Source organism: Tinamus guttatus, unplaced genomic scaffold (assembly GCF_059628265.1).
Source record: "Tinamus guttatus ecotype Peru unplaced genomic scaffold, ASM5962826v1 Tinamus_guttatus_pri_ptg000314l, whole genome shotgun sequence".
NCBI lineage: Eukaryota > Metazoa > Chordata > Aves > Tinamiformes > Tinamidae > Tinamus > Tinamus guttatus.
This window is the reverse complement of record NW_028288848.1, coordinates 3,092,687-3,162,788: the sequence shown is the minus strand read 5'-3', so window position 1 is coordinate 3,162,788 and position 70,102 is coordinate 3,092,687. Positions and strand designations below refer to the sequence as shown.

The 70,102-nt window shown below is 45.7% G+C and overlaps 2 protein-coding genes across 2 annotated transcripts; both read left to right on the top strand.

Moving 5' to 3' along the window:
• The first annotated feature begins 18,890 nt into the window (after positions 1 to 18,890).
• DUSP5 (dual specificity phosphatase 5) lies at positions 18,891 to 24,542 on the top strand. The gene is made up of 4 exons (XM_088528868.1): positions 18,891 to 19,325; positions 21,976 to 22,106; positions 22,598 to 22,817; positions 23,939 to 24,542. The coding sequence occupies exons 1-4, from the start codon at positions 18,932 to 18,934 to the stop codon at positions 24,337 to 24,339; spliced, it is 1,146 nt and encodes a 381-aa protein (XP_088384994.1). The 5' UTR covers positions 18,891 to 18,931; the 3' UTR covers positions 24,340 to 24,542.
• Positions 24,543 to 33,285: 8,743 nt separating this feature from the next.
• On the top strand, positions 33,286 to 55,344 carry SMC3 (structural maintenance of chromosomes 3). Its single transcript, XM_088528632.1, has 29 exons — positions 33,286 to 33,353; positions 36,217 to 36,292; positions 37,630 to 37,668; positions 38,448 to 38,515; positions 38,870 to 38,941; positions 39,161 to 39,240; positions 39,792 to 39,870; positions 41,148 to 41,265; positions 41,851 to 42,026; positions 42,215 to 42,295; positions 42,684 to 42,848; positions 43,438 to 43,559; positions 43,934 to 44,147; positions 44,616 to 44,719; positions 44,924 to 45,023; positions 45,371 to 45,531; positions 47,134 to 47,275; positions 47,980 to 48,130; positions 48,711 to 48,873; positions 49,342 to 49,498; positions 49,952 to 50,110; positions 50,756 to 50,863; positions 51,235 to 51,343; positions 52,072 to 52,319; positions 52,451 to 52,663; positions 53,311 to 53,502; positions 53,683 to 53,860; positions 54,435 to 54,541; positions 54,871 to 55,344. The coding sequence occupies exons 1-29, from the start codon at positions 33,339 to 33,341 to the stop codon at positions 54,940 to 54,942; spliced, it is 3,669 nt and encodes a 1,222-aa protein (XP_088384758.1). The 5' UTR covers positions 33,286 to 33,338; the 3' UTR covers positions 54,943 to 55,344.
• Positions 55,345 to 70,102: the final 14,758 nt, after the last annotated feature.

The window sequence follows — 70,102 nt, the reverse complement described above, 5'->3', positions numbered from 1 at the left end:
GTGAGGTGGCAAATTAGGGATTTTAGCCATGTGAAACCTGTGATGATCTTGCAGCTCCTTACATGGGTTTAATACATAACCAGGCCTATATTTTTTTTTCTCCTTCTCCAGATGCAGGATTTTGTTCTTGTCCATCTGCATCCATTTCTCCCCTTGTAGGAGCAGGGAATTTCTGAGGCATTTTTCTGTAGTGCCCCCAAGACAGCAGGGAGCAGGGGCTGTGCTGGGAAAGTCACCAGGCGTTAGGGGACGTGGTCAGGAACCCTGGCCAAGCCAGTGTCGCTGCAGCAGCTCTGTGTCCACCCTGGCGAGGAGCAGCTGCTGTCTCTATGTGAGGATGTGGGTGTCACTGGGAAATCAAAGGTCATCCCCTATTTTAGAAGGTGGAGGCTCCGCTGGAGGAAGCAGAGGCTTACAGCCAACACCTTGCTCTGGCTCTGTTTAATTATGTAATGTGTCAACGCACAAATACCAGCTTTGCCAGCCTCAAACATGCAAAAGTCCTGAGCCAGCCTGCTTCCCCTGACCCCCAGTACCGGATTTCCCTGCAAGGAGAATAGCCAGGCTTCTTGCTTCCCCCATACGCTGGAGCCTTCAGGGGACATGCTTTGCATTTATCTTTAATCAAAGCAGGTACCTTGAGGTAGGACTGCAGAAGCCAGAGAGCACCTCACAGGCTACTCTGAAAACTCTGTATTGGGCTCTGCCAACGGGGGTCACGGGGGGTTTTTGTTAAATAGAGGACAGAACAGGAGGACTGGAGATAAATCGCTGAAGTGCACAAGTATAGGCACAAGCAGAGAGGTGAGGATGTGTAGGATACACACGTGTTCATCAGGGCACTGAGCGACTCCCAGCTGACCCTGCAGCCTTTTCCACTTTGTGATCCGGCTACTGCTTCCTCAAGGAAGAGAGATGAACCAATACCCATGGGTAGGACTACAGAAATGTGGTCAGGATTTGAATACACTTTTTTTTTTTTTTTTTTCCACCCCAAGCGAGGATCCATAGCTTTGAAAATTATTTAGAAGTGGCTAGTCCTGGTCAGAAAATTATCTCAAATATTCTGAGGACTCCTTTAGTAAGAGGTCTACTGTAATGTGGAAAAATTCTCTGTAGGGCAATCACCTTCACGGAGAGCACCTTCAATATTTAAATCAGATGCCTTGTGCTTGACAGGGATTCCAGACAGACGAGTCCAGATTAGAGGTTGTAGCATGTATGATGTCCCATGGTCCAAGTCCAGGCAGAGGGACCTAAAGCCTCCGACACTGAGATTTTTCTTCCCCACTCCGCTGTGGGTATTTCTTATGCGTTTTATTGTTGGTATTTTTCTTTTGTTTGTTTTTAAGCATCACTTTATTTTTACCTTTCCTTGTGTAGTTTTGGGTGAAGTGCCATTTTTGCTTGCACACTGCATGGCTGCACTGAAATTAATATTTGCTCTTTGAGGACTTCTAAAAAACCCATATGACTTTGTTCCCCTGACCCTCAATGTACTCATCTATATTTGTGCCTTCAGGCCAGGTTACCCCCATACTTGATCTGTCTGTTCCAGCTTACTGAGTTTTACAACTGACACTAAGTTCAAACTGCTGATGATTTTAGAAAGAGTCAGGATCACTTGGAGAAGGGGAGTTTGTGACGGTGCAGTCTTTGTGTCCAGCCCCGTAGGGGCTCAACCCCTGGGAGTTGGACCTCAGCCTTTTCATGTCCATTGCCCTTTCATTATGGGATTGCTCCTACGCTCACGGATCAATGGAGCCTTTGTACCTGCCACCTTGCCCAGGTGCTCCCCTTTGTTTAATGCCAGCTAAAGTGTTTCAACAAAACCCAGAGACCCAACCCACTTGCACTGGCTGGTTAGGTGCTGTGAATAGTTGGCAGTTTTAATCCAGCAAAGCCTGGTTAACACTGTCCTTGTGCAGTAAGCTGATTATGATAAATAGTCATGCTGTGTCTTAGCAGATGCCTGAAATCAGATCAACCAAATGCAGTTAGACTGGCCAGGCAACTCTTTCTCTCTTTCTTTCTTTCTTTTTAGCTCCCACAGTGGGAACACTGCATTGGATTTACAGTGAGGTCTAGTTAGGATACAGTGATGGCAACTGGCTGCCATCCCCCCATCAAGGGCTCCCAAGTTGAGAGGAGCTCCTGGAGGAAAGTGTTGCGAGCGCACGTGATCCCTGCAGCTTGGGGCTCTCCTTGGCAGGAGCCGTCCTGCATCCCTGGCTGAGGGACAGCTCAGGGGACGGCGGAGAGCAACACCCAGGAGAAACAGCACAGGAGGTAGCTGCAGCAGCTGCACGAGTGGCAACAGTCCCTCCACCCATGTGCATGAGACCAGGGGCCAGCAGGGAGGTTTGCCCTAGATCTTCCTGTTCTGCAAGCTCAGGGAAGCCACTGCCTTCCTAGATAGCAGTGCATGGTGAGATGGTGAGGATGTCCATGTTGGGTTTTGCTGCGAGTTGCTGTATGCTGTCAACCACGTGCACAGGAGACAGCTCAGGATGCAAATGCTTCCAGTGGGTTGGAAGATCCTAGCAAATCCCTCTACAGAGACTGAAATTCTTGCCTGGGCCCTCTGAATACCTCTTGGGAGCTGTCAGGGCTGGGGCCTCCTGCCTCCCCGTCCTCTCCAGCACAGATCAGTGTGAGAGGGTATTTTCTGCAGTTTCCTGGAGAGTGGTGTGGAAGAGCCGAAGCCTGCAGGGAGGTTTTCCACTCCCGAGTGGGGGTTCATAGCGACTATTTCAGCATTTCACGTCTGAATACCAGCTCTGTTGAGCAGTGTGGAGAATAAAGCTCCCATTTAGAATATTGCTGCCGCCTAAGAGGCTTTGGGGATTGTTAAAACTCTTGTGTCTCAGGAAATAGTCTGTCTTCATCTGTTGCCAATTAGAGCCACGGGGCAGTGCTGAGGCCTGGGGTGGGGGCTTGCTTGTGTCGCTGGCCGCTTTCAGGGGCTGCGTGGGGGCAACGTAGGAGCATGAAAGGGAATTACGCCCCCCTGCTGCAAGGAGAAGTGGAGGAGGGGGGGCTCTGTGCCAAGACCAGTATTGGCCACGGTGGAATAAGCATGTGGAGGCAGCACCCTGTGCCCTTGTGCTTGACACTTGTCTGAATTAGGAGGGTCCCCTCAGAGGGTCCCAAGGGCATTCCAGGTTGACCACCTCAGAACCTTGACCATCACAGACCCTTGATGTACAGACAAAACCTGTCCAGCTGCCAGCAGTTTTCTGTCCTTCCATCGTTTCGAAGGTGGCTGCAGCCTCTCAGCATGAAGGAGGGCAGGGAAGGTGGCTTCCTCCCACTACACAGTGAGCGCCCGAGCTCAGCTTCTGCAGCCTTTCCTTAACTAAATCCCACGGTGTTCGCACAGCACTGACCTGAACTAACATGGGGCGCTCCTGGAGGGCCTGCAAGCACACAACTGGCTTGGAGATATGACCATCCAGCAGCCAGGTACCCGCAGCAGCCCGTTGACTCTGCTTTGCTGCTCGCCTTAGATGCCAAGTTCGAAAGACAGCCTGTGGCTTCACCTTAACTTCTGTTGACTTACCACATTCTTCCCTAAGTCTATCCTGATCTACCAGCCCTCAGGTGATGGCCTTGGCCTCTGCCCCACACTTCCCACTCCGCCAAAACAGCCCTTCCTCTGTGGCCACTCATCTTCCCCCTCATGTCTGGTTTCAAGGTCAAGGCCCAGTTCTGCTCCCCTGGGTGCTATTCACCTAATAAGGGTTGACTCATGTGTTTTCACTCTCCTGATTTTCTTAGCTCTTTGGAAGATCGGGACATGGACAGACCTCGGCCAGCAGGGAACTGTGCAGGCTGCCCTGACTGGTTTAAGAGGTGTTCTGGAGAGCTACCAACATGGTGCCGGGCTCCCCAGACATCTCCTTTCTGCGTGTAGTTTTGTGAGGGAGAGCCTCTTGGAGGGACGGGGCCTCCATAGGGCTCCCCAGCAACTTTTCTGCCGCTGTCATTTCTGCTGTGCTTTATTGGAGAGGGCATGGACCCACAAGCCAGAGATACCTAGTGCCAGACATGAGGGCACTCTTCTTTCTAAGGTCCACCTGAATAACAATATCCTCTCATGCTATGCAGCTTGTGCAGTCTACAGCAGCTTTTCCTGGAGACCTACATGGAGGTGGACACAGCAAGTCCTCACAGGCACCCTGGCCTGTTGCTGAAGTCCTCGTACTTCTCACTCTTGTTTCTACACAGGTCTGTGGAAGATCAGTGGCTGGCAGAGAAAGTGTCAGCGGAGAATCGTGCTCACAACAGAAGAAACACAAATCAGCAAAGTCTGGCTCCTGATATAGGAATTACTGAAGGAGATGGCAGGGCCTGCTTGGGTTTGGGGTTCTTTGGTGCTGCGCCTCTCAGCCTAATTAATTGTTCTAATGAGGGTGGAGCTCTTGTCAGATCCAGGAGAGAGTCCGCCACAGGGAAACCAAGGGTGGAAAATGAAGGATAGATTGACATTTAAAGAGGAGCAGTGAAAAATAAAGCTTCCCATTGACCATTAGAAAATTCAATCAGGCTATTTCCTTTCTTCATAACTTTGATGTCGAGAGGCAAGCATGGAAAACCATTTGTTTTTTCTCCAAAGCCGCTTGGAGCATTACTGAAAGCCGAGGAGGTAAACAATATGCAGAGCATCCTCCCACGCGTGCATGATGTCATGCGGATCAGAGTGATCACTCAGGAGTGCTCTGTCTGCACCGTCTCCTGACTAATGCTGACTTTGTTACCACATCTTTTCTCAGTGGAAACAGGAGCAAAATCCAGCGAGCTGAGGCAGTCTGGCAGTTCGTGTTGGTAAACAGCCATGAGGAATCTTTCTAGGCCTGTGTTGTGAAAACAAAAACAATGATGCACAAGCTATTCCTGTCATGTGTAGGTCCTGCATGCACACACAAACAGCCTGGCCCTGCTTGTCTTTTCCCTGCAAGCATGTCCATTGATTCACAGTGACTCCTTAGGCAATAGAGAGCAAGAATTAATTCTCCTTCTGACCAGAGAAATACAAAGTCCAGTTACAGATGGGTATAGAAGACAGCCTATTCTATAGAATAGAATATCTTATCTATCTTTTTTTTAAGGAGCTTAATCTTATGACCACAGCACTGTTTGGATACAGATCTGTGTAGCAGCAAGAGATATAGCTGTGGGTGTTGAACGCTCCCAAACCTGCTGATGTTTGTAGGTGCTGCAGGTGTTCTGCATCTCGTTGGGTCACGGTCAGAGCCTGTGGGCGATGAGTGGGTGTGTAATGAAATCACTGCTCTCTGCCAGCAGGTTGCCTCACACTCAAAATCAGACAAACAGGCATGGTTGTGGAGCCCAGCTCTTCTCCTTGCTGAGTAATTTCCACTCCTTGCACCACTGTCTGTTTCTGTCATGGACTTTCTGCCTAGGTCCTGCACCTTGGAGCCCTGTGGTCCTGCGCCTTGGTTTGGAAGGAAGTCCCCATCTGGGCTTCCCATCAAAGCCTTGCAGCTTTGCTGTTTCATGGTGAGTGTAACAGCAGCAAGCGACTCTCCAGAGAATGTGGTGCTACAGAATAAGCATTAACACAGTGGCAGGAATTGCCAGCTCTGTGACAATGAACTGCTGATAGCGGCACCCATGCTGGGTTGCGGATCCCGTGTTCCTCCTCTTGCCCACACTCTGATGAAAGCAATGGGAACTGCCACTCGAGATAATGATTGCAGGATCAGGAGGCACATGGTGATACCCTGCTTCCCATATCTTGCTAGGGAGGTTTTGTTCCTCTCTCTTGTCTCTCTATCTCTTTCCGCTATTTGAAATGTTTCATTCTGTGCTTGAACACATCATGCAAGGAAGAAATCTTGCTAAGGGTGTTCTGCAGATTCAAAAGTCTGTACGATTGTAGCTGTTCCCAATTTTGTGCCTTGCTAGGGCTTCCAGCAGTACAAGTCCTTGATCTCCAAGTTTTTTTCTCAGTGGATGGCAGGGTGAAATCACCTCTCTGGTTTGCCTGTAGCCTTTCTGCAAGCTGTGGTTTTGGTCATAGCAAAATACGTCCCTTCCACAGGGCAGCTATCCCCAGGCACCCTAAATTTAAGCGAGAGGGGTTGGTGTGTAGAGTACATGGCATGTTGTTTATAGAAGCAAACCCAGAAACTGCCTAGGAGGTTGTAGCATCTCTTTAAGTAACTTTAAGCACCAGCTGAACAGTGGAATTCTTCCTCATGTACTGCAGCCATTTCAAAGGTAATGGAAGTACCAGCCCCAGCCTAAACTTGAAAATCTGATCAAAGCTGCTAGTGTTGGGTGGCCCACGTGCTGCCGTCCCTCCAGGCCGTGTTTCCTTGGCCCTCTTGTGCTCGGTGGGCAGCAGGAGCGGGTCACAAGCTCGGCTGCTGACAGGGAGCGCGATGGGGAGCGCAGCGGCCCCGGGGCTGGGGTCGTGTTCTTGCCTCACGGCAGACTCAGCCCGCGGGGTGCCTTTCCCAAAAAACTGGCTGCCCTTGTGGAGACTGTCTGAGGAGCAGGGGTGAAGCAGGCAGAGCACAGGAGGGGTCTTGCTGCAAGGAAGGGTGAGTTTGGCACCCAGCCTGGCTGCTCGTGCCCACCTGATGGGGCAAGTCCAAGGTGAGCCCATAGGCCCATGGGGTCTCGGGTAAAGGACACACTGCTGACCTTTGTGAAGGTGATAGTTGAAGCAAAATTGCCCCTTAATCACATCTTCTGTTCAATGAATAGTTGGAGTATAAGCATAAACCTGCAGCGGGTTTTGTGCCTCTAGTGTGTAGCAGAGGGAGAGTTTCTCCTACTCAGGAGAGAAATTGCTGAAGGATTTTATTCTAGGTCAGCCAAAAGGCCTGGAAATGGAGAAGGAATTTGGCTTCAGTTAATAGCAATTCAAAGTTAACTTGTCCAGGAGCCTCAGTTTGGACCACAGTGGATTCGTGTTTCTGGTGCAAAGGTCTCGTATTCAGCTACACCCTCGCGGAAACCTCAGCAGAGTGTCCGAGGCCTGGGTGGACGTGGAGTATCTCTAACTTCTGATAGAGATCCTTGCAGTTCAGGGTGAGCTTAGAACTGTTGCTGCTTGTGCAGTGCCCATTATACGTAGAAATAACTTTGGTCTCAAGCTCTTGGAAATGAAATCCCCATAAAACTTGTAGAAGATGGAAGAAAAACAGCAGATTTTATTTTTGTATTGGTTGTACCTCTGCTGCTGGGCTGGCAAGAGGCCTATATATTCCCCTGTTTCAAAACTCTTCACAGTAGATTCAACAGAAATAGAGAGAAGTTGGTTAGTGACGTCCCTGCAAAGTCAAGGGGGTTCTAGGTTTGGGTGGAACTGCAACTTCAAATACTGGTTTGACAGCTGTTAGTATCAAATGGGTTGTAGGCAAGGCAGGTATAAATAGATACTCAACTTTCTTCCCCCACCGCTTCTGTGTGGTCCAAGGGTGCTGCCCACGCAGCTCTCCTACTACTGCGGCCTTCAGACTGCAGGGTCCTGGTGGCATCGACCACAGCAGGGCCAGCAGTGCCCTGAGCTGAGTTTGAACAGAGCCCTGGGGCCTGCTGGGCCTGGGGAGGCGACTGCCCCGCGAGGCGAGGGCCGACAAGGCGATCCGGCCGCTGTGCTCGGTGCAGTTACCGGTTGCTTGGATGACATTTTACTAACTTGTCTTTAAAATATTCAGCTACTCTATGGTTGGTGCTGCGAGCAGGCAGGAAGGTGTCCTTGTGTTCTTGTCAGCTTCTGACTAGTCACAACCGTAAAATAGCTGTTTTCCCAGGGGAATTACCAGCTTTCCCATTAAAGGATGTGGTGCTTCTGCCTACTCATTTCACAGAAGTAAAAAAGGCCAGTCTAAACTATAAAATACATGTAGTTTTTAATCTGTTTTGACCATTAGATCTGAACATGGGACAGCCATATGATCCCTGCATTTTCACATGTGTGGTTTTGCTGTTTTTAAGGAGGGACAATTGGATCCAGTTATTCCTGAGTCAAACCTCGTAACTTGTACTTTACTAGAGCTTTTTATTTATTTATTATTTGAAGACATAAAGAGAGGGGAAACTCCACCACTTCCTTTGGTAGTTTGTTCCACTGCTTAGTTGCCCTCACTGCTAAAAATGTGAGTCTCATTTCTCACATGAACTTGTCTGACTCTTGCTTCCCAGTACCACTTTTTCAGGCTGGCATCCCCCTCTGTGTCCAGTAGAACTGGAGTAAGAGTGCCTCAAATTCAGCTCCTAGTAATCCTCCAAAATGCTGTATGCAACCGCAGCTTGCTTTCTCCAGGAAAGTGGTGGACAAAATACTCCACACCAGCTGGTGAGGAATAACCCTTTTGGCTTGAAAGAATTGACCTCCACGCTCCCCTCCTTCTCTGTTGATGATTTTGTGGCAATTTTATGCCATCAGATAATTAAGAGGGAATTTCCTGCTGGAGGAAAGAAACAAAAATAGAAAAATCCTTCTCAGAAATCGTCACTGTGTAGCTAATCAAGCTAGAATTTCATTGTTGGGAGGAACCTTCATCAATCAAGCTCACAGTAACCCATGGCAAGAGCATCCTTCGTTCTGCAGAATAAGCTGGATCATGGTATGCTGTACAGTTTTAATCCAGTTCTTACGTGGTTTAGCAAATAATGCCTTAATATTTTTTAACTACATATATAGAAATCCTGTGCAATGCACATTTCAGCTAAAACAGCACAAAGTCCTATATCAAGTCTGTCTCTACTTCTATATCCTTTCTTGAACTCTGCCTCAAGCTGTATGGAGGAGAGTACAAAAATATTAAGGACCAGGCAGAAAGGATTCCCTTCCCGTGATGCTTGTGCTGTGTGGTAATGATGCTGAAATTGCAAGCTGGAGCTATTAGCACTGAGCAGCAAGGAGCATCAGTGCACAGCAACTGTTTGCTAATGGGCTTTGGCTCCCCCTGACCTGTGCTCACTGGAGAATTAATGGGATGCCATTTGACATGACAGTAGCATGCTGTTTTGTAATCCAAATGTCAGGGCCAAAGCTTGCAGCAATCTCTCCTCTGTCTTATCTCTAAAGTGTCCAACTGATAGGAGCGCCTGAACCACCTGGAAATAAGGGAGGGAATCGGCTGCAGCAAGATGCTTAATGAGTATCCGCTGCTAGACAGGGTCTGTTTCTGCCTCTTTGGCCACCGCCTTCTGCACTGAACTCAGTATCTCAGGCTGCCTCCTGCCGCCCCAGTCTGCGTCCATGTGACAGGCAGTGGGGATGACACTCGCTGTGGCTTCTCCTAATGTCCTGAGGAGCCCAGTCCTGAGACGGGCTGACAGCTAAAATACACAGCAATAAGGATGTATTGTAGCTATCCTATCAGAGCTAAATCCTGGCCACTTCTGGCCTGGAGAAATATTTTACATCTAGACAAACCTGGGTAAAATTTCCTCCTGTCAAAAATCAGAGGTGCTGATTCCTGAGTTTAATCAAATGGTTTGGGAGGTGTTGGTTTTTTGTTTATTTTTTTCACATATCTATGTGCCTGTGTCTAGGTACAGCAGTTCAGAGGAATTCATGAATATAAGGATCAACCTGCCAGTTTTTTTTCTGATGAGCCAAGAAACTGTCCCATCTGTGGCTGGAAGAAGGCATTTCCTGCCATATTTTCAAGGCTTGCTCTACATCAGGTGCCTGTGTGGTCCCCATCACTGCCTGCCTTGAGCTCCTCCCTCTTAGAAGTGCGACCTGGTAAGTGGCTCCATGTTTCCAGCTTTCTTTCAGGCATTTACCACAGTTTTTCCTTTGCCTTCTTAATTTCAACTCTCTTTAGTTCTTTTAAGAGGCAGTGGGGGGTCCTTTCCACTCCCTGGGAGGGCAGCGGGAGAGTCTTGCCACTGTTGTTGAGCAGTGCAGCTTCTCTTGAGAGGGACAAGCTTGATCTTGGCCCAACACAGAGGACCAAGCATGTGCTTGGTCTCCTGAGTTTGCCACTGCCATTGAGCACGGGAGCCTCCTCTCTTCCTGCACGTCCTTGTCTGCGCTCATAGCAGGTGTCTGAAAGTGTCTTAGTTCCTTTCTTGGTTATCTCACCCCATGGTGGGAGGCAGCAGCTGGCGAACTAGCTATTTTGAAAGAATAACAGGCTGTATATTGTCCTCTGTAACAAGCAGAGCATCTCCAGCATCAAAGGTGGAGGATCACAGGTGGCTTTTCAAACATCAAGGCCCCATCTTTGCTGTTGGACTCTACGGGGGATGTTTGTGTGCAGGAGGCTGAATGTCAAGTGGGACACGAGCCGGGCGCGTTCGTGCGTCTCTGGCTGAGTCACGCTGTGGGGAGCGGAGAGCCCCGCGCCTGCCGCCCCACACGCTGCCCGTGCGCTCCCTGCTCCATGAGAGCTCCTGTCACTGCTCTCCACAGCCCATCACCTCCTGTTTGAGGGGAGCCCGATTGCTCTCCTCCATAGCAAATGTGTCGAATGGAGAGTGCTGCTGTTCGCTGCCTCCTGTGCCTCATGAGGCCGTGCTCCCTGCAGGGAGGGACAATACCCTGTTCTTAAGGCATGAGCCCGTAGGGATGCTGACCAGTGCTCACAGCACCTCCCAGTACCAGGGCTGGGCCCTGATCCAAACTAGGAGAAAGCTGGTGTGCCGATGAGGGCAGGATACCTACGTGCAGCTCCTCGGGTATCCCCACTATCTCTGCTGGAGTTTTCTGTGCCTGTGCCAAGAAGCAAACATCTGTCCCTCCCCCCATTTTGGTTTTTGGTTGTTTGTTTTTACAGCCTGGGTTTTATCTTAAAATAGAGCATCTCACCACGTGTCAGTTTGGATTGTCAGCAGCCATGCTTTTCTATCGCTTTGGGTTTAAAGCAGCGTGGAAAGGGCAAGGTGGGTCTGAAGTGTGAGCTGCTCAGCCTGAGCCCCCAGGCCATGGCAGCCTGTGCCTGGCTGTGAGATATCCTGGAGAATGGCAGATCTCACCTGGCCCAAACTTGTTGTCACTCTGCCCCAGGCAAGGGCTGGAGGAGGATTTGTAGCTCTCGTCCCCTTCGATGAATGCTGGGCGGCTTTGGGCCCACCTGACTAGAGAGCTTGGACAGGCAGTGGAAAGGGGCAACAGACACTTAGCCAGCCTTTGAGAACTACTTCCAGTGTCTTCAGGTACTGAAAAGTGCAGATAGATCCCAGGTGGCATGAGGGCAGGTTCTCCCTTTTCTGAACACGGCAGATGCACAGGCCATGCCGTTATGCCGACCAAGGCAGAGCAGAGGCACCGAAGACCATGGGAAATATGTGCCCAGCCGTGCCCTCCACACACATCTCATCCGGCTGCTGCATTTTTGTGGTTATCACTTTCCTCTCCCTTTGCCTTCCCACCCAAGGGAGGAAGTGGACTAAGGGAATTCCCAGGGAACTCCATCCGCTCCTCATCCCTCGCTTTCTTCCTTGGCTTTCTGTGGGGTGGGGTGGTTGTCTTTGGAGGGGTCACTCCTTAGCAGAAGACGCGCGTGCCGCGATGGTGCGTGCGGCCGGTCAGCAGCGCGCGGTGCCGCGGAGGATGCGGCGTGAGCCACGTAGCCGGGAGCGGAGGAGTCCCTGCCGCCACGCCAAGTGCAACGTGAGGGTTCGGGTGCCCGAGCTCTTTGCAGGTGAGTCCAAACAAAGATTATTTTCTCCTTCCAGCAACCCTCCCGCCTGCTGCAGCTGCCCTGCACCCTCATCCCTGCGTTAGAAAAAAGGAAACCAGAGGACTTCTAAATCAGAGCTGCCGTCAGACACACGGTACCACAGCCCCGGTGTGCGGGGCTGGCGCCTTCGAGTGGGCAGTGCTAGAGAGTGACAAGAGTCACAAACGTTTGTGCGAGTGACAAATAGTTTCCCGGTTCAGCCGCAGCCACCTCCCCACGTCCTCCCCGTGTGAGCCGCGGTCTGCCCACGCGGATGCGAGAGCAGCCTCAGTGCCCCGTTCTCTGCGCTGCTGCGCGCTCCCTTCCCCTGCAGCTCTGCCGGCGCGCAGCGTGACGCGGCGTGACCGCAGCGCCTGCTCGGGAGCTCTGAATAACGAAGAGCCCCAAGTCAGGGCTCTGTAACAGCTCCCACAGCAAGCGAGCGGGCATGGATGCAGCAAGCCCTGTAAGGGGGTTAAAGGATGCCTCCCTGGCCAGTCTCCGGCCAGAGGTCACTGTCCCTCGTGAGCAGGAGGAGCAGCCCCTCCAGCGCGGTGTCCCCCGGCTCAGTGCCTCCCTGCCCCAGCTGCCCTGAGAGCAGGAGCTGCGGCCGGGCTGGAGAGCCCTCGTGAGCCATCCCTGTTGGAAGGGGAGTTTCCAGGCAAAACCTGGGAAAGGGCCTGGCTCGGGTTTGGTTTCCTTGAGCAGAAGAGCCTTAATCTTGAAATATCCCTTTCAACTATAACGGAAGTCTGCATTCGGATCAGCCAACGCGTCTGCTGAAGGAGCTGGTGTTAAGCCCATATGGGAACAGCCCAGGTTTGCTGGTATTTTCTTTATTAAACTAGTAGATCTGCACCAGGAGCCCTAGCAGAGAGGCAGTTTCTGATGCAAAAATCCCCCTGTTACTTTTCCATATCTACCAGGGAAATGAATTAAGTCACTCAGCTGGCTTTTATTCCTGCCAGGAGAAATGTGTGGCAAAGACTAATAAGCAGTAGCATTGTATCAGGAAAAGTTTCCAGTACAGATTTGTCTTGAGAGGCCCAGGAGCTGCATGGCTTCAAACATTTTTTTTTTTTTTTTTCAGTAATTCCAACATAATTCATCACTTTCGGGAACCACAGAGATCTTGGATCATGCCCTTCCCACAGGACAAGGGTGAGTGGATGAGTGAACATGTGACAGGCTACTGTTCATTTCTTTTCCACTCTCTCAAACATATTTTTAAATAGGTGACACTCTTGATATCATTTCACTTTAGTTTAAAGCTATTTATGTATTTACAGGGGCAGCATCTGTTGCTCTCTCACTTTGACTGCAAACTGCAACCGCTGCTGAGGTGGAAGGCAGCTGTCCCCGCACAGAGCGGCTCGGTGCACGAAAGGAAAACCGTGGCAAGCTGGCAGTGACAGGGAAGTTTCATTGTCTGAAGATGCTCAAGGGGGCTGTGCCACCAGAAGGATGCAAAGTAGAAGCCACATCCTGCCGCCTTGGCTAATCCAGAAAAGAGCTTTCAGTGTTTTCCCTTGGAGTAAAAGCTTTAAATTTTAATAAGCTGCAGTGTACTTTCACCGGATGTCATAAGCTGATACAAAGTTTAAACAGGGTTAAGTAAGTGGGAGCCTAGGAGAAACAACAGAAAGGATGTAAATTATTTCTTCTCTTCTACACGTTTATTTCACTATGATTATTCTGGGGAAAAAAAAAAAAAGATTAATTCAAATGTTTTTTTTTTTCCTTCTCTGGATGAATCATCAGTGGAGGGGGACAGCCCTGGACTAATCATGGGGAAGTGGGAGCAGAAAGGACATGCAGTAAAGGTTGCATACAGAAAATTAACAGGGTCCATTTACCCAGGTTACCTTTGTAATGCAGTAAATTTTAAGGAAGTTACCAAGTGACACTCTTGCGGACCGCAACACGATCCGCACAAGCCTCTAAAACACGGATTTGTAGGGAGGCTGCTTGCAAGGTCACCCGGTCCATCGCCTCCCGCGCGGCAGGATCGCTTCTGCCTAAGTCTTTCCGGCCTGACTTCTGCTCGGCCTATTCTGGGAGCGCCGGGCGCTGGGGAAGCGGCGGCGGCCGCGGCGTCGCCTCCGGGCCCTTCCCAGCGCAGCGGCCGACACGCCTGGCTGCGGCGTGAGCCCCGTGCTCCTCGTGTCGCCCTGCGGAAGGAGGAGGGCTCTGGTACCTGCTTCCTCCTTGCTGCTCTTGGCCGTGTCCGCAGGCCGTTACCGCTTCGGGCGTCTCTGCTGGGCCGGCCCGCGGCGCTTCCTCTGTCCAGATATGCTGCAGTGGAGCCAAGGGCCGTGCAGGAAAACGGTGTGCGGTGATATCCAGAGGACAGAGCAAGGCCTCGGTCTGCTCTTCATCAGTTTTCTCTCCGCAAAGGTTGCCTGAAGAGTTTATCTGGCATGGGGTGTGCGATGCCCCTCCTGATGAGTAGAGAGGGGGAGCTGCGAGTCTGCGGCGGGACCCACTCGCAGCCCTGGTTGGGCTCTGCCTGGGACCCTGGAGACACGGGGTCCTGCTTTTCTCCACTGTTGGCTGTGCTATAGAAAACAGAGGTGTGATGCTCTTTACTGAATGAGATGGTTTGGTGCGATACTTCTTGCTGATTGTGATTATTTTGTTTGCCAAAATGACTCAAAAGTATTCCCAGCTACAGGCATGAATTGCTCTATTTTGAGCTTGCTGGAGAAGCCAGCTCTGTACCCAGGAGCTGCACTCACTGTGAGCAGAGCGGGCACAGTAACATGTGCTGTGCACTGGATTATATTTATGTGATTATACCCTCTAGGCAGCAACCTGGTGCTTAAGAAATGAGTCAGGCAGAAAGACCAAGGCAGAGAGAATCAGATTTAGTGGTGATAACATTAGCCTCCAAAAGATCTGCCCCAAAGTAGCCAGGATTTCTCCAAAATATGCTTGTCCTAATAGTCAATTAAGCTGCCACATAAAGCATAACTTACGTCAGTTGATGGCTCCCTGTAGCCTAAAGAAACAGCAACTGCCCCAAGCAGGTGCAGAGGGGCAGGAACAGCAGGGAGGAGGGAGCAAAATCCCAGTGGGGCTGCTGGCCGGGGAGGCTCTGCCCGGGTGGAAGAGGAGCAGCTTCCTGGGAAATGTGTCTGGGGAGAAGGAAGAGCCGGGACACGAGAAATGCGTGCAGGGGAACAGAAGCAGGAAGAGGAAAGAACAAATGAGAACTGGCGAGTTGATAAAAGAACAAAAGGGCTTTGTCTCGCATTGAAGGCAGCTAACTCTACAAATAATTTTCCCATGTAAGCAATTACTGTAGTTACCCCAGGGATATTCTGTGGTTGCAAATAGCAAGAGAAGTTCTTTACGTTCATAACTGGTTCTCGCCTGCGATGCTCTGGGCCATGTAAGGCAAGCAGGGAAATTGAAGGCTGCCTGAGTGGATAGCTGGAATCGCTGTTTGAGAGGATGTCTGCCCATCTGTAAGCAAAGGCAGTCACTCCCTGGAAGGGGTTTGGAGGCCTCATTTATTCCCCTTTCGCTGCTGCCAGTGGCCATTGACAGCAGTCTTTGGCAGTCAAAGGAGTCACATAGATATGAGTCAGGTAAAAATCAGACATAAGTCTCATATTCACTTTCAGCCTGATTTTCACTCATCTCCCGTTCAAGCCATTGTACTATTATTTAACTGGATTCTGCCTGTAAATCAAAAGTGCATTTTAGCCGCTACATCTCAAAGTGCTCAACCTGCACAGGGCAGCATCGTTGCATCCACTTTCCAGAGAAGGGAACTGAAGCACAAAACAGCTGAGACGGCTCCAGGGTTTGCAGGAGCAACACTGGGAAAAAAAAAAACAAGCCTGAGACAGCCAGGCCAGCAGGAACCTAAGTTCAGTTGGGTCTCCCAACTGTATAGTTTGTGGCCTGCAGTTTTGTCTAATGCTTTGGGAAGATCACTCAAGATTATGTATTTGTTGCAGACTCTAGATTTTAAAGTAAAAAACATGCATGAACTTTGTAAAGAAAATGTATGAGTGAAAATGTTTGTGCAGCTACTCATCCTTTTTTGTTTTTAGTGACTTTTCTGGGGAAAAGGTTCGAGTTGAGCAGCAACCCCAGCTCTGGTGCTGCCCAGCACAGAGGATGGTTGTGGTGCCCTGGAGTTGGTTTTGGACAAGGCTCCAGCCTCGGCAGGGGGTTACGCTGGTGAGACTGAGGTTTGTAATACACAATGTTGATTCATGAGCCCATCTCTTTTGCTGCATACGATGTCATGATCAAGTCAAGGCATTGACAGGCTCTCAGCTTCGCAGCCTCGTGCCAGCGGTGCTTGGCTCTCTTTAGCCTGTGGATATAAATTGACCTCTCTCCCAGCTCAGCATTTACCAGCACAAACTTATCTTACTGCTTGTGCTGCAGGGGTTTTGACATCAACCGCTCCAAAATTAGAAACTGAGGTTATGGAAAACTTGATAACATTTAAGAAACGTGAAGCTTTCTCCTCCGCTGTCCCGTGCCTTGTTCCTCCTTGATCCTGAAGGATCCCTCGAGCTTCGCGGCCTGCGGGAGGTGCCGTCTCAGGACGTGGTGCGGCTGGAGCTCCACGAGTGCTGGGGCCCACAGGGTGTTCCCTACCCACCGCCTCCCTCATGGATCCATCCCCAGGGGACCATCCCTATGGTGTCTGCAGCTGGAGCGTGTGGCCTTGGCCCAGCTCTGCCTGGTGATGTCCGGGCTTCACTCCTTGGGGAGCAGGAAGGGGCACCCGGTGCAGGGTGGCCCTACTTCCAGGTGCCTGGGTGCTTTTGCTGCTTTAGCAGTTGTTCTGAGCCCTTTCTAAAAGACATTTAGACTTTTATTCTTCCCAGAAGGCTGCATTTTACTCTTTTCCCTGCCAGCAGAGCTTCAGGGTTCTTTTACTGCTTTTTCCAACTGGAGCTCCTGATCTGCAATGGCAAAGTTTCACCTCACGCTCCTGAGGAAAGGGAGCGGTCGGGAGAGAGAAGAGGTGAGCGGAGTCCGTTACGGGAAATCCAGCCTGAGAGCCCGGGCAGGGAGGGCTGCAGAAAAAGCCCACAAGAAGAGGCCCAGCCGAAGCGGGAAGGAGCAGGGGGATTTGCAAGGGGAAGCGGGAGGAGGAGCAGCAAGAGGCTGCAGACCCTGAGCGGGAACGGTGCGATGTGGCTGCACCGAGGAGGGGAGTTTCCTACCTCAGCAGAGCGGTTTACAAGTTGCACAAGTGTCCCCGCTTCTGAGAATCCCAACCCTTTGTCCCCTGTTGCTGGGAGCACCTGCGGTGCGAGGGAAGTGCTCCGGTGCCGCGGCTGGACCAGGCGAGCGGAGGAGCCGGGAGCGCTGCAGGCACCGGGCACGGGCAGCGTGAGGAATCTGCCAATACTGCTGCTATGAACCCCCGGGTTTTCTTCTAGTAAAAAGGTGGCTGTGACTCACGCATTAGGAAACAAAAGCGGAGCTGAGATCTGCTGCCTGGTAGTGCTCGGAGCGCAGGCAGGAGGCATGTGCGGGAGGAAGGTCAGCTGCAGGCCGCTCTCCCCCTATACACACACCCAGGGCAAGCAGCACCTTATTTTTTCTGGACTTGCAAAAGTCACCCCCCCTCCTTCAAACTTTTCCGCCGGGGAAGCATGGGGAAACGCTCTCCTTCGTTTTGCTTGGGTTTCCTGGGCGGAAGCGAAGCTCCCCTGTACCCGGCCTGGCCCCAGCTTCCTCCAGCCCCTCAGCATCTGCCGCTGGTTTCCCATGGGCAGGCAGTGAGCAGGGCTGCTCTCGGGGCCGCTGCGGAGCCGTCGGAGCGGCCGCGCGGCGCCCGCGCTTCCCGCGGGAGGCAGGGCAGGAAGCGCAGCCCGGGCTCGTGCTGGGCCTGGGCCTTCCGGTGCGCTGTGAGCAGCAGTAAATGCCCTAACCCGGCGCCCGGCGTCCCCTCCTTGGGAGGGAAATGGGAGGATGGGCATCCCGTGGGATAACGGGAAGCGAAGGGTTTTGATGCTGCCCTGGTGATGCTCACAGCGGGAGCTGGCCGCAGTGGGAGCCACGGACACGTGGGCACCTCCAACCAGCGATGCGGCTGCCCCGGGGCCCACGGAGGGGACGGGCAGGGGAGGCAGCGCCCACACGGAGCCGCCTCTGGGCACATCTGCTGCTTCCGCTCCGTCTCATCCCCAGCGGAAGCCGAGGCGGGGGACAAGGGGACCTGGAGGTTGCAGGGAGTGGGAAGGAGGAAGAGGAGGCTGTGAAAGCAGCTTTCGGTCTCTTTCGTTTTCCTCTAGGAGCAGTGCTGACGGTACCTCCGTTTCGGTGTGGGCGGGATGCGCTTTCTGCCCCTTGACGAGTGAACGCAGTTTTGGGGCACCATCAGCACAAGTAACCTGTGCTCCCAGGGTGCTTCCCTGGTGGTTGCAGCCTGCATTGGACCTTATCCTTTTGCCTGGTGTCTCCCAGGATTTCCAGGTTAATTCTCAATAAATAAATAAATAAATAAAATAGGTAATTGCCAAATTCCCTGTAATCCGTTGATGCAGCGCTTCCTGGCCCATGATGCACAGCAGTGCCAGGCTCGTTGCAGGTCCTTGGCTCCCTGTCTCACAGCACAGGAGTTTGCTACAGCGGAAGGGCTGCAAGATGCCCTGCCAGGGGATGTCCTGGTGCAAGAGGCTCTCCCATTCCTGCCCTCTCCCGTGTCCCGCAGTGTCACCGGTGTCCCCCGTCGCCGTGCACCCCGGCAAGGCCACCGTGCCACCGCTCCCGGGTCAGGCAGGGCCGCTTGTGCCGGGGGGTCACTGGGGCAGTGCGGGGAGCTGAGCGACTCGGAGCGACCTGCCCAGCACTGCCTTCCTTCCCGCTCTCCTCCTCCTCCTCCTGCAGCGCTTCCCGGCCGCGGCGCGGGCCGGGCAGAGGCGATGACGGGGGTGCGAGTGAGTCGCGGCCCGATGACTGGAGGATTTTTGCGGCGTTTTTCAGCTTCCTCTGCCTCCGAGCCTGAGTAACGCGGCCCCCCGGGCGCCGCTCAGCCCCGCGCCGCGCGGGAAGGAGGGGGGATCCCCCCCAGGGGGGCGGTGCGCGGCGGGATGGGGAGGGCGATGCCCACATATGGAGCGCGGGTGCGTCACTCGCCTTATATGGGCAGTGTCGTCAGGGCCCGGCCTTCCATTCATATAAATGGCGCGCGGCGGCGGCGCTCGGGATTCCCTGCCCCGGGAGCCTCGGCCGTCCCACATCCACCGGCCCCGCTGCAGCCCCGGGCCCCGCCGGGCAGCCCCGCGGGCAGCATGAAAGTCACGTCCCTCGACTGCCGCCAGCTGAGGAAGCTGCTGCGGAAGGAGCCCTCGCGCTGCCTGGTGCTGGACTGCCGGCCCTACCTGTCCTACTCGGCCTCCTGCCTCCGCGGCTCCCTCAACGTGAACCTCAACTCGGTGGTGATGCGGCGGGCCCGCGGCGGGGCCGTGCCGCTCCACTTCGTGGTGCCCGACGCGGCGGCGCGAGCCCGGCTGCTGCCCGGCGCCGAGGGGGCTGCGGGGGCGGCCCGCCTGGCGGCCGTCGTGGTGCTGGACCAGGGCACGGGGCACTGGCAGAAGCTCAAGAAGGACAGCACGGCGCAGATCGTGCTCAACGCCCTGCTCTCCAGCCTGCCCGAGGCCGGCGTCAGGGTCTGCTTCCTCAAAGGTGAGAGCCGCGGGTTGGCCGAGGACAGGGAGGTAGCGCCGGGACTTCATTTCTCTGCCGCCCACTGCAGCTAAATCCCGGATAGGCTCCGCGGGCTGAGCCCGAGCGCCTTTCCGCTCACCCCCGCCGCGCGTGTAGGAGGCTGAGGGGGAGCGAAGGATATCACGGGCAGAAGGACAAAAGTGGTGGGTTATGAACTCGGGGCTCCGCCGAGAGGAAAACTCGCCGAGAGGAAAACTCGCCGGGGCCGAGGGGCGCGCGGGGGGTCCCCGTTCTCGGCCGCTCCGTCGGGGCGGCGCGTGGTGGGCGCCGAGGCTCGGGGTAGCAGGGCCGGGGCCTCTACTGGGGCCGGGGATTGTCTCAATCGGGCGCACTGAGGCTAGGGGAGAGGAGAAACCCCCCAGCCGCTACTCGGGGCTTGCAGGGGCATAAATTCCCTCCCGCCCCTGAAACGTGCGTGTATCGCCCCTTGATTGCGGCGGTTTGTTTTCCTTTCGTGCAATAAACCGATAAACACGAGCAGCCGCCCTGTCCCCTGCCCTCCCGGCGGCTCCTTTGTCCTTTCGCCCTCTCCGGTTTCACCGCGGGGCTGAAGCTGCAGCTCGGAGGCCGCCCCGGGAAGCGGGCGGGGAGGCAGAGCCTGAGCGAGCTCCGCTCCCAGCCCGCTCGCCGGCCCCACATCCTCCTCCCGGGGCGCTGGCCCCGCTCTTTGAAGTGGTGCCTGCGGCCGGGGGCAGTTTACGGGGTGGAGCTGCAGCGTAGGCTGCGCTTTATCCTGCTGCGCCTTGCAAAGCGCCTGGCTTGAGAGTCCGGAGTCAGACTGGGGAGGCAGGAAGGTCGCCCCTTACCCAGGGACCGGGGGTCCCCTTGCCCGCAGCAGGGAGAAGCGCACCTCCAGGCAGGAGGCCGCTGGAGCAGTGGGAATGGAAGCCTCAGAGAAGGCCCAGGGCAAAGCAGCTGCCCATGAGCGAGGGCCAGTGGTGCCCAGCTCCAGCTCTGCTCTGCAGAGGGAGGAAAAACTCCCTGAGGCTCCTGGGCGCATCCGTGGAGGCCCTGGGTGTCGCGGAGCCCGGAGGAGCTGGTGGCCGTGGCTGTACCCGGGAAGCGCAGGGCGGCAGCGCGTGAGCAAGGCGAGGAGTTGTTATTTATTGATTAAAAGCGAAGCCGCGATGAGCAATCCGGTATTTGCAGAAATGACCTCCGGGAAGCAGGGCTGAGTGGGGAGGGGGAAGAGAGGCTCTTGCTGGAGGCCGGGATGAGAGGATGAGTCACTGTCAGGATGGCCTGCGAATATCCTGATCCCCAAGGCTGCTGATTAACCGTTCAGCAACCGTGGGGAGGGCAGGCACACACTGGCGGGCCCAGCAGACCCGCGCGCCCGCTCGGGAGCGAGGCAGCATGGGCATGAATGGAGACCGCGGCTATTACATAAACTATACATTTCATTCCCATGTGATGGTGGAGGAGCCAGGGAAGGCGAGGAGACATTCAGTTATTCCAAACAGAGCAATGTAGGAGCCAGGAAAATGAGTTCGGGATCGGGGGAGCCAGTTGCTCGCTGGCTCTTTGCTCCACGTCAGTAATGAACCCTCTGCAGTTTGTTCTTCCCCACGTCCCGTTGTGCCGGGCAGGCGCTGGGTCGAGGTGGGAAGGGCACAGGTGCTGCGCACCGGGTGCTGCCAAATGCACTTCCCAGTCTTTCTGCAACGGGAAAACCCTCCCGTCACAGACGGCGGGATCCAGACCAGGCCGCGGGGACCCCGCGGTTGGGCTCTGTTCGGGCCATGGCTGCACGTCATGCGCAGCGCTCCGGACGGTCCCTGGGGGCCCTACCTGGCGCTCGAGCTGTGAGCACAGCCCGTGGCAGACACGCAGCCCCTGGGTGGCTTTTCGGGCCACGGGGGCTACCTGCCGTCCCTCCCGCGCAGCCGGGGGAGCGCGGGCTTGTGCGCAGCGGCGTCTTCCTCGCGGCAATTTGGCCGAGGACAAACTTCGAGTAACAACGCGGTAATAGGATTAATTCCTTTTCATTAGCCATGCGACTGCAGCACTTAGCCAGGCAGAAGAGCCCGTATGGGGCTATTCAGCTGTCAGGAGCTGTCGCAGGATTTCATTACGTTTTATAGCTGTTATTCAATAGACTGGTTTCGGTGGGACTGTCTTCATTAGTTTGCTGTCTTGAACACAGTGGTGATTAATGGCACTTTTGCAAGCACCCCCTCTGGTGCTCCTGCTCCATTCAAAAATGCAAATAAACACTTTGGTGTTGTTTTCAATGTATATAGTAAAGAGGATGAACACTGCACATAAAAATCCCTATCTTGAATGCTTGAACTAATGCTCACATATAAAACGCGGGGGTGGGAGGTGGGTCCCATCAGCCCAGTTAATGTGTGCTAGACTCAGCAGATTTACATTTGCTAACGGTTTTAATCAGTATCCATCAGCTTTTAGCAAGTTAATAATTGCCAGCTGTATTGGAGGTTTCTTGGGGTGCCAGAGGCTTGCAAGCAAAGCTGCATTTCCAGGGCTCCGTGATCTCCCTTAGTCCCCAGGGGCTGCTCATGAGGAGCTTTGTTTTTGCTCTCTTTTCATGAAGGCAATTTTTGGAAACACAAACCTTTGTATTTCTTTCTCTCGTCTTCCCTAGGGGGGTATGAAACCTTTAATTCGCAATATCCTGAGTGCTGTGTGGATGGGAAGCTCCTTTCCCCGGAGAGAAGCGACACGGAGAGGAGCACGGCCAGCCCCGGCGTCCCCCCCAAGCCGGCCTACGACCAGGTGCGTGTCCCGGGCACTGCATCCTGCGCCGGCCTCCATCCTGCCCTGGAAAAGTGCCGGTGCCGGAGGCTTTTCCCAACCCCAGGGCCTTCTGCGGGCAAGTCCCGGTGGTGGCACTTCTGGCACTGGAGAACCCCACGATGCCCCGGCTTGCTGTCGTGGCACCTTCCTGGCATGTGGGGCCGAGTGGGTCGGGGTGGTGGGAGCATCATGGAAAGTTACCTGCCGCGCTGAAACGCTGATGTCAACCGGCGGCGCCTCTTTCCTTTGTGCTTTTTTTTTTTTTTTCCTCTTTTCGTGGTTTTGTCATTGGGCCTTTTCTTGCTTTGCGAAAGCAGGAACTGAGACGACGTGTGCGGCAGGAGGGCGGGCGGCCCCGCGTGGGTGTCACGTCTGGGGGGGTCCCCAAGCGTCCCAGCCCGGGGAATGCGCCCACGCGGGCTCCGAGGCAGAGATATTCACCTCACACCCTCCTGCTCCTTCTCTTCCAGGGCGGCCCGGTGGAAATCCTACCTTTCCTCTACCTCGGCAGTGCCTACCATGCTTCCAAGTGCGAGTTCCTGGCCAACCTGCACATCACAGCCCTACTCAACGTGTCTCGGAGGAGCTCGGAGCCCTTCACGGACCAGTACTGCTACAAGTGGATCCCGGTGGAGGACAGCCACGCGGCCGACATCAGCTCCCACTTCCAGGAGGCCATCGACTTCATCGGTAGGTGCTCCAAACCCGCCGGCCAGCGCGCAGAGGGCTTCCCTAGCGGAAAGGCACACAGGGGTGTTTTTTTTTTTTTTTTTTTTTTTTTTTTTAACTGATGCTCCTCAAAATAAATAAAAAAACAAAAGGGTTTCCTAACACATTTCTGGGCCTTCATATAGATTGATTTTAAACTTTAAGAACTGTATCAGGAGGAGACCCGCTCCCCTTATTGCAGACCTGTTTCCATTTCTCACGCCAGCAGCTCACCCCTTGACTAAAGGTTCTGCCGCAAAACTGTGGCAAAACCCATAGGACCCTCAGTCCCCGTTTATGGCTGTGTTTGTACTCACCCACCAAGAGCAGCGATTGCCTCAAGGGTGGTCTCCTAGCCTGTTCTCTTCCCGGTAAAAGACTTGTTTCAGTTTTCAGGGAAACGCTAATTCATAGGAGTTTTCTGCCTTGTCCCCATCCTTTCCTTATAGTCATTGAGTCACTTGGAAAACCCCCAAAAATGTTGAGGGTGGTTTTAGTTTTCACTTTTTCTTTTGAAGTGGGCTGTGGCGTGGGTGCTCGTGATGACTCAGATCCAGGTCTTCCTTATTTTGAGCAGCAGTCAAACAAAGTGGCCCTGGTGGCACCAGCCCCTGCCCGCGGTCAGAGACTGGCGAGCGATACCATGCTCGGCGCCGCCGCGCTTCATCCCAGTGCTCCATGAATCGGAGCCTGAACATATTGCTCAAGGCGAAAGGCCAGAGATCTATTTTTGCTCTGCATTTTTGTGCGGAAAGGGCTTATTTTAAGCGCGTTCCCTTTAATCTAATAACAATCATTGTGTTGTGCGAGTTACCACAGCGGCTGCTGTTGTGTAAAACGGGCGCTTTGCATAAGCCCTTTACATCCTGCCTTAAGCCCAGCGCGCTTTGCCCAGGCTGTAATTAGCAGTGCTGGCTGTGGCTGGGGCGCTGGGCATCCCACCCAGTGCCGGGCAGCCATCCGGGCTCACGCTGTGTGGAAAAGCGGCTGTTTTGGGCAAAGCTGCCCGGGCGCGAGCGGGAGCGCGCGGCCGCTGCGCGTCACGTTGCGTGGGGAGGCCGCCGCCGTGCCGATGGCCACAACATGGGCCTTTTCTCTCCTAGACTGCGTCAGGCGAGCAGGGGGCAAGATCCTGGTGCACTGCGAGGCGGGCATCTCGCGCTCACCCACCATCTGCATGGCCTACCTCATGAAAACCAAGCGGCTCCGCCTGGAGGAGGCCTTCGACTACGTCAAGCAGCGCCGCAGCCTCATCTCGCCCAACTTCGGCTTCATGGGCCAGCTGCTGCAGTACGAGTCGGAGATCCTGTCGTCCACCCCCAGCCCCCCCGTCGCCTCGTGCAAAAGAGAAGCGGTGTCTTTCTTTGCGGAAGAACTGACTTTGGGCAAAAGCTTTGAGGGCTCGTGCTTCGCCTTTCCTACCTCAGTGCTCACGTCTGTGCCCATCCACTCTCCCGTCCACCAGCTCAAACTTAGCCCCATGACGGCGTCCTCATCCTGCTGAGCCCCGGGAAGCAGGGCTGGGGCGCTCCTCTGAGCCTGACTGTGACCCCGACAGGGACATTTCATGAACGTGCAATACACAAACCTCATGGACTTGGTCTGAGACAGAGCAGTCGTCGTGGGTGATGCTTGATGTATGTGTATGCGGACTGTAAGACCCGAGTGCTTGACGTGTGGCAACCTTTAATGTCTTTTTTTTTTTCTCTTTTTTAAGAAAAAAGAAAACTGACAAAAGAAGTGCTTTTCTAGGTTTTTATCCACAGAGTGTGCATCCACTACTGTATTTCCAGATCCTTCTGGAGCAATGAGACATCTGCTTGGGATGTTCTCAGACCCCCATCTCCTCCCTGCTGTAGTTTTCAACAAACCCTTATTTAAAGTCTCAAGCAATAAACGGCAGCAGCAGGAAAGGAAGCAACGCGAGAGGCCTTGGCGCTGCCTAGAGCCGTTCTGCGCTTTGCTCTTTCCCTGTCTTTCCCCCTGCCCGGAGCCACATGTTTCAGGGAGCAGTGGGGCTGCCAGGGCGGGAGGCACAACCGGCTCCTCTTGAGGGTCAGGGATCACCCACGAGGGCACTGGATGCCCAAGATGTTGCCTGTGTCTCTTTTCACCTGGGCGCTGGGAACGCTTTGCATGCAGGCAGGGAGGCTGGAGCGAAGCTGCTCTGCTCCCATCTCCTATTTACGAGCAGCCCTGCAATACTTGAACGTCTCAGCAAGCCTGCTGCTTCCCTCCAGGTGACACCATATCTGGTGTTTCTTACACCAAAACCCCTACTGCCCGTCTTCTCCCTGGCATTTTGGGTGTGCGTGGCAATGTGGTGCTGTGTTTTGTGGCTTGCTCAGTGCACGTGGTCACCCCCCGGCAGCCGAAACCTACTCTCAAGCTCGGGCCGGGCTGCTCTCTCTGTCTTCTGACCTTTTTATTTTATTTTTTTATATATATATGTGTGTGTGTATGTAATAATGTATGGGAAATGGCAATAATTTCCATAAGATCTCGTGAATGTGAAGGAAAACCTGTGATGGTTTTCGTGGAGTGTTAAAAATAATAAAAGAGGGGAAATGAACAAACAGAAAAGCTATATGTGGTGCTTGGTGTTGCACCCTGCAGCAGGAGAGGGCGGCCGAGGGAAGCGCCAAGGGCAGCGAGGCGGGCACAGGGCACGGGAGCACCCCGAGATACCATCTGCGGTGGGGGAAGGAGGTGAGGGGGAGGGGTTTTTTTTCCCCTTTCTTCTTTTTTCGTTAACCAGAATGACATGAGTCACGGTGGCGTCACTTCCCGGCGGCCGCTTGTTTTCTTCACGCGTGTTAGACGTACGTGTGTGTATACGACCTGCCCTCGTGGCGAGGGTGAGCGCGGAGGCAGGCGCAGCCCCCGCTTCCTCCCCGCACGCCGCAGCCCGAGCCGGGAGCGAGGCGGCCACGGGCGCCCGCGTGGCTCCTGCCTGGGGCCGCGGCTCCCCCAGGACCTGCCTCTGGAGTCCTCTGTGCAGAAATTCCCAACGAGGGCCGGCCTTGAGATCCGCCCTTCCGAGCACTTCAGAAGGGTTGATAGCACCGGCAGTGGTTGAACTGGCTGGTCCATGGGCACGTGTCCATGTAAGCTTGGCAGGGGCTAGAGATCTCAATCAAAAATCTGATAGATTTGAGGGGAAAATAAAGACCAGCTGGCTTTCAAGGGGAAGGCTTAAAGCAGGGCGTTACTGGACAACAGAAAATCCAAGTGCAGGAAAGGTGCTATGAATGCTGTGACATGAGGCAAAGCTTTGATTGGAGCTTATCCCTCAGGATACCTGGATCCAAAGAAGAGGGGAGGAACCACCACAGAGAAGGGGCTTTTGCAGGTGCTGCTGCCCCTGGTCCGGGGCCACACTGGGCCTTGAGACACTGCTGATCGTGCAGCCCTCCTGTCCCGGGCTCCTCGGTGCCAGCAGGAGCGGTCGCCGGTCCCGGCAGGAGCCCGCACTGCCCTTTGCTCCATGCTCTGTGTCTGATGAAAGGGTCTTCCAGAGGGCACAAAATACTTTGTGGCAGAATCTCCTCTTTGAAAGACACAGGTCTCGTTTATCTTTACTTCAGGCAACACGCTCTGGGGATGTAGACTTGAATCTGACCAGCAAAATACGTGTAAAATTTACCATGCCCAAGCTGTGCTGGTGGTTGATATCGCACAACCCATCCCTGACACAGTCCCAGGGTGACCAAGTTAGTTATTCTTAACTCCTTGCTTTGTGGTGGATAGCTTTTCCAGGAGACAACATCCAAACGAAGACGGCAACCCGCAGGCGTTGTTGTTTTTATGTTAAAAATAACACTTGCCTTCCCAGGAAGCCAAAGGGCCAAATGTTCCCCATAACCGGAGCATCGACCAGGATGTGTTTGACCTGACGGCTCCACTTTTCACAGGTTTAGGCTAATTGGGCAGGAGACATGATGCCAGCTCGCTTTCTCCAGGGAGAAGAAAAGGCAGGAACCAATACAAGGAGCCGCACAGATATGGAAGTAGGATTTTTTTGGCGTGGGAGGTGTTACCACCACCACACGTTACAGTTGCCTGGCTTTATCACATCGTAGGCTTTCACCAAGACGTGAGTAAGTCCTCTAAATACGGAATATGAAAATAGCCTGTGAAATAGGTTGAGTCATCAGAGAAAATCGAGTGAAGTTCTGACACCAGGGCTTCACTCACAAAGTCCTGCTTCGCTTTACAGCTGTGTTGTAAACCATGGTGTTACCCAATCTGTTAATTTTGGCCTCTGAATTTGAAGGATTCTGACCTGCAAGTGACATTAGGGCTTAGTGAAGAGGTTTCCTTTCCTCCTCGGCCTCTTGCACCCTGCTGAGGTGGCTGGCAGGACCCCTCCAAGCTAGGAGCTGCGCAACCCCCAAAACCACAGGCAATGCCCTCAAAAATCTGAGGCACGACCATCTTCCAGGCTTGGCTTTACTGAGCTGCTGTGGCCAGCAAAGCTCCTCACATGTTCCTGAGGCCCGAGTCTCCCAAGGGGGGTGATCATGTATTTTTTCATGGGCTCTCTTTTCCCTCTCTCTTTTTTTTCTTTCTTTCTTTCTTTCTATTTTTTTTTTAATGAATAGTGGTTTATTTCTGTCGCACAGAGATACTCCATTTCTGAGCTCTCTTTGTAAAGCAGACAGCGTTTGACAGTGACTCATCCCTGGTTATTAAACTGCCCGTCCACTGTGAGCTGCCCCCAGGCCCGGATCCAAAGCCCCTTGCACCAGGGGAAGGACGAAGGAGGATGGCTGAACCCCCGGCTTTGCACCAGACCCCGCCTGAATCCTGCCTTTAGATCTTTATTTAGAGAAGCTGTTTGCTCTAATTTGAAGTAAAATTGCTGCTGTGCTGAAACTGCTGATAGGACACCTTGTGTGTGCACATGGAGAGCCAGGAGGAAGAGAAAAGCGGATCCGCTCGCCGTCACTGCAAACTGAGGTGATCTGGAAGAGGTGCCTTTGGTTTTTGCATGATTTTTGCACGTTGTTGGCTTCAGCGGCATCAAAGGGGCCCATACAGAGTAAAGATGCACGTCCCCGGTGCCGGGGCTCTGCAAGCCCGCGCTGAACAAGCCGTGAGCCGCGTCCTCGGAGAGCTGCAGGAGAGGAACAGCCGCCGTGGGCTGCACCGAGCACAGTTTCTCAGCAAGGATGTCCTGTCGCCACCAACTCCGTCTGGGAAAAGCCTGGGAAAGGCTGAGTGCTCGCGAAGTGGCGCCCACGGCTGGCGGCCCAGATAAGCTGTGGGCAGTGGTTTTCCTCTCCGTGATAAAGCTGTGTTATCTTGGCTTTTGTTTGATCTTCAAAGGCCAGGAGGGAATTTCACATTCACTGCGGGCCGCCCGGCTGCCTGCGTGGGGAAGTCCCGCCAAGGGGACGCCGCTGGGCCGAACGCCGCTGGCCTTTCCTCTGGGCCGGTTTTGGTGGATGAGCTAGGAAAGGGCATTTGCGTGCGGCTCTGCAGGCCGCAAGGGGACAGGGATATCCGAAGGATGCATCAAATGGTTGTAAAACGCCCCTTTGGCCAAGGCCTGCTGACAGGGGCCATCCCCAGCAGCTCCCCCGGGCCCTCGGCTGCTTTTCCATGCCCTCAGAAAACACGTCTTCTCTGCAGACACGTCTGCACGTCCACGGATGGGACACACGCTTCTAGGTCCATGTGGTTCTTTGCTGGCCAAAGCGGCTCACTTCACTCAGGCAGTGTCTTCGGGAGGAAAACAAGCTGTTATTAAATCACCTCCTGATCCCCACAAGCCAGTGCCGCCGTCTGAGCCGGCAATCTTTCATCCGGAGTTTGGGATTAGCCGAGTCTTTGGAGGTCAGACCTCTCAGAATGTATTTGGACGAGAACCCGCTGATCCTGCCCTGCTCCGGGCCGCTCCGAGCAGACGCAGCGCCGTGAGGCCGCGCAGCCCGGCCCGGCACCGCTCCCTGCATCCCAGCCCTGCCGCGACCACGCGTGTCCCAGCACCACGAGCCCGTCCATCAGCGCGCAGCCGCATCCAAGGGATATTACAAACCCATCCCCTGCTCCCAACGCAAGGGCCGAGCGCCCGGAGCGCAGGACAGCGCTGCCTGCGAGCACGGAGCATCCCCCGCGCCACAGACACCCCAGAGCCTCGCCTGGGGTTTACAGGAAACGCAGAGCAGTCGTTCCATTCACAAAATTTCCCAATATAAGCAAGCACTTTGTTTCACAAGAGTGAATAGCGACAAGGATGTTTTCTATCCTTCTGCAGCTGACTGAAGGCCTCTTCCTACATTGCATAAATACGAATTTAGCTGCTTTCGGGTGCTGCATCCTGCGCCATCTGCTGGTAGCAATCCATCCGCACGTGTTCCGAATTATCTCTGTGATATTTAATTAATTTCATAGTTGTGTAGTGGTTTGCTTTATAAAATTAGTGAGCCAAATTAAATTAATTCAGCCACAACCACATTTTATTCATAAAGAGGCTCTGCTGAAAGATGGTGAGCAGAACAGCTACTTTCCCTCACTAAACCTGAAACACATTAATTTGTAATCAAATGCATCTTTGCAAGAGCAATCTTTTCCTATTATTTATTTGCTGCTGCTGTTTTAGCCTATGGGTCTCTTCTTGCCAAGTGTGACAGTCTTATTAAAAGCATTGACATGAAGCCTTCCCAAGGATGCTCCGAGGTCTTCCCTCCCGTGCCCTGCTCAAGGACCTTGCACGAGGAAGCACAAGTGACTGAAAGTGTCAACCAGCCAAGGGATTCCTGCCATCTCTTAAAAATGGCTTTTAGTACCCTGTAATTACAACCGCTGATGAAGAAAAGCAGTCTCTATGTTAGTTCATAACTGAAAGCAGTAACATAAGAGAGAATAATAAAATCTACATTTTTTAAATATTTGAAAAGCTTTTTTTCTAAATGAAAAGTAACTATTTTAAATGAGTAAAAAAATAGAATTTTTAAATCCCATCTACATGTTCCCATCAAGCTTGATTAAAGAGATAAGCTTGATTAAAGAGATAAGTGTACGTTTTATGCTGACGAAGACACCATGAATCAAAGCAGTGCTCCCACTTTCTCCTTTCTAATGCTAATATTGAGTTATAGTAGACTTATAGAAAGGCACTGCTTATAAAACAGAGCCATGGAAAAAAGTACGTAAGCGCCGCAGCACCTACTGAGGAGATGCAATAGTGCAAACACTGCGTGTTGGGAGCCCTGATTACAGGCCTCCAGGTGCTGAACCTTTGCGGGGCAGGAGAAAGATGCTACTCGCTGCCCTGGGGCTGGGTGAATATTTTCAGCGTGGTCTGAAAGGCGCCACCAGTCCCTCCCTTGGACACAAACCTCTGCTAATACTAGTAAAAGGCCCATGACAAAACCTGTGTGCTGGGAGATGCGAATATCCACGCAACACCTCCCCACGCTCTGAACAAGAGTGTGGTGGCCACCCTATTCCTTACTGAATAGTATCAATTTCTTTCTTTCTTTCTTTCTTTCTTTCTTTCTTTCTTTCTTTCCTTTCTTTCTTTCTTTCTTTCTTTCTCTCTTTCTCTCTTTCTCTCTTTCTCTCTTTCTCTCTTTCTCTCTTTCTCTCTTTCTCTCTTTCTCTCTTTCTCTCTTTCTTTCTTTCTTTCTTTCTTTCTTTCTTTCTTTCTTTCTTTCTTTCTTTCTTTCTTTCTTTCTTTCTTTCTTTCTTTCTTTCTTTTTACGCACATGGCGCTGGGGGTGGTTTGTGATGAAGTATCCGTGCGATCTGATTTTACCCCGGTGAACAAACGCCGCCCGGTGCCGGCGCACAGCTGTGTGACACGGAAGGCGCTTCTCACCTGCAGGAGTTTGCTGTACTCCTGCTGTCCGCACAGGAAACGAGCGTGTGGGGGTTAAAAAGGTGCCAGGGCCCTGTTTGTGCCTGTTGATAATGCAGAGGTTAAAGTGCTCACTGCTGTGCTTGGTGATAGCCACTGCTGCGGGCTCCGGGTTACGGGGTCCTGGCTCTTAGGGCTTTGAAAGGAACCAGGGTTTCTGGAAGGATACAGTGCAGGCAGTAATGTCAGTGCAACAGCAGAGGGAAAAGCAAAATCAATTGCCTCAATTGCTTCTTCAGGGGAGGAGACTTAAATCTTACCTCTGGGATTTTATAATTCGGGGAAAACAAGTTTCTAGACCTTGTAGCTACAGAGGAAAGCTTGAAAATGTGACTCAAGGCACCTTATAGCTCTAAATTCTGATGGTGAAGGGGACTGTCGTTTAAAAAATGTCAATTTTCGGGTGTTTCTGTGGTTTTACTGCCTTTGGAAATCAGTTTTGAATGCCCCTCCTCTACCACCAACAGTGGGTCTGAGCACTGAAGTCTCTTGGCTGAAATCAAACTTGACTGTGTTGTGTGATACTGTCTCAAATGCTTCAAACATCCTGCTCTTTCCTCACTTACTTCCAAGTGGGATTTTAAGAAGTAAAAGTTAATCCAGACTCTGCAGATCCATTCCACTTATTTACCATAAAATATTAGCACACTATGGATTTTAATCTTTCTTTTTAATCACGTGTAGGACTGGCTAAGCATCTTGGGAGGAAAAATGGAAATTCTACTTCCCTCATTCTTCTCTATATTCTTGTTTTCTTTTCCCTAGTAAGATCCAGGAGCTGGGACATGAAATGGCAGCATCCCAGACAAAGTGAGGACTAAAATCTGTTTAACACACCCAGGATGATGTTGTTAAACTCCTTGAAATCCTACAGGGACAAGAATTCTGAAAGTGCAAATGGTGAAAATACTTTCTCCCAATTTGAGCATTTTAAGTAGTAGATAACAAAGGAACGGGAAAATTTATTTGCAAAGTTGTTCCATAGAACAATCCATTAAATACTTGAGCTTTTCGAGCACTGCGTTTTCTGAAGAAACAGTGGGCCATTTCTTTAAGGGTGTAGACAAAGTCTATCACAATAGCCTCCTGATGGGCCTTTAGTGAAACCATTTCATTAAATGGTGAAGAATGGTTATGCCCAGGGGAGATTTTCATGTAAAGGAAATTAATTCATCTAGCTATTGCTCTAGGAGAGGAAGGAACTGGAAGGTCCTTTTAAAATCTGATTTTTATTAGTGTTAACAGGTCAACGCAGGCACTTACAGAAGTGTTGACTACAGTTGCATTTTGAAGGAGCTCTGTCAAACTGAAAATTGTGTTTTCTCTAAAATGTTGTGCCCCTACTGTTGTACAGTGACACCTGAAATTACTGTTAAGGGAAGAGATTAAAAGAGAAACAATGTTTCTTCACTTTGATTATTCTGTGTGTTTGACAGCTATTTGCAGAGCTGAATATTGGCTCTCAGGGAGATGAATAGGTAGATGCAGACTCAAGTGAGCTTTTCTTGCTCTCTTCTTCGGGGAACATTGGCAGTATTCCTGCCATTTAACTCATCTGGAGCAAAGATGGACACACTCAGCTTCCCAAAGCTTGACAAATTAGCTAAAAAACGGAGAAGTGGCTGAAATTCACAACTTACAACTTTGGGCTTACAGTTGCTTGCAGCCACCAGGGTTCAGGACGTGCGGGTGGTGGTGCCAGGCAGTGGTGCAGCCACTGTGGGTCTGGGGTTGCCAAGGCCCACTAACTGCTGTGGGTCTGGGCTGGCCACATGTGGAGTGACAAGGGCCACTAGCCACTGTGGGGCTGGGGCCACCTTAGGAAAGGCCCCACCGCTGTGGGGCAGCGAGGGCCACCGTCTGCTGTGGGTCCAGGGTGACCATGTGTAAGGTGACAAGGGTCACCAGATGCTGTGGGTCCAAGGTCACCATGTGTGGGGCAGTGCCGGCCACCAAGACCTGCAGGGCAGGAGGGGTGCCCACATGCCCTGCAGTCACAGCCACCAGCTCCTATGGGTCTGACTTGGCCACCTGTGAGGCAGCAAGGGCTGCTGTGGGTCTGGCCTGGCCACATGTGGGGCACTGAAGCCCTCGCTGGGCCTCGCAGCGTTTCCCTTCGCACTTTCATTCCGCCATGGGGCCCGACCACCCCCTGCGCCCCCAAGGGCTCCCCAATGGCGGCCACGCTCCCCGCCCCCCCGCGCCCAGCTCCTTCCCCGCTCCGCTCGCACTTGCCTTTGGCGCCCAACCCGCCCCTCGATGGGAGAAACCATTTTTCCCCATTCCCCGGGAGGGTCCTCGCGGACACCGAGTGGCCCCTTGTCCCTTCTTCTCACCCTCCCACCCCCTGAGAAGGCCGAAGAGTTACTTTAAACTTGAATAAAGGAAATATCGGCTATTTTCTCTGGCGATTTCCCTCCTCGGACGAGCAGGGGCTCCTCCTCCGTCCCGCCGCCGCCCCCCCTCGGCCGCGCAGAGTGGTTCGCGCCGGGACGGCTCGGGGGAGGCTCCGCCGCCATTTTGTTCGTGCGAGGGGCGAGCGGGCGCCGCGCGCGGGGCCGGAGCGGCGCGAAGCGGGGCCGGGCGCGGGCTGAGCGGGAGCGGCGGGCCGGGCGCCCGCGCCATCCGCCGCAGACATGTACATCAAGCAGGTGAGGCGCCGCGCCGAGGCCTGGCCTGCAGCCGGGGGGCGGCACTCGGGCCTGGCGGCCTTTGCTTGCCCCGGGGGAGGCCGCCGTCCTGCGGGGCGCGGACCGCCCGGCCTCCGCAGCTCACCCCTGATACCAACGCGGTCAGGTGCGGAGAGCGTCTGTGCGCGGCGCTTTGCCAAGCAGCATTCACGGCTGAGGCATCGCTGATGTTTTTTGCTGGTCCCTGCAGTCCCGCGTGTTGCAAAGCGGGGCTTAATCTTGGTGGCTGCTTCCCTACCACTATCTCTGCGAGTTCAGATATCACTGTTGGGATTCACGTTTCATAGTGAGCTCAGAATTAATTAGGCGTGTGGCCCCCGTACAGGTATCTTCAGTAAGAATAATATTACGTTCGACGTGTTTTGTTTGCAAAATCAGCCTTTCCTAAACTATTTGGATGTTGAGGAAGTGTTGTAGATGCCCTTTGGTAGTTTTCTACTCTGTATCACTGTAAGTGCACGAGTTAAAGACCGTCCGTATTATAGTTTTGCTGCATAGATATGCAGATGGCAAAACTTTGTGCCTGTATAGTAGTGCTCATTAAGTTTTTGTTTTTCCTTGCTTTTTGTAGAGATCTTATATTGCTTTGGGTATAAAGTAGAAAAATCACTCAAATCTAGACAACTTTAGGGGTATTGGAGTTATACTGGAAAAATACCAGCAACCAGATGTGTTGTTTGGGCAGTGTTTTTATTTCTCTCCCAAACCAGCAGGGGTGAGTGTAGTTGCGGTGGCCTGGGGCAAGTTGCAGTAGCAAAGTGAGAATCCTGCCGTGTTCCTGCTCTCCGAGAGGCACCGATGCTGAGGCAGGACCTGACCCGTTACCCTAAGGAAGAGGAGGAGAGAGAGGTGTCCAGTTAAACGTGTTGCCTTAAACTTAATGCTTGCCCATTAAGTCCTGAAATTCTAAATTATTTCCGAACACAAGTGCTTTGGATCTAGATCTGAATGCAGTGCAGGTATCCCAGTGACTGTGATTGATGGTGATGACTGAGAATTGTATTTCACCTGCGGGAAAGGGATCCCAAACACCTGTAGTTCAAAAAACACTTAGACAAAAAAAAAAAACAAAAAGAATGGCATGAAGTGGCTGAGACTTTATTTTTCCAAAATATAAAAACATGGCTGTTGTTGCTTAGCTTTTATTTATGGTGGTCAAGAACCAATGTTTGCTGCCTATCCATATTTTCAGCTTCATATTTTATTAATGGAATAATTTTGCAAAGAGGAGTTAATCAGGCAAGTGCAGCATCTGGAAGGAGGGAGAATGGTTCGTTCCTTACAGGATGGTCAAAAACTTGTGTTGTATTTAACGTTCAGTAAACACAGAATGTTGAATTTGCTATTTGTTTGGGTTTGGCATTTTTAGTGAAATGTCTTTGATTGACTAAAGCAAGCAAGAAGTGTTTTCTGTGGTATCCCTTGATTAGGGGAGGAGTGACCAAGATCAAACTTTTCATGAATGAATGTGCTTCTTGTTGTTATACCTGTCTCCAGTCTCAAGTTTTTATAGTGAAGGAAAAAAAAAGCTTGCTTTATGTTTGCAGTACTTTCCTAGTGTTTGTGTTATTTTTTTTTTTTTCCTATCTGGTAGGTACTGTTGGATTATTGGACTATTTATAAACTTGAAATAAGTGGTAGGTGGTGGAAAACAATGGCACCCTAGCGACTTGGCCTTAAACAAATTCTATTCTAAATCATTTTAATTCCTAATTTAAGCAGTAATAATGTTAGGAAGACAGCAAATTGTGTTGGGATATATTTCTGGAAGACACTTGTCCTTCATTCTTCACAGTAGGTATCATGATTAAATATTGATGATGTTATTTTAACAGCATTTATTTTCAGGTGGAGGAAAGGTGAGGGGAGGACACATGTTAAGGCTCTTTTTTTTTTTTGGTTTTGTTTTTTTTTTTTTTTAATCCTTTTGATATCCTTTGGTTGGAAAGGGTTGTTTAATGCTTAAGCATGTGTGCCAGCAGCCGGATTGTTACTTGACTTGACAAACTTCACATACAATTAAATAGAGCTGAAATTTGATGTGCTTCTAGATTAGCTTGCTGCATGGCTCTTTAAATGCATTGATTTATATATGACCATTTAGGCAGTGATTTAACTTTAATGAAGATCACATCCTGCTCCTCACCTTTAGGTTGCCAGTTTAGTGCAAATAATAAACACTAGTAAACATGCCTCTGAGGGAAGGAAGATGAAGACTTGGGTAGTATTTCTTAACTTTATATTGGCACTGGTAAACCTATTAATATTTAGACTTTTTTTTTCTTGTAGTTGTGCAGTAGAAACAAAATAATTAACTGATACTTTTTTTGAATATGAAATAGATAAACAGTCTAGCATGACTTTTATGGTCTGCAACTGCTGTAGTTAGAACTTGTAAGTGAACTGTTACGATGTGTGTGTGGATTGTTATGAAACTAATTATATTCTGACCCCAGTAGAGCGTGTGCTGGTTATTCTGAACTTCTTTCTTGTCTGTTAATATTAATAGAAGTGTATCTTTTTATGTAGTTTTATACTGTTGCAGAAAGACCTACTTTATTGCAGGATTCTCACATTGATTATGCATTGGCCTAGATAGATACTTCATAACATGGGGAAAATAATCTGTTCTCGTAAAGTGATAATTAGGTGAAAGGCAGAGTCTTACAATGCAAGTTGCTGCTCTTGAGAAAGTTAGAACAGAAAGTTGGAACAGAAAAACCATCAGGTGTGTTATAATTGCTATAAATATTTCATGAAGACTTGAATTTAAAAAATCTCTGTAAGAACAGATAACTGTTTCAATGTCTCCCTTTTTCATTAGGTAATCATTCAAGGCTTTCGTAGCTACAGAGACCAAACCATTGTGGACCCATTCAGCCCAAAACACAATGTCATTGGTAAGTTCTGATAATTCTAGCTAGTGGTGCATGGTTGCATTCAGCCTACAGTCCTTCATGCTTTTTAAATATGCTTGCTACCTTTCAATACTGTATTTTTACTGTCTCCACATGAGACTTCTTTTAAAGTTATCTGTGACTTATTGCAAGGTAGATTCCAATTGCAGCAAAGCAATGCTAGCATACACTTTTACTATGACAACATTATGTCTCAGTAAGTGAGCGTGGTCAGCTCCTTCATGTGTGAGACTGCTGCGTAAGCCATGTGCTAGCCCTTAAGGGCTGTCCTTGCAGGAACAAGTGTAGAGTTTTTGCTTAGGTTGGGTTGGAGTATTTTGGTTTTGTTTCACTTGTTTTTGTGTGCCTGTGATTGTTTTTGGTGAGAAGCACCTTGACTATCCTAAACGGTTGCAGAGAAAAATAATAATGATCTTTCTTTCTCACTGTTTGGAATAATTTATTTCTACATTGTGGGGCCTTAAGTAGAATACAAGTTTAAAACTGTAGTTTTATATCTACTAATCTAAGTGAATGTTTTTGTCCATCATTCTCATGCCTCTTCCTCTTTTTGCTCGTGGACATCTACTCCCACCTTGTCTTTTTCATTGAATTGAGTGACAGCAAACTGCTGACTCAACAGAAAACAGTTTTATGCAAAAAAGATTGGTAGTCATGAGTTTACTCTAAAATTCAAAATATTGTGCATACTATTTGAATAGAATATTCCAATGTTATGTTACTGTAGTGGAAGTTAATATTTCACACAGAAATAAACATTTATAAAGGGTGTGGGGGTGGAGTTTTGTTTTTACCATTGTGTCCCTTAAAATAAATAAATAAAAACATGCCATTTCCAAAAGAAAACTGTAACATTGTTTTAATGATATGTTCACTATTTCTGTAATATTTTAGGGAACAATGGAATATGGAGCAGGGTAAATAAGATGACAACACACTCTAGTGTGTGTCAGTTGTGGAAGAGAGGTTGGGTTATTGGCAAAGCAGCTTCTGTCACGTTCATGGTCAGTGATTGTTACCAAGAGCCTGGTGTGCTGGGTGGCCGTAGGAACAGTAACTAAAATTGCTTTAACCATTACTGTGACTGGAATATTGCTGTGGTTTGTAAGTTATTGTAAGGCTCCTTCTGCCTTGTTTGCAGACAGTGACTAAGGGATCCATCTGCTAAGCTTGTCTTGTTCCCTTGAGGTTTTATTTGTTTAGCTGTGTTATGTTTGATTCTGCTTTTGCATGTATTTATATGCAAACTGTAATGTACATTGCAAAGTTAATTTATTTCAGCTTGCAGTTTAATGCTTTATATTGCTTTTAACTTTCAGTGGGAAGAAATGGATCTGGGAAGAGTAACTTCTTTTATGGTAAGTATGGGGTTTATTTACTAGTATTGAGGTGCTGGTGATATACTGCTTTGTTTACCAAAGTTTCTTCCTTTGGTAGGAATGACTTTAGTAAAAAGCTTTGGAAGTTTCTTTGTTTGTTTTTGTTTTTTCTTCAAATGACAAAGATTATTAAGAAAAGGAAGCTGATTCTAGATGTCACCAAACTTTCAAGCAGATCATAGTATTTGCAGTTACATTGAACATTCTTTTTCTAACTAAGTTCTAAGCCAATTCCCTCAAGCATGGTGTAAAGCTTGCTTAGATGCAGCCTTTTAACAGTATGAATATATTTTGATTATATGATTATATAGTCAATATTCGGGGTGGGAAGGCGATAAGGGCTTCAACAGAGGAGCAAAGAGGCTAGCCAAATATTTTAGTAGCCCCTGTGTGATGGTAGTATTTATGAACTTCCAAGTACTAATAATAGTATTTTAGTGTATTTTGTGGTGTAGCTGTGTGCAGAGATGTATTTTGTAGACGGTGTTTTGCCAGCTCATGATCCCCTGCACATGCAGAATCACTAATGCTTAGAAGTGAGCTGGTAAGACAGCAGCAGTGAGAATTCTTTAAAGAAATTCTAATGTAAAGTAAACTAAATGATCAATGTAAAGGTGTGCTTTTTTGAGACATTGTAAAGTATTAACAGTGGCATGAATATAACATACATTTAAAAATGTGCGTTTTGAGCTACAGAAACAACTGAAAAACCTCTAAAGCAAAGAACAAATCTTGGTTTTGTTGCTTTTTTGTTACAGCAATTCAGTTTGTCCTCAGTGATGAGTTCAGTCATCTTCGCCCAGAGCAGCGCCTGGCTTTGTTGCATGTAAGTGAAGGTGTATAACAACAAGGCAAAAGAATAATAAGTTAGACCTTTTGATTGTTACTGCAACATTGTTAGATTACTGGTGTGTTAGTATTGTAAGCCAGTTATATTTGGAAACCTTCTTAAACATTTTTTTCATGTTTTCCTTTGACAAAAGTTGTTGTCAAGTAATATATTATGCTGTTGTGGGTAGTTAATACATGCATGTGGATGACTGTCCACGATTTTCAGAAATAAAAATGTATTTACTGATCTTATGTAGAAGTTCTTGAAGTAAATGGAGAGTGTGTTTATCGAGGAAAGGGAAGATCTCTGAAGAGAGAAGTCTCTAAATAAAATACTCTCTTTTCTTAGGAAGGTACAGGTCCCCGTGTTATTTCGGCTTTTGTGGAAATTATTTTTGACAATTCAGACAACAGGTTACCGGTAAGTTGAATACACTCCTTCACAAACAGTAACTTGGGGCTCTGATGTTTTCATGTTATAAATGTTCTCGACACAGTAACTTTGCTTTTGAGTCAGATCTGGTAGAAAGTGCTGTGAGCATTTCAGATTTGTTATACGTATTTATTGTAAGCAGGTCAATTTATTGTGTGTTTTTTGTTGTTGTTTTTTGTTTTCCTCTTTTTTTTTTTTCCCCTTAAGATTGATAAAGAAGAAGTTTCACTTCGCAGAGTCATAGGAGCAAAAAAAGACCAATATTTCCTGGACAAGAAAATGGTGACGTAGGTACTTCTTTTCCTTACCTGAATGAACTGAGAAATATAACTGTAAAATACTTTAGCCATGCAAAATAATTTTCTGTAGTCTGAAACAAAAATAATTCTCATGAGTTTTATTGTTAGCAATAATTTAGTTGTATAATGCACACTACCAGTAGTTTGACAGCAAAGACATCAGCTTTTGTGTAGTGGGCAGCAGACTTTGAATTTATGGATGAATCCATTAATGAATATGCTGTTTAATTGCTCATATGATAATTTTCAGGACTCATTAAAATACAAGGTCTATCAAAATTTATTTTTTATATTCTTCAGTGTGGCATCTCTACCTGTATTTGCCTTTTGTGCTGCAAAGTGCTTCTTAATTTCTTTACGAGGTTATAGTTCTATGTGTTTGTTTTCTTATGTAATTTTAGAATTAGCTATTAACAGACTTCTTTGCATGGCATATGGTAATCATAGTGTTAGATAGATAATTCTGACACTACTGTATTTTTGAAACTGTCACTTGCTGTAAGGTTTTTTTCTGAATATATGCAAAATACTGCTTTCAGGAAAAATGACGTAATGAATCTGCTTGAAAGTGCTGGGTTTTCTCGCAGTAATCCATACTATATTGTCAAGCAAGGAAAGGTAAGATTATTTTTCCACGAAGCAAAACAAATTGCTGTCAAAAGTATTCTCTTTCTTCAGTGACACATTTTTGTTCTATTGCAGAAGTAAACCAATCTATTTTAGTTTGAAACAGTTCTTGTAGATGCTGCTTTTGTAAATGATACTATTACTGTATTATATGCAGTTAAAGTCTATAATTTTGATATTTGTAAAAGGCTTTTTCTGGGTAACCTGTGTAATGACATGCCTGGTATTCATTTAAGTATAAAAAAACCTTACTTGTTCTACTTATTTCAGTGCTGATTCCTAGGTTTATGTCTCAGACTCATAAAAGTAGTTGTAAAGAATTATAACAGGAGGCTATAAATAGTGTGGAGAAAGTGAGAATTGGATGTGAAGGCACTGAAAGGAAAGCACAGCAGGCAAAGGGCTCTCAGCATGGCCTGCATCAGTGATACCTGCATTAACAGGTCTTCAGGACCCCGGTCCTTTCAAAAGACACCCATATCTGGAAACAAAAGAACAGTGATGGCTTTTAATGACCTGTAGGAGTGGGACAGGATGAAGACACTGATAGCAACTGGCTCCCAAAGGTTCTAGAAAGGCCTATTCAAAAAGAGAAATGCAGGTTGCCTGGAGGACTTGGAGGCAACAGTGCTGACCCAGAAATATAGTCTCTTAAGTATTTATCAACATAACTATTCCTTTACAGCTGCAAGCTTGTACCTGGTAGAAAACAAAACCCATTTGCAAAATCACTGTTTTGTAGTGGCAATTAGTGCATGTAACTCCTAGAGCAAGTACAAAATCAAAATACATATACTACTTTATAGGTTATACAAATTGCAAAGTTACGTAATTCTGGAAGCATGCAGCCACTGACCTGATCTTTAATTATATGACTCTTTTAGTGCATTGGTGGGTATATAGTGCTGTGGTCTTAGTGAAGATTTTTCAGCTAGCTGATTTTAGCAACAGAACTTAAAAAGCCCAAGCATGAGTTTCTCTGAATGTAAGTTTGACCTGATAGTTTCTTCAGTCTGCAAAATAGTGTCATCTTGAGTTTCAGCAATAACTGCTGGCATTTGAAGACCAAAAAAAGTGAATTATAAGTAGAATACTAACTGTCTGAAAGGTCTTGTCTCATAAAGAGAACAGTATGGTATAAAATAGAAATTGAATCTTCCTGCCAAAACCTCAGTCAAGTAAGTGCAAAGAGTCCCGTCTCTCATATCTGTTGTGGTAGCTTATATATCCAGAGCGGAATATTGACATTGTAGATCTTGAATTTTCAGATCAACCAGATGGCCACAGCTCCTGACTCTCAGAGACTGAAGTTACTAAGAGAAGTAGCTGGTACCAGAGTGTATGACGAGCGTAAAGAGGAGAGTATTTCACTAATGAAAGAAACAGGTAAGAATATTTTAGAGTGAACATTTTCTGCCACTTTAAATAATGGTTTATGCCTTTTTCAGTAAAACTAATGGCTTGATTTTTATTTGTGATGCATTATTTAATGCAGAGTATGTTATTTCCTCTTTGTATTGAAATATTGAAAGGTTTAATAAGCGACTTAACATCATTTTTGAAATAAAGCATCCTTTTTAGATGGGTTGATAAGATAGCGGGCATGCTCTTCCAAACATGTAAGTAGAACTACCAGCTGGCATGCATCCAAAAAAGTGTGTGTATTTATATGTATATATTTATGTATACACACACACACACATATAAAAAATCTTTAGCATATTTACTGCTACTTAGTAAGATTATGTAGTGTCTGTAATCATGTTTGTGAACGAAGAAAATGCATATTTGCTTTGTGTAACTTAGCCTCGCCATATGCTGTGCATACTATAGTGGCTGTTTGAAGAAGTCTAGACAGTTCTTTCTGTTAAAAATAATTGATCAGTAGTTAATGACTTAGGTTAACAGGCTTTAGAGCTATGGGAATATATTACAGTGTTTAACATAAGTCTTGTCTCATCTTTTCTAAAGAGGGCAAGCGGGAGAAGATCAATGAGCTGTTAAAATACATTGAAGAGCGACTGCATACTCTAGAAGAGGAGAAAGAGGAGCTAGCCCAGTACCAGAAATGGGATAAAATGAGGAGAGCATTAGAATACACAATTTATAATCAGGAGCTTAATGAAACTCGTGCAAAGCTTGATGAGGTGAAGTATCTTGTTTACCTACAAAATATAATATGAACTCTTGGTCTGCTTTATGCAGACACCTCTTTGCCTTCCTTGATGGAATCTTGTCAATATCCTTAGCTAGCCTAACGCATCGGTTTAGTCCTTTTGAAAATAGAAGTTTGCTAAAGTATATTTTTGCTGATATAATTAATACTTCCCTGCAGCTTTCTGCCAAACGAGAGACAAGTGGAGAGAAATCTAGACAGCTGAGAGATGCACAGCAAGATGCCAGAGATAAAATGGAGGTAAAAATATTTAACAGGGAGTCTTTCAAGTGTTTTTTTATTATTTTTTATCTTAATGGGATATACACAGTGTAATTGACTGTAGTAATCAAATTCTTTTTTTTCTTTCTTTCTATGGATACTTGATCTAAATCCGAATTTGGATACAGATCTTAGAGCTTAATTAACTTGAAATGAGAAGAGTTCCTCTAGTGTGAGCTGAAGCAGTTAACTTCAAAAACATGTTAAATTCTAAATCTATGCCTTCGTCCTGTTTGAAAATGGGCAGAATTTATCAGACTTCATAGTATTACTGTGTAATCAAGATGTTTTCATAGGCACTGAACTATGCATTGGACTTGACTAGAGTATACATACAGGATTGAAAACTTGCTTAACATTTGTGTAGGAAATAGAACGGCAGGTTCGAGAACTGAAGACTAAGATTTCGGCAATGAAAGAAGAAAAAGAACAGCTCAGTGCTGAAAGACAGGAGCAGATTAAACAGAGGACTAAGTTAGAGCTGAAGGCTAAGGACCTACAGGATGAATTAGCTGGGAACAGTGAACAAAGGGTAAGTAACAAAGGTGAAGTGTAAAGTGTGATGGTTTCAAGGTAGTATGCTTGTATTATAGCTTTTGCTTTTAGAAAATAACAATCCTTTTACAAGAAGGACTCTTATCACATACTGCAAAATGAAGAATCGAGTAGCCATGGTTATCCTGATCTCTTTTCCAGCTTTTTTTTTTTTTTAAATAACAAAGTACTGCTGGAAAAGAGGCTTTCCTTTGTAAGGTTCTTAATTTGGTCTTGGTTGTTTGACCAATGCTGACCTTTCTTTTCAAGAATAATGTTGTCATCCCTCTTTGCTGTCCTGACTGTGATCGAATAGACTGCTGTTACATGTTCAAGCAGGACAGTGTGAGATAAGCAAGTGTCTTGCTTTCTTAGAATTAAAATACTCTTTAGAAATGTGTTTTTCACAGAATCACAGATTGTTTAAGGTTGGAAGGGACCTCTAGAGGTCATCTAGTCCAACCCCCCTGCACACGCAGGGTCACCTAGAGCACGTGGCACAGGACTGCGTCCAGGTGGGTTTTGTTTAATAATATTATAATTTCTGATCTTGGCTAACTTTAAATATTTCTTTGTTTTGCTTTCAGAAAAGACTGTTAAAGGAGAGGCAAAAACTGCTTGAGAAAATTGAAGAGAAGCAAAAAGAATTAGCAGAAACAGAGCCCAAATTCAACAGTGTAAAAGAAAAAGAAGAGAGAGGAATTGCCAGGTTTGTGCCATTTCACAATGGAGAGTCAAATAATATTAGGAAGTAGAGATATTATCAGCAGTGATGTGCAGTCAGAATCATACTTGCTGCCTGAGAATTGATTAGCTATATAAATATACAGGTAGCTTACTGAGATGCCACTTTTTAGTATTAAGGGATTTGAGGGAAAAAATAATCAATATTCAGAGTACCGTTTAAATGTCACCGGGCAGTGTCTTTGTTGTGGTAGAGATAAGTGAGGAAGCTCTCCAGAATCTTCTGGGGTTTTTTTGTTTGTTTGTTTTGTTTTGTTTTTAAATTTATTTTAATGGTTGTTCTAAGTAGACTTGGAGTTCCTGTATGATACATTCTATGTCTTTTCCTGCCCAAACTAGACTTGCCCAGGCTACACAGGAACGAACAGACCTTTATGCAAAACAGGGTCGAGGAAGCCAGTTTACTTCAAAAGAAGAAAGAGATAAGTGGATAAAGAAAGAACTGAAGTCCCTCGATCAAGCTATCAATGACAAGAAGCGACAGATTGCAGCTATACACAAGGATTTGGAGGATACAGAGGCCAATAAGGAGAAGAATTTGGAACAATACAATGTAAGTTTTCAGATGACTTTTAAGGACATTTTTGAGGGTAAATGCTTGAAGGTAGTTTGTCCAAAATAAGTTTTAAGACCTTCGCACCTATTTAAAATGAATAGAAAAGACAAGAGTTAGTAGGTTCTTTTAAAAATGTATTATTAAAAACATGTGCATTAACAACTCCTTTAGAACTGCTGCAGTTGTCTCTTTCTTTATGTTTTTTTTTCCTAGTTTCTGGCCTGCATTTTCAGGAAGTGACACAGACTTGCCTGGCTCCCGTGTCATTCCATTTCTCAACGTTCCTTATAGATAACATTTATTTTACAACAGTGATTACTTTTTCCTTGTTCCTAGTGCAGTTTTTGTTGCAAATTGGTGGACAACTGTAGGCATTGCTTCTAAATTTTAAAAAGTAATTATAATATTGAATAAAAAGATTTTGAGCTCGAGTATAGTTTCATAGTGCTGTTCTCTTTGTGTTAGAAACTGGACCAGGATCTTAATGAAGTGAAGGCTCGTGTTGAAGAACTGGACAGAAAATACTATGAAGTGAAAAATAAAAAGGATGAACTACAGAGCGAAAGAAAGTTAGTAATTCCTTGAAATATGTCTGAATCTCACTTAAATATGAAGGACCCGAACTGTGTAGTTGTTAACATGGCGTGTAGGTATGTTTTTAAATATAGCCATGTATCAACTTCTGCACTTAGTTTCCCATCAGATTAGCAGTCTTTGAAGAAAAAGTTATCTTTCACACTTAATTCGCATGTAACGTTTTTGTTGTTTTGCAGTTATCTGTGGAGGGAAGAGAATGCAGAACAACAGGCCCTCGCTGCAAAGAGAGAAGACCTAGAAAAGAAACAGCAGCTTCTTAGAGCAGCAACAGGAAAGGTAAGACACTCTGCATGGTTCAGAATTCCTTGTAGGACCTTTTCTTTCCATTTTTAAAGGATAGTCAGTTTTATTTGAAAGATATGACAGTTACTTGATTCGGTTTTAGTCTTAGTGTTACAGTATAAATTGCCTTATTGTCCATTGTACAAACTGAAAAATTATCTGTGAGTTGTATTCTTCAAATATTTATAGCTCTTGCATTCCTTGGAGAAAGTCAGGTTTCTCTGCACTTGGAAGTCGGAAAAAATGAAGGCTAGCTTATTTATGAAGCTGGATTTTTTTATTTTATTTTTATTTTTTAACTTGTGGATGCAATGAAATGAGTTTTGTTTTGTTTTAAATAGGCCATTTTAAATGGTATAGACAGCATAAACAAAGTTTTGGAACACTTCCGTCGAAAAGGTATAAACCAGCACGTTCTAAATGGATACCATGGGATTGTGATGAATAACTTTGAATGTGAACCAGCTTTCTACACTTGTGTTGAAGTTACAGCTGGGAACAGGTAATTAGATATTTTTCAGTGTTGCTTGTTAAAGTATCTGTGGTAGCCTGCAGTATGTTAGAATTTAACTGCTAGTTAAATTCTCCTCTTGAAAGTTTTATTCTCTTAATTTTATACTCTTACATATCATTATTGAATTTTCATAATTTTAGAACAAGGAACTCTACCCATTTAAAACCAAATTCTAAATTTTGTCTCAAAAAAAGTGAAATCAGCTGGCTGTTGGATGAAGTGGGCAGTGCCTACTGTAGGATCCTTTACCTTTTAATGGAACTGTGATATGAATTAATAGGAGTTTTCACTTGCCACACAGTAAGATACTATGTGTGAAAGTAGACCCCAGACTGTCTGAGAACTGCCATTTCAAAGCTGTCTGAGAAATGATGAGTAGGTAGTGAGTGTCTCGGTGTGCAATACGTGTTCCAGAAGAAATGCCTGTTAGTGGTCTGCTACTTTCTGCACCTTTTGACTTTTCAAACTAACATAAATAGCCTTAGGCACATTTTAGTTGTGGAGATGATAGCAGAAAATCATTATCCAGAAGGGAAACTGATGTCTTCTGTTCCCAGTTTTGTTCACTCCTTTCAGTATTTGTCCTCTCAACTCATGCATGGTTGGTATCGATGTTGTTGTCGTTGTGTTAAAAGTGAGGGTCTTGTCAGGCTTCTTTGGTATTTGGCTCATCTCTCCGTGTGCTGTAAAATCTGTGGTTTCACATTTGCTGTCACATTTGCTTGTTCCTGTCCCCTGCACTGTGTAGTGTAGGGGTTTTGTTGTTGTTTGTTTGTTTTTATGCCTATAATGGAGCAAATAGAGGGACTGGTCTGATACAGGACTGGAGTTGCTTGTTGCCGTTAGGACAGAATGAGGGCAGATGTGATGCATTCCGTGCAAACTCACACAGAAATGCTGATAAAAGTACAATTTCAAGTGCTGTCCCCCTTCTGTGTCAACAAGGCCTTCTTAAGCACTTCACTTTCCCCTGCACTCCCCCTCCCTGCCCCGAAATCCTGTTATGGTTTGGAAAATGCAGTAGTGAACTGTAGTTGGAACTTGTGAAGAACATAACACATAATTCATTTTTCTTGGAGACTTGCTATCAGTTATCAAAAGGAAGATATCTGTGGTCTCCATTTCTATTGCTTTTACACAGAGGTTATCTTTGGCATGTGTGATGTCATATTTAGAAACAAGCTCTGCAAACAAAGGAGGCTCAATAGTGTATATGGAGAACAGAGGTTTTATGCTGACTTGAAAACTGTGCAAGTACTGGGGAAAAAAACCAACCCAAATAACCCTTACTGAGCTTATTCTGGGCCTGGATGGTACAATGTAAGATTATATGTTGATTTCACTTGAATGGAAGTGAATTAAATGTTATACATATGCACAGTAGATGAATGAAATCTTTTATATAAATGAACAAATGGGTAGATCCTAACTTGTAAGCCATGTTTCCACTTGGCTTTTCAAAGGTTGAGCAGCACTTGAAACTGAAGAGAAAGCACAGCACAGCTTTGTTTTGATGTTACTTGTATTATACCTGCATGCTTAATGTTCCCTGGACCTAAATGTTGCTTGTTTCATGGGCTTGTTAATTAGGTTGTTTTATCACATTGTGGATTCTGATGAGGTCAGTACAAAGATCTTAATGGAATTCAACAAAATGAACTTGCCAGGAGAAGTTACCTTTCTGCCTCTCAACAAGCTGGATGTTAGAGATACTGCTTATCCCGAGACTAATGTGAGTTAGAGTTTGCTTTGAACCATTCTTTATTCCCTCCCTATATACAAAGCCTCATGTTTTGAATAGTGTATTGCTTATTGCCTATTATTTCTTTGTGTGAGTGTTGAATGTGGGTGACCAAATACTATTTCTAATATATTGCTTCCTAATAGTGAAAGCTCTTATGTGACAACATATACATTCCTGCTAGGTTTTGCTCCTTTAAAGCTAAAACTCTATCTTTTAAGTGGTATATAGGTGGTATTGAAAGTAAGAAGATTTTTCTAACTTTAATGAGCTTAGTTCAATCTTGGTCTTTCAGACTTAAATTGCAGAAGCAGTCACCTGAGTCTGCTTAAACATTCTCCAGATAAAAAGTGTTTTCTTTTGCTTAATTGACCAGCAGCTGTTATTTCCAAAGCAATTTGGTTCAGAGTTTGTCATGGTGTTCATATATTGGTATGCACAGTTCTGAAAGTCTTTACTCTAAAAGCTTATTGTTTGTGCAGCCAAGTGTTAGTCTTCAGTGAATGAGATGTAAATCTCGATCTGAAACTTAGAGAATAGAAATTCTTGTTTAAGTTGGAAAGTATATTGTATTCTACTTTTGCTAAATTTTGGGGGTGAGACTTTCTTGCATTTTGTGCATTAAATACTCGTTACAAAGCACTCGCCGCACTTGTGTCAATGTATTGTTCTTACTGAAATCCCTGGCTTTTCAGGATGCTATTCCTATGATCAGCAAACTGAGATACAATCCGAGATTTGACAAAGCCTTTAAACACGTTTTTGGAAAAACGTTAATTTGTCGTAGCATGGAGGTGTCTACTCAGCTGGCCAGAGCTTTCACGATGGATTGTATTACTCTAGAAGGTAAACATTGCAATTTCATAAAATTAGTGGCGAAAATGGTATTACTGGAGCAAGAGGCTCATAACACATAAGCTATGTTTAAAATTGTTTAAAATATTATAATTGGCTGAGATTTTTCTAAAGGATATTCAAGGAGGAAATGATTAATTACTGGCACCTGTAGCTTGATATTTTTTCTTCTGTAAAATTGCTCAGCCTCTTTCTCCTTCACAGTAGATGAATTTTTTTTTTACTAGTTAGTTAACCACTTTAATGTTTCCTTCTTCATCTTAAGAGTTTTCTTCTTGCAAACTGTGTAGTTTCAGAACTTAATAAAAACGCGTTGAACTGCCTAATGCTGAAAGAAGATAATAGCAGTCTTGAAAAATGAAATATACTTTTAAATGGAATACCGTCATTACAAAACAGTGTGTATAGTAGTTATTACAGACATAAATGTGATTCTTGAAACTGGTAAAGCATTCTTGCAGATTACTTGAAATGTTAGAGTTACTCTGCAAGCTGTATCGTAGCAATTACTCAGAAGGTTGTGGAGAACGTGTGCTGTGCAGTTTATCTTGTCATTTTCTTATGTTATTAGGTGATCAAGTGAGTCATCGTGGTGCTTTGACGGGTGGTTATTATGACACACGGAAGTCTCGTCTTGAATTGCAAAAAGACGTTAGAAAAGCAGAAGAAGAACTTGGTGAACTCGAGGCAAAACTCAATGAAAACTTACGGAGAAACATTGAAAATATCCTTTTGTTACTCTTGGGAAGAATTATGACAGCTTTATTTTGCCATGAAAAACAATAGACTAACATTTTGTTCTTAATGCTCCAAATTTACTCCGGTATTTGTTTTGGCTGTTGCCTTTGCAATTCTGTTCTCCATAGAATTGTAGCCATTGTAATAACAAACAAGCTGATGGTAAAATAGAGACAGACAAAAATTCTCCATATGAAAATTCTCCATATGAAAATTGGGCAATTCTTCTGACTGCCATGCTGTAAAAACAGAAAAAGCAAACTTCCATGGTTTGTTGGTGTTGGTATGTTGCTCACATTATTTCCACTGCACTTTTCCATTTTCTCCTGTACAGCAGATTTTGTACTACAACAGCAACTGAATATGACTGTGAAAGTCTGATATGGGGTCTTACAGGGAGGGAGTAAAAATTGGAATTTCCAGTAGTGTTTTTAAAACTGTAGAGAGCATTTTCCTTAGCCCAGAGCATGGATTAATAATGAGATTGACCAGCTGATGAACCAAATGCAGCAAATCGAGACACAGCAGAGAAAGTTCAAAGCCTCTCGAGACAGTATTTTGTCAGAGATGAAAATGCTGAAAGAGAAGAGGCAGCAATCTGAGAAGACTTTTATGCCTAAGGTATGACTATGATATTGACAGTTGGTTTTATCTTATTGTTATCCTGTCATTCATGACCACCTTGCATTCTTCTTTTGGTAACATTATAATACAAAAAGATTGCTATAAATGTGTACTGTCAAGGAAACATGCAGGAAGAATGACTAAGAGGGAGGTCTCCCATTTAAAAAAACAAGCATTTTATTTCTCCTGGGCTTTTGGTCAGAATTTTTGTGTGGTTCCTTCCCCCCACCCTGCCCATTTAGAAGGCAACATGCTAGCTGATAGCTGTTTCTAAAGAGATCATTAGTTAAGTATTTGATGAAGATCTGGATAGTTATCCAAGTGGTTATCTCTGTGGGTTGGACTTTTTAGTGAAGGTGCTACACTAAATGCATTTATTTATATAGAAAAATGAAAACTGTAAGTTTAGAGAGAGGTTTGAGGTATGATGTTGTTTAACCTGTTCCTTAGCAACGCAGCCTGCAGAGTTTGGAGGCGAGTTTACATGCTATGGAGTCAACTAGAGAATCGTTAAAAGCGGAGCTGGGAACAGACTTGTTGTCTCAGCTCAGTCTTGAAGATCAGAAACGCGTGGATGCTCTTAATGATGAAATTCGACAGCTACAGCAAGTAAGAAATCAATGCCATGTATTAAATGGTTGCTTTCTTTTCGGTATCTTAAAACTTTTTCTCATGTGAAGATACACATGTGTTTTGTGATTAAAGAAGTGTTTGATAGGTAGTAATCAGACATGTTTGAAATTTTCTCATCTGCAAAGTATATTTTTGTGTATTTTTCTCAAATGCTGGTAGATTACTAGCTGCATTGCTTGAAAATTACAGCTGTTTTATCTAGGACACATGGTTTGACCATGGCTCTTGGATATTTTCAACAATGAATATTAATATCTGTGATGGGGAAAGAAAATATCTGAGTATGTTGTCAGTGAAAAAGTTAAGCATGTCTGATGTCCCTGTTATTAGACCAATACTTGGGTTTTAAAAATTGGATTTAGGTGCTAATACAGCTTGAAAAATAATAATTAAAAATTTTTATATGGCTGATTTTCTGACACTAGGCAACTGCACAGATATTTACTATTTCTGTCTGTTAAAATTAAGAATAACAATATTAAGAGTCATATGATATTTCCATACACTGAATTTTGTGAAGAGAGATGGCCTTTTTTTCTCTTAAGCTTTACACTTTTTAACAAGGAAGTAGCTGTTTGAGAGTCACTTGAGAGAATTATTATGTTTTTCTAACCTTTTCAGGAAAACAGACAGCTCTTGAATGAGAGAATTAAACTGGAAGGCATCATCACAAGAGTTGAAACGTATCTCAATGAGAATTTGAGAAAACGCTTAGACCAAGTGGAACAAGTAAAGAGTTTTATCTTAGACATTCTTTGCATTTACTTTTGTTAAATATGCATTTGCTACTGTGTATATTGCAACTTAAAAAGCTTAGATAATATATAATAATATTCTGGTTTTGTTTCTCTTGAAGCTTGTTTAAATGTTTCACTTGTATTTCACTGTAGTACCTTAAAATGTGAGATTTTGAGTAAAACCATACAATATATATGGGAGTCTATTATATTTGACAGATTTTTGTAAAGACTTAACTATAAAATTTCAGTAAAACATTTTGATAGTCACGTGCGTCAGGAGTGGTGAAAGACAACTTGATAGCCTGGTTGATGCTTCTCTTCCTTTCCAAGCCTAAGTTTGATGCTCCTTTTGTCCCACAGGAGCTGAATGAGCTGCGTGAAACAGAAGGCGGCACAGTTCTTACTGCCACAACATCAGAACTCGAGGCTATCAACAAACGAGTGAAAGACACCCTGGCACGATCAGATGGTTGGTAATACCACTTTTTCCAAAAAACCTGCCTGTTGTTCTGAGAGTTCACATATATGGTGTTTTGGTTTAGAAAATGGAGCATCGTATGAAAAGCAATCAAGTAATATGCAGTTGTCTAATACAAGTTATATGCATTAGTCATACATTGTGTAACAGGTTCTTGGAACTTATTCCAAAAAATAAATAATGCAGAATTTTGTACAAATCAAACAGAAATGAAGGATGTCCATGTTTGCACATGCATAAATTATCCCAGTAAATATGCATGTGTAATAAGAGAATTCTGTTTTCAGGGCATAGTACTTTTAGAAGCAACTTCTGTATTTACTGGTATGGTCTTGTAGAGTTGTTCCTGAATTTTGCCTATCTCTATCTCATACTGAGTTGCTGCAAAACAGGAAATGGCATCTGTATGGATCACGTTTTTTTTTTTTTTCCATTTTTCTCTAGAATTTAACGTGACCTTATCTTGTTTCTTTGATCTTTCTTTAGTTATATGCTCAGGGCATATAACTAAATAAATAAATTCAATAATATTTTTGAAAAAAAAAGGGTATTTCAGCTTTTTTATCTTATCTCTAACTTTCTAATTCATCTGTGTATTTTGAAATATATACATATATATCCATCCAGAGAGGATGTTTTAAGATAGTTGACTGGATAACTGCTAGCTTTATACAAACTTACCACTTTGTTTTCCTCTTTTCTTCCCCTCAATATCTCAGATCTGGATAATTCTATTGACAAAACAGAGGCAGGAATTAAAGAGCTTCAAAAAAGCATGGAACGCTGGAAGAACATGGAAAAAGAACATATGGATGCCATTAACCATGACACAAAAGAACTTGAAAAAATGACTAACAGGCAAGGCATGCTCCTCAAGAAAAAAGAGGAATGCATGAAGAAAATCAGAGAGTTGGGTTCACTTCCACAGGAGGCCTTTGAAAAATACCAGACTTTAAGTTTAAAGCAGGTAATAATGTGTTTAGTTTCATGCTATAACAATATAAAATGTTTAATGTATGTATGGGATCACACGCATCTTGATTGTCCTATGTGGCTAGAACTGAAGCTCACTTTATGTTAATATTTTTCCCTATGCAGCTATTCCGCAAACTGGAGCAGTGTAATACAGAACTGAAGAAATACAGCCACGTGAATAAAAAAGCCTTAGATCAGTTTGTGAACTTCTCAGAACAGAAAGAAAAACTAATAAAAAGACAAGAGGAGCTGGACAGGGGCTACAAGTCCATCATGGAGCTGATGAATGTACTTGAGCTGAGGAAGTACGAAGCTATTCAGCTGACTTTCAAACAGGTAACATGGACAGCAGCTAGGAAGAACCTGGAGTTGCTACATAATTTCATGTTGCAATATGTAGCTGCGACAGGGGAGAAAAGGAGATATTGCATAATAGAAAACTCTCTGTAACTGAGGCTTTATTTCTTCAAATAATGTTAAATAAGTTAGCACTTTAAATAACTCATGACCTAGGTTGTGTGGCCATTCTGGTTTCTCTGTGATCTTTTAGAATACTTCGTTTGTTGAATTTCAACCCTTTCTGGGGGAAGTTTGTTATCAAACTATGCTCCCAAGTCTGCTCTGAGTTAAGTGAAAGGCATTGCTGCTGTTAGCCAAGAGTCTTACTGTGGTATATAAAGTATTTTCCTGGAGATTCTTTGCAACATTTAACCTCATCTTAAGTTCACTGAAATCGTACTTGTTTGCTACTGTTCCATGTTTTAATTGTTTTCCTTGTGAAAAATCTTGTGCTGTGAAAGTTGGTTGAAATGTTTAGAGCAATATCTGCGTATCAGGTATGTTTCCAGTTTGTGCTTGAGTGTGAGTGCAGATCCCTGAAGAAAATAACATCGCACAATTATATAAAAGCAGTAGTTGTTTCTGCTTTATTTGGTAATTTAGGAATAACCTGAACTGCTGTTTGCTTTCCTTTTTATCTAAAGGTGTCAAAAAACTTCAGTGAAGTTTTCCAGAAATTAGTTCCTGGTGGCAAAGCCACGCTAGTGATGAAGAAAGGAGATGTAGAAGGCAACCAGTCCCAGGATGAAGGTGAAGGCAGCACTGAGAGTGAAAGGGGATCTGGATCACAGAGCAGTGTTCCATCTGTAGACCAGTTCACTGGAGTTGGCATAAGGGTAAAAAGAAGTATTTGTATTTCAATGCTCTCAATAGTCTTTCAGATTAAATGTATAATTAAAATGGTAAAAAGTCAACGTTGAGTTTTGTTTGCTATTTATTTATTGTGCTATCAGTACAACAGCAAATGATGTGTGGTCTAGTATTTTAGGATTGTCTAACTGTAGTCATTTTCTTAGGTATCTTTCACAGGAAAACAGGGTGAAATGAGAGAAATGCAGCAACTTTCTGGTGGGCAGAAGTCGTTAGTGGCCTTAGCGCTGATATTTGCTATCCAGAAGTGTGATCCGGCTCCATTTTACCTGTTTGATGAAATCGACCAAGCTCTTGATGCCCAGCACAGAAAGGCAGTTTCAGGTAGCTGCTTGCTTGTTTTTTTTAAGCATAAAATAACGTGGTTGAAGCTGATGGTCTGTCTTGTAATGCCTGCTGAAGTTTCAGGAAGCCTTTCATTGTAGCCCTCATTTAAATAAATGCTGCGTGCGTGTGTTAGTAGAAAACTTTTTATCTTCTGAAGATTTCTATGAGCTCAGTTTTGAGTAGAAGCTCTGTCTTAACATATAGTGTTTAAAGGGTCTTCTCAATACATTTCAATGTAATTGAAATATTGCTGGTTTTGAAATGTGGTTTAGTTAAGAACCAACTCTTACTGCAATTGGTGGGAGAAGTGCTTAGCCTATTTCCCATCATAAAAACATAATGCACTGATTTATCAAATGTTTGGATTTGTCAGGGTTAACACTGGAGCTAAAATGTAAAACCTAATAAAAAAATAGACATGGAGCCATTCTTGATTTGTTATATTTTTACCAGTGAGCAAAACCTTGTTTAAGCAAGGAATAACAGAGGATTTTGGTTGTCTGATTTACATTTGTCCTCTTGCATTGAAAAGTCAGCATTAATAAGAAATTCTTGTGTTTTTCTCTTCAAGATATGATCATGGAACTAGCTGAACATGCTCAGTTTATTACAACAACATTTAGGCCTGAACTGCTTGAGTCAGCTGACAAGTTCTATGGTGTAAAATTCAGAAACAAGGTAAATAAGTTTTACTTCTGATATTTACCAAAAACTACCAAACTGTTAATTTGAGTCTGAATTTTCCATTTCCTCAGAGTTGCAAGCGAGCCCTGACTTATTTTAGTGGTGGCTCTCTGGTTATTTTGGAGTCTGGTGTAGAATTTATCCCTTTCCTGAAGGAGAATTAAAGGATCTAGATCTGTCCCTTGTCCTTTGCTTTAAATGGAAACCAGGCATTTGTTATAAACCCATTGAAGCTTGCTGGAAACTTTTGGGAATAAGGCTTTTTTTTTTTTTTTTTTTTTTTTAAGATATTTCTAACCACTGCATCCTCCTTGTTCCACCAGGTCAGTCATATTGATGTGATCACGGCAGAAATGGCCAAAGACTTTGTAGAAGATGACACCACTCATGGTTAAACAGAACTGTACTGACAGCTTGTTTGAGAATGTGTATAGAGTGCTGTTTATGCCGGGGAACTGTAAATTTAAAATACAAAATACTTAGTCCTTGTTTAAAATAGTTTTTGAACATACGTTTTAACCAAAACCCCAGAAGGTTTAGTTTCAGAGGAGCTTGAGTACTTGTTTTGTCTCTGTTGCTGTATTTTATAAGATAATTGTTAATGTTACCTTTATACAGTACCTGTAGTCTGAGAGTTTTATCCCCCTCCCTTAAATCTTTTGTAAAGTGTCCTATTGCTGTTTTAAAGCTTTTCAAAAAGTGCTAGGTATTCCTTCCTAATTATAATTTTATCATTTATATTGCCTCACATGTTTTTTTAATAGCTTCAATTAAAATGATTGGTTTTATCGCTGTAATTTGGTTTTGGTTTATGCTGCCTTTCTTTAGGGCATTTCTCTGAGATGGAGTAAATGTATTGGTCATGTTGGAGCTAACCAGAAGTATGAGACAATTATTGGTTCAAGGCCTACTTCTCTCTTTGCATATTGTCAATGGGATTTTCAGGGGCAGTGTAATAATTCCTCATGTTTTTTCATCCTGGAGAACCAGCAGAGCTTAGGCCAGGTATCAGTCACCAAAATAGGAATCATTTCCTGATGCCAAGCTAGACTTCTGACAAAGTGATAGTGTTTCCTGTGTTGTTTTGTAAAGCTTAAGGGTTTTCCCAGCCTTTTTTTTTTTTTTTTTTCATGACTCATATCAAAGCAGTTGTAAAAGCCGAAAAAAATCAATTGGTATGCAAAAAGTAGCCTTAAAACAGACTTCTGCCATTCCATACACTACTGAAAAGATGATCTGTTGGCATAAACTTACTTCCAAAACCATTTGTCAATTTACTGTAAGAGGTACATTCCTCTTTCTCTATTCCTCTGTCTTTCCATGTGATCTAGCCTTAGTTGTCTTAACCTGAAACAGTACAGTGAGAAACATACTTGTATCTGCGTTTACTCTATAGGCCATTTCCCTTGAAAAGAGGAGAATCCAGCTCTCCAGGCTTCCATCTGCTACTTAAGCACCTTCGCTCTCTCGGAGAGCAGCGGTTGGTGCAGGTTCCTCCACTCAGGGAAGTGGAAGAGAGGAGGGAATGAATCTGTGAGTCTCCTGAGCCAGCAAGTACAGGTAATTGCAGGAAAGGTAGGATAAGAGGAGAAGGCTGAAACTGGTAATAGGGGCAACTTGCCCAGGGACACACAGTCATGTAGGAAATGAATCTTACTGCAATGAATCTTGTGGGCCACAAGGAGAGGGCATTGTAGTTGATGGAGCAAAACTGCTGTAGTTCCTGTGGAGTCAATAAATGCATGGCAGACTTGCCTCAGGGAAGGGAGGGTAGAGTACAAAGCTTGAACCAAATGCTCACACAGCCAAAGCTTCTTCCCAGTTTCCTCCTTGAAAATAAATGGAGAATAAATAGAAAATAAATACAGACTTTCACAGTGGTAGCAGCAGGCTGCTCTTGGTTACCTGGTTAAGCAGTTGTTTGTCTGAACTTCAGCAAAGATGCACAGTCTACAGGCTAAGATGCCTTAACTGCTGTGCTTGATTTGATCAAATTGTACCTCTAGTAAGGAGGCTGTAGATATTTTTTTGAGCAAAATCTTTATATTTTGTGGGTGTCAATCATACTGGGGTATAGATGAAGCTAATAAAATGGTAACTTCATCAGAAAATTTGCTGTGAGAGAGATCTGGCAATTTCTGTTATCAAGCACAGTAGAAAAAAATGGGTAATGATTCTAGTTGGTGAAAAATACACGGCCGAGTCCTGGGTTATTTAGCAGAATAGTAATAGAAGAATTCTTACCTACTATTTTCAAACTCTTACCTGCTAAAGCCTAAGACTTGGAAGCAGGACAAAACTGGAGAGATACATGAAGACCTTCAGAATAGTTTTTGTTCAAGGTAGGTTTTGTCCCCTTTGGAAGTGGTGTTTCTAGAGGGGCCATTTCCTAAGTAGCCGCTCGGTTCTCCGGCTCTGCCTCTTCCTCACTGAGCGCCGGTGCCACGGTGCTCCGTGCCCGGCAGCTGCAGCAGGAGCTGGTGGCATCGGTTCCTTGCTGGCACCTCCTCTGGGTGTCCGAGCACAGCAGCAGTGCCAGAGGTGACATGCACTAATGCCCTGCTTCTCGCTTGGCTTGTTGGAGTGTGTAACTCCCAAGTTAAAACTAAAGGTGGTCTCAATCAGGAATTTAAGGTGAGTTATGAAAATATTCACTGGAAAGGAAATGAGAGGGGGAGAACAGCTGTCTGGAAGTGGTAAAACCAAATGTGGGGTCATGGTATATGCTCTTTTCAGGGAAGATGTGGTCTAAAAGAGGAGGAACTGCCGTTAACCATGTCCCAGTGACACCGATGACATTTCCCAAGCTGATTTCTATCATGGCAATGTCAGGAGTTGCCCAAGAAAACACAGATTTTGTTGTTGTCAGTCACTATCGATCCACTTTTTACTGTGTGAATACAAATAGTTTTATGACACAGTCATTACAAAATGCAGTTGAAAGGATATGTTTCTGAGCTACGTGTATTTGTTGTTGCATTAATGATGATTCATACTCGATCCACTCAAGTTTGCAGTTCAGCAGTTCTTTTCTGTTTGCCAGTGCACTTAATTCTTGCTGGGGTTTGAGAAGTCACCCTTTGGTTAGGGATTAACATGTATCCTTGAGTTTCTTCAAACAAATCCGGTTCTTCTCAATGTAAAACTTAAGGATATCCTAGATGTAGTAGAAATCCTGGGTGTTTGATGGCACATGCGGTGCCTGTGCCTGGGGAGCTGGGGTTCTGGCGTGTTGCCCCACAGCTTCTGGTAGATTCAGAAAACATGGGTAAGACAGGGCTTGTTATTTTGGGTAGTAGCAGAAGGTTCTGATACGTGTAATGGTAGAGAGACAGTAACTGAAGGTATGATTAGAAAGAAGGAATTTGGGAAATTGCCTTTGTTTTTTTGGTTACTGTAATTCTCAAAGACAACTGTTGTTGCCTGGCTCTGCAAATTGTGGTGGGGGGAGGCAGCAATTCGGAAGCTGGTGGTAGTGTAATTCAGCAAGGCCAATATGGTTGAACACCCATTTCATAGCTCTCAATCTGGAATTTTACCTATAACTGAATCTGATCACTGGTGATTCGTTTTAAACAACTGTGCTTCAAATATTTTATAAAAGTTAACCATTTTGAGTTTCACTTCACTGTATTTTTAGTGTCATATGTATCACAAGGAGTAGTTGGTAGTTTGGGACAGCAGATGGAGCTAAACTAAACTAAATAGGAAAAGTCTTTTCTAAATTAAGATTAATATAAGAATTACAGCTTTTTGCAAAGTTTTTTGCAAGGCATTCCAAGCTCTAATGACTTATGTTTGTTATAAGGATCCCTAACAAGTACAGAAATATGAAAAATGGTTATACTTGAGAAAGAATGCAGAAAAATGAGTGGAAATATAGATGCTACACCCTCTTAAAAATTGAAAAAGACTGAAAAACTGGGTAAAATGATCCGATTGGATAGAATTGTGCCATTTTGAAAGGACATATGAATAAAATTGTGCAAGAATAATTGTTAAATTGCCCCCCACCCTTCTACAATATCCAGTTCATGTAAATTTAAATCTGAAAAGCTATCACAAAGTATGAACATCTGTTTCCTTTACGAGGAATAACTAGTAATTCTTTCCCTTAACTTTCTTGACCAAATAATCCTTTCCTTTGCAGCTGGATCTGTGGGGCCTGGAAGGGATGATCTCTGAGGCAGGGCAGAGCTGGAGGGGATGGGGCCTCTTTTGTTCCCGTCCTGCTCTGGGCTCCGAGGTGGGAGTGAGTTGTGCTCCCTGCTCAGGCAGCAGCTGTGGGATCCCCGGGCTGCTCCCGTCAGAGCGTGTTTATCCCTCGTCCCCCAGGAGCATTTGCCCGAGCAGCTGCCCTGCTTTCGGAGCACCAGGTTATACGAGATACCAGCCTTCACCTGGGGGGAAATGTCACTCTTTTATTGACTCCACTGGATCCCCGCTGGTTTTACAAGCTGAGAGCCTTCAGATATTGTTTCAAAATATTATCCTAGCGAAAGGTAACCTTAGACCTTGGTTGGGTCTTTATTTGCAGCATCTGTTTTCATTCCCCACTAGTCACAATGGATGCTTTTACTATATATTAAAGTAAAAGTATTTCCAATTGTTTAAAAAAATGGTTTTTATAAATTTGACTAGTGCTGCTGCTTTTTTTTTTTTTTTTTAAAGGCAAACACATGCACTTTCCTTAAGTGTGATGATGTGTTGGGGCTTTTTTAGATGGGGGCACTTTTCACCTCTGTCCTGGCCTGTGGTCTTGTTTCTCCTTAGCTCATTGAGCTCAAATGCAGTTAGGCTGAGATACTTATGTTCAGTTACTTTGTCCCTTTCTTCCTTTCTTCTCCTTTTGCCTCTGTGATGCGTTTGAGTATGACCATGAGAGGGCCTCTCCCACAGGACGCATTCACCTTGCTTCAAGCTCAGCCTCTTAAACTAAGTGGGGAGGGGAAAAGATAAAACTATCCCAGCCATTTCTTATTAATGTGACAACAATGACTCTCACTAAAAATCAATGTGCAGCAGTCCTTGCATTCCTCTGCTGCTGGTTTATGAGCTAAGTGTTAACTGCGTTCAACTGGATTCCATTTAGCCAACGAGGGTTTTAGAACCGCGCTGAGCCAGCATCGGTTTTCAGTGCTACTGAATCAGCAGCAGCTTCATGTTGCATTTCACTTCTGGGAGAATCGTGTTAATTTTCTCAGATGCTCCCAGATTTCTTCTTGCAAAGGGAAAGAGCTACTCAGAATTACTTGTCAGTCATGTCTTGCATTTGCATTTTCATTTTCATCTCTGGGTGAAAATATTAGGATGTGAAATGCCAAGCATGAGAGCTGGAGAATTTGCATGTCATTTCCCACTCTTCTAGAAATATGATTTAAATAAGGCAGAATCTGCATGTAGAATCCACTCCTGCAAGCAGGCCTTAGAGGGGATCAGCAAGATGCTTGCTGGGTTACAAGGAATCTGGTGTTATCTGTGAATACTGTGCTTTAGGTAGGAGGACTTTCAGGTAGCACGCACAGTATCTTGTCGCTGCAGACCACACCGAATGTCAGCTGTTACTTCTAGAGCTCAGTGTTCAGTGAAAACATTGTCTCTCCATCAGAACTTAAGTCTTAACGCTTAAACTGGAGATAAAGATCATCCATGATTTTCAATGTTCAGATCACCCAAGAATGAAGATGTTTAAGTAACCAGCTGCGCGCAGCCCTCACTGCAGTAGTATTTATTGCTTGCCCAACAAAGATGCTTATCCTGAAGCTTGTGAAGCTGCTGGGTAGCTGGAGTAGGGAGGGAAAGAAGGAAAAAGTTTTTTTCTCATCCTTTTCCCTCTTCTTCCTCTTCTCCCCTCTTCCTCAACAGACTGAGGCAGTCTCTGGATGAAAAGTTGCCCTTGGAAAGGACCAGCAAAATGTTTCTGTCAGAATGGAACTGGTTAGCAGCACTCAGCACAGAATATTTTTGATGGGTCTCTCCTGGTTGTTTTTGAGTTGCCCTGTGAAGTGGCTTGGGTTGATTTTTGGAATGTGCAGCAGGGCGAGGGGAAGAGGGGATGGATGCAGCTGCCAGCGCGAGGCTGCGAGGAGGTTCCCAGGGCAGGAGGGTGCTGTGTTTTCCTTGGCTACGTATGAGTCCAAGAAGAGCTTCTCTGTGGGAGCGCATGGGGGCTCTAGGATCACAGTAGGGCAAGTCATGCTGGTTCCCCAAAATTCCATCTGTTCCAGCAGAGCAGCCCAGAATCAGGAACTTAAAAAGTGACAGATAATACCCTTGAGAATCAAACTCTTTGCTTTTTAAGTCTGCTTGTAAGAAAGCCTCCCTTCTCTTGTCTGATCCACCTAGGGCACCTGGCAACAGGCACGATGGCTGCTTGGTGGGTTGCCTTTTCAGATCAATGGCACAGGAATTTGCAGCGTTATCCATGCCATGTGGGCCTAAGGAATCCAGGAATGGAGCCCTAGGATGCAAGTGTGAGTTCCCACAGTGGCTGATTGTGAAGGTTGTGTTAATAACTCTTTGTTGTGCTGTTGCTGGCCTCTGTGAAAAGAGAGCTAAAGGGCTCCAACCAAGCCCACTGGTACTTGTGCTGTGACCTTCAGCAACTCAATGGCTGCTGTTGTCTTTATCCATGGGGAACTTCATCTGTGCTCGCGATGCCCCTCGGAGCACTCAGCCCGTGGCACAAGCAGCGTTAGCAATGCTGCTCTGCTCGTTCTCTGTGATCTGGGTGCCAAAACATCAGGCAGGATCTAGGATGCTCCTTTCTGCTCTCTGTGGAGTTGTGGAGGAAGAGGCAGAACTGGGGAAGGGCTCTCTGCTCCGCGCCGTCCCTGCCAAGCAGCGTCGCGGAGCTTTGCCAGCTCCTCAGAGGTCCTCTGCTTGGTGACTGGGGAACTTTATTTAGCAGGATGCACAGTCCAGCAGTTTGAGTTAGGAGACTACTAAGAGTAAAAAGAGATGGTGAAGAAGCTAATTAGGTACATAATATCCAAGGTCACTTTCTCACAAAGCTTAATAATTAGTATCATCCTGTGTGGCATTGCATTGCTCTAACGGTTCTCACGAACAGGGTCTAGTCTGCTGTCAGCACCAAGCTCCTACACGCATTTCATTCCGCCAGGACTTGAATAATCCTGTTATGAGCCAATCTGGGGAGAGCCGAACACCCTTTACGCTTTGTGGTTTCTCCTGACTTCCCCTTTCTGGGGCCGTGCGCAGCAACAGCAGCACGAGTGTGTTTGGGTAACGTCTCTAATGGCTTGGCACAGCTCCACAGTTGTGGAATTTACAATCGCTGCTGTGTGGGTAATGCTTGGAGCAGCTTTTTTTTTAATTATTTATTTATGGTGGATGATGAATTGGGCCATCTGTCTCTCATGTCTGCTGACCCTTCCCCTTGCTCTCCCCTTTTCTGGCATGTTGGCGCTCCCGCACAGTCACTCAAGGTCAAGGTCTGCAACCTCCGCCTGTGTCTTCAGTATCGAGCCCGGGATGGCTCCGTCCTGGGTCTCCTAAGGTAATTCCTCCAGAATGCTGGGCACCCACAGGTCTGAGATGACAGGCAAGGAGGAGGGATCTGCTTACAGCAGTATTAAGAATGCGATAATATGAACTTCCTTTGCCCGCATAACTAGTATTTGGAGAGTTCTTTATTTAGGCTCAAAGTTAAGGAGTGGGGTAGTTTTTCAAGATATGCATGAAACACTTCCCACTTGGCAACAAAAATGGGCACTTTAAATTATTTGCACACACGTCTGAAAATTTTAAATGCAGATACAAGTTTGATGAAACAGAACCGGAAACTTGGGAAACTTGACAGGGTTTGTTTCATTTTGCCCCTTGACTAAAATAAAAACATAAGATTCCAGCACAAGTATCAGCAACCAACTATACACGAAGATTTATCCTTAAAAAGCAGTTTGATCCATACCATCAAGATTGATGGGAATTTTTCCACCGAGTTTACTGGCACTTGGGTTACATGCAGAGATACAAAAGCTAACAGCTCACAGAGGTAAAGATCTGCCCAAACACTTGAGGAATCTTTGGGAAGCAGTTTTGTAAACAGTTAGAGCTCTAGTGTGGATGTAAGGCTGGAAGACATTTATTGCTGTTGGCAGTCAGCACAGGAGCACGAGCGTCTCTGCAGCCCTGCAGGGGAAGGACTTCAGTAGTATTGCCAGTGGTGTTATGAAGTTAAGTCAGGGGGAAAAGAAAAAAAAAAAAAAGGAGGCTATATGGAAATTATGTTTGTTATTGTTTTTTGTCTTGTTTTTTTTTTAAATAGAAGGTAGTAGATTTTTTACTTTACTCCCCTTGGCTTACATGTATCTTCAAAGGTCATATCTTAAAGTTGTTGTCCCTTCCCAGGAAGGCTGGGAACTTCCGAATTTCTGAAAGCTGAAATTCTGGTGCAGTGGTGTGACTCCAACATGTACAGCTGCAAGGCAGTACATATTAGGTTTGCGTTAGCATGGTGGGAAGAGAGAGTGCTGGGCTGGAGGAGGAAATGGTGGAACAAGAGTTAATGGAGATGACCACCAACAAGGTGTAAGAAGAAATTCTTACATGTAAGAAGCAGTTGGAGAGCAGCAGACGAGACTAGTTGTAGGATGTCTGGAGAAGGGTACTTCTCTTACAATACTACATCTGGACCAGTTCTGACAAGGGAAACTTATAAGCAGTGCTATGTAAACCCTATGCACAACATTATTTAGGTCAACAGCTTCAAAGGGTTATGAATTTCCATCTCTTTTTGAATCTGGTCACTTTCAAATACGTGTTTCTCTGTGTGCTCTGGCTGTGGCTCTCAAAGGTTTGCCTTGCAGGCCCAGGCAGGCTTGTTTGGAGGTGAGGCTGATGTTGTGAAATGATAATTTCAAATCAAAATATCTGCTCTCACCCCTTGAAAGAGGTCACGCTTCAAGGATCTGAGCCTGCCTGGACTCAACTGCAGGTGTCCACCGATAGATGAGGTTCCTGCTGTGTGCTGAGGGCTGCACCAAAATGTTGGCATTGGAGCAGTCCCAGGCATGAGATTCCATGTGCGAACACCGGGTCTGATGCCCATCATGTGTGATCCAGAGTGGATATTCACAGGCACTTGCAGGACCGGCATGTAGAGGATGAGCACATCTGCTGTGGGGACAGCCTCAAGCTTATGGCAGAGATGGCAGTGACGCAGCCTCAATTTCCCTGCTGAGATTGAACTTTAAAAGCTCTGGAGTGTCTGTGAGGCTTCGCTTTGCCGAGTAACCCAGAGGAAGAACAAAATGAATGGCCTGCATGTAGACTCGGTGGGAGGTAGAGGGGAGCAGACTAACAAAGCTTCATGTAAATGTTTTCCTGACTTTCCTTCTTAGTTAAAGTATTTGAGTCTTTGAAGTTGGGCAACTTTTGATCAGTTCTCAATATATACCACAGCACGGGGGATCTCAGTTTTCAACAACAGAGACAGCTTTTGAGTTGATAGGAAAATGAGACATTCCCTACATCACTGTTATAATAGTTCCTCTGTCTTAATAATCCCTGAAAGGCAGAAGCAGAAAATGGGTTGCTCCTTGTAGAGAAGAGAAATTTGGAACCATAAAATTCAGATTACTTTGAGACTTCTGTCTCTTTTACTTCACCAACTGGCGGAAAACTAGAAGACATCAAAGAATCACTGGAAAGGGGCTTATTTAATTTGGAAATTTATTGGAAATTGTCACATGTGGTTTTAAGGCTAACAGCTGCCTTAATGTCACTTTACTGCCAGAGAGAGCTGCATTATGCCTGGATAAGGATTTAAAAGCTGAAACTGCAAATGGTGGTAATAGAGATATAAGTTGAATTTACTCTGGGACATACAGTCACCTAATTCCACTGTCTCTACTATACAAGGCTCAAGAGTGTAGGGGTTTGGTCTTTTTGTAGAGTACCGTTACAAGGAATTAGATTTTTTTTTTTTTTTTTTTTACAGTAAGTTAGCTTAAACCCATTCAAGTGAGATGGTTATGCAGATAACAGTCCTTTTCTAACACAGTTAGAGAACATCTATTTTCTAAATCATAGTGGTTTTATTTTTGTTTTTAAGAAGGCTTTGGAAAGATTTATTGTCTTTGAGTCTTCTTTGTGCCAAGTTTGGATTCAGGAAAAATGTAGCCTTTTCAGGGGAAAAGCGGTTTTGCTCATTCAGAAATGGGAGAGACAACTGTGGGCTGGGTCAGAGGTCACTAAAACATACTTGCTTCCAAGATCTTTGCAATGAGGGGTTCATCCTGCTGTGTGAGCTCGTCCTTCTACCTATTTCATCTTTGAGTAAAAGTGCAGCGTAAGAAGCAGTGAAATGTGGTTTTCTTAAGTGTTGGAAATACATCTACCAGACAATTTTGAGGTAGATTCTTCTGGATAATTAGCTGTAGTTTCCCATCTGAGTTCAGTGGTGTGAAGGCTTGAAGCATAGTTTTTACCATATTCACCATATTTATCATATATCTTTTGCAGCTTTGATCTACAGCTGTTATTGAGCACTGGATATTTTGGTGATATTTTAATAATTACTTTAATAATTACTTTAAAAGTATGAAAAACAGTAAAAATCTTTCCACAGAAGTAGACATAAGGTGAAGGAGCACAGATGTGGTGTTTTGGAGTGTCAAGTTCCCTCAGCACCACTGTGATTTCTACCCATTGATCTGAGTCGTGGGGTTTGGGAGAGGGACCCACAGGAGGAAAGGTAAATGCAATCACAAATCAGGAAGGTGCAGGCGCAGACATGCAGGAGTTCTGTTGCCAAAGTCTACTTCAGTTTGGCTTACTGGCCCTCCATCCCCTCTGATGTGAGTCCTTACCTGGCAACTACTGGATTCCTTGGGAGATTTTTGGAAAGCAGATAGAGGAAAGCTTGCCTCTAATGAGGCAACACGATTGAACACACAGTGTATTTCCGAAGGATTAACGGAGTCCTTGGACATGCAGTGAGATACAAGGCTGTAGGCCAACTGCTTTCAACCCCTTCCACTGCAATAATCCATCCAGAGTCTTATCCGTCTAATTGTAGAATTTGCATAGAAAGAGACTAAGAAATTGGAAATAAAACTCTTCAGAGCAATTATTGATACACACTCTTTATGACCAAAAAGATCAGCTCTTTTAAAATTACTTTTAAAGCTAGGTAAGACCTGTGGGGGCTAACAGTTCTCTACAGTATGATTTTAACAGTATCCATGATCCATAAAACATGTTCTTTGATAGGAATCTTGAGGTATATGAGAAGGCTTATGGCTTTGGGAGTCAAATGTTTTGTTTGTTTTAATGATCTTCCCCTTCTGAAATTCACCATAACTGGTATCTTCGTAATAGCATGAGAATGCTTTTCAGTAGGGCATAGTTTTTCATAAATGACTCTGAATAGTTTGAAGGCCAGTTGCTTGCTTTTTCTTTGAGAGTAATGCATTAAAAGGAGCAGAAGTCTGATCTTGTAGCCCCCGAGCTGGGTTTTTGACAGAGGCAATGATCACTCGCTCCGTGGCTTGTGTGTCAGGAAGGGTGTCTCGGAGAGTTGGGAGGGAAAAGGGGGGTTGAAGGAAGCCTGGAGAGAGGTGACCAGCTGGACAGTGTGTTTATAAAGAACTTATGGACCAGCCTATCCCTGTACTTGCATGTAGGAATGGCTCTCTTCTTAGTATAACACTTTTTTACTGATTTTTTGGGGGATATTTGGTGAAGATGCTGAAAAAATATCTTCCCCCGACTATACAATCTTTTAGGTGGAATGAGACAGAGCTGAAACAGCCTGTCTGGTGGGAATGGGTTTGTTTTGTGTTATCCTTCCAGCAGGGGTTTATCCATGTGTGCTACAAATTACAATATTGAATTCTCCAGCATGGAAATTGTGTGTGAGGATTATCGGTCTTAGGTTGTCTCCATGTCTTGCAATCCATACCCCCTGTTGGCACAGGGGGTCTCTGGAGCTTTCACTGCAAAAGTTTTGAAATGCTGATGCCTGAAATTAGTTAATCTGACTTCTCTGCTGAGGAATAACAGAAAAGAATATTTTCTCTGTTTTACCCATTCTGCATGCCAATGTCTATTAAAAAAACATTTCTCTTGCTTCCCTCAAGAAATTTGTTTCAAGTTGTCTGGCTTAAACAAGCTGGTAGCATCGTGCGCAGTGATTTAGAACCGATCAGTTTTCTGAGTTGACTAGACAAACTTTGGAAACAAAAGACTCTGGTTTCTCTTGCCTATTTCATTTTCTTTTTACAGATTTACATATGAAATATGAATATAGAATACTGAGGTATTTCAGTGCATTGGTTCCTCCTCCTGAGCTAGATCGAGGATGGTTATCTGCAAACGAAGCAGAGGCAACTTCAGGGCTGCCATCACCCACAAGCAGAGCTTCGGTTGTTGCCTGCTGCTGTCACCTGCCTTGTGCTGGATGTAGCTCCGCGTGTTCAAGGTCAGTCCTGCCCATTCTCGGAGCGTGTAGGTACAAGTGGGAGCACTTACATCCATTTCCTTGGGACTGAAATCCCCGTCTAGTGCTGAGACCTATCCAAGGGATGGCAAATGTCTGTTCCCAAAATAGATCCACCAGATGTTTAGTGCAGTGTGATTATTTGGTCAAGATTATGTTACTGTAGGTTTTATGCAGCAGTCTGGATAGTGCTGGTTTTTAATCATGTGGCCATTTAAATGAGCACACCAAATGCTGCAGTGAGGGAAGGCAGTTGTTTATGAACCCATGGGATGCATCACTACCACGTGCTGGGGGCCTTTCTACTGGCCCGATCCTGTGAGATGTTCATCACAGTCCAAAAATAAAACCTGTTCACAATGTGATGTATGGAATAGTCTTACAGGGGAAAGGGAGGGAGAGCTTTATTGCTTGTATCGCTTGACACTGGGACTATATGAAAACTGGAAAATATTACACCACAGTTGTAGCCTTTCAAATCACCTCTGGGGTTGCCAACAGTGATTGCAAAGCTCCATAATCCGTTATAAAACTCTATTTCATTTCAAAACTCTTCCATTACCTTTTGCTGGAAGAAGTCTTTCTAGTGAATGTCAGGTAGGCTTTGAAAGGTAAAGAGACTGTTTCTGAAAAACAGTTACTGCCCAGATTTCTGCCCGGTTCTCGTACCCCGCATAAAGGATATACTAATAAACAAATGCTTATTATAAACAAATGAAACGCCATAATGTGGCTGCACAGACCTGGCAGTTCACTGAAATCAGTTTGGGCTGCAGCTCCTTCTCTTCAGCCTTCCTCTGCAGAGGCTACAATGTTCATGCAGTAAAACAATTGGTCACACCTAATTATTGAGGCTATTCACAATAGCATACAAAGAACCCAAGTAACAAATGTTTTGAAATGGCTAATCAATTGTTACAAATTTAATTAAGCTGATGCCAAAATATTTTACCAGCGTATTTTTTTACCAAGGCTGGGGAAAGGATGTTAATTATAAATTCATTCAAGTGAGTCTGTGAGGCTTAAGCTTCAACTTTATAACATAAATATTACTTGCATCCAATTATAATATTCTATCTTTGTTGTTTGCACTGGAGTTTTGTATCTCTCAACTTCACTCTTGGAAAGTAATATTTGGACTTGGATGTATGACACTTGTTTGGAGTGACACGCACAAATCCCCATGCACCAGAATGAAAATTCAGCCCTAATCATCAAAGGGAAGTGAGGGCTAAATGAATGTGTCATGTGTATCCAATTTCTCCACTGATCATCCAGAGAAAATAAATCACAATGGATGTCCTTCCACTACTTCTTCGTTTAAATAGCTAGAAGGAGTTGTAAGTTAAAATCACACTGGGATTCTCCAGGGAATACTGAAATAAGCCAAATATTTATTGATAAAAATGTTTTGACCTCTATTGTAGCCACTACATAGGCCTGATTTGTTATGGCTGCACTCCTTTTTGTGCACGCACGTGTGTGTATGTGTGTTGCTAGAGGGTCAGACTGGAGAAACACATTTCAACTAAACTAATAGATGTTTTCATCCATTTCTGATGAATCTTTTTTTCTGGGATTTCAGTCTTAGATGCGTTTCCTGTGTATCGATCTCTTGGCTACTATCCCTCTGTGCCAGGATCTCCTATCATCTTTCTATCATACATCAGGAAAGACAAAAATGATTCACAGAAAAGAAATAAAAACAGTGAATGGTATTGTGGAAAAGGCTGTATTGATTAATGGAAAGATTTTAAATGCCACAAACTGGAATTAGGTTACCAAGTCACATTTATTTTCGATGAGAATGAGATAGCTTTCAGCCCCTCATCTCTCTGAAATGTTCCCCTTTAGCCTAAGGCAATTTAATTTGGAAAGAATTGTTGGAAGAAATTTGATAGGTGTTTAAAATGAGTAGTATTAAAAGCATGCTGTCCTAGTGAAGACAATTTCACTGAGACTCAGAACCTGCTCTAAAATTAATTGAAATCAATTGGAAAGACTTCTGTTGACTTAAACAAGCTTCAGATGGCCCCCTGGGAGGCCAAGATTCAGTAAAGAGTTTTGCCACAAATTTCTGGAAAGGCTCAGGGCAAGCAACTTTGGTCTATATGATAATGTGGCCCATCTATTGTAACAGGATTGCACAAAGGAAGATGGCATGAAAAAAGCATCCTGGAGCTGTTAGAGCTGAGCTCCTTGGAGTGGGTACTGTGTCAGCCTAAATGGCCTTGTATTTTAGGGCTCTCTTCACAAATGAGGTTACCAGGTGCTAATATAAAGCAAATAACTTGTGACACTTGTAGTCATAGGATGCTTTTAAGACAATTTCATAACATTTTGAAAGTGAGGATTAGGCACTTATTATAAGAGCAGCATCTGCAGTCAGACTAGCTTGGATAAAATGTCAGGGGCCACCAATCCTCATGTTTCAGAGTGTAAACTTACCAGCAGCTGGAATAACGAAGCAGATACCGCAGTGGAACAATATGTTACTGTTAGGCAATTTACAGTATCACTTACGAAGCGCTGTCATTAAGCCATACCTTTCTGCGGGTGCTCCCCCAGCAAGGGAGCCCTGCACCTTTCCACCGCCTCCCTCCTCTCTTCGTCACCTGCCGCAGTGACGCTGCTGGGCACAAGCTGGAGAGGTGCTGGGGGTGCCCGCGCCTGTGAGCAGCAGCAACAGTCCCGGTTCAGGAAGCCGGGATGAGGGTTGGCAGCCCTTGGGCTGCGCACTCTGGCACAAGGTGTTGCTACCTGGGTGTTGGTCATTACCAGTTCCATCACTGATGGCTCAGCCATGTCAAACGTGCAGAAGGCAGGATGTTGTTCAGATGATTCAAGTCGGCTTTGTTAAATAACATCAATAAGCCAGAAAAATCATCAGGGAAAAAGAAGTTAAGGACATGCAACACAGTTTTCAGTCATCCAGGGCACAGAGAAGTAGACAGCAGTTCCTGAAGGTTGTGGGATGTCTGTGATAGAGAGGATTTTGTTGCTATGCGAAAGTTTATTGATGCTTTCCTGGACTGCCTGAGGCTACTTGGGGTGGCTGGTGCCAGTACTTCCATATATCTGGAACAGCT

What these genes read in the sequence shown, in the direction of transcription:
- DUSP5 (XM_088528868.1), top strand. Translation starts at nt 18,932, where the DNA reads ATGAAAGTCACGTCCCTCGACTGCCGCCAGCTGAGGAAGCTGCTGCGG. An exon ending in CCAAGCCGGCCTACGACCAG is followed by an intron (nt 22,107 to 22,597) that starts GTGCGTGTCCCG and finishes CTTCTCTTCCAG; the next exon opens with GGCGGCCCGGTGGAAATCCT. An exon ending in GGAGGCCATCGACTTCATCG is followed by an intron (nt 22,818 to 23,938) that starts GTAGGTGCTCCA and finishes TTTCTCTCCTAG; the next exon opens with ACTGCGTCAGGCGAGCAGGG.
- SMC3 (XM_088528632.1), top strand. An exon ending in AGCGCCTGGCTTTGTTGCAT is followed by an intron (nt 38,516 to 38,869) that starts GTAAGTGAAGGT and finishes CTCTTTTCTTAG; the next exon opens with GAAGGTACAGGTCCCCGTGT. An exon ending in CTGCTTATCCCGAGACTAAT is followed by an intron (nt 47,276 to 47,979) that starts GTGAGTTAGAGT and finishes CTGGCTTTTCAG; the next exon opens with GATGCTATTCCTATGATCAG.